Source organism: Aethalodelphis obliquidens, unplaced genomic scaffold (genome assembly GCF_003676395.1).
Source record: "Aethalodelphis obliquidens isolate GAN/ISIS:26980383/991018 unplaced genomic scaffold, ASM367639v1 scaffold11, whole genome shotgun sequence".
Classification (NCBI taxonomy): Eukaryota; Metazoa; Chordata; class Mammalia; order Artiodactyla; family Delphinidae; genus Aethalodelphis; species Aethalodelphis obliquidens.
This window is the reverse complement of record NW_020837955.1, coordinates 18,612,645-18,683,847: the sequence shown is the minus strand read 5'-3', so window position 1 is coordinate 18,683,847 and position 71,203 is coordinate 18,612,645. Positions and strand designations below refer to the sequence as shown.

General features: G+C 48.7%; 1 protein-coding gene and 1 long non-coding RNA gene across 2 annotated transcripts; one reads left to right on the top strand and one right to left on the bottom strand.

Moving 5' to 3' along the window:
* Positions 1 to 1,868: 1,868 nt before the first annotated feature.
* On the top strand, positions 1,869 to 5,495 carry LBX1 (ladybird homeobox 1). Its single transcript, XM_027112347.1, has 3 exons — positions 1,869 to 2,261; positions 3,288 to 3,997; positions 4,693 to 5,495. Exons 2-3 carry the CDS (start codon positions 3,673 to 3,675, stop codon positions 5,220 to 5,222), a joined length of 855 nt encoding a protein of 284 aa, XP_026968148.1. The 5' UTR covers positions 1,869 to 2,261; positions 3,288 to 3,672; the 3' UTR covers positions 5,223 to 5,495.
* An 8,935-nt stretch (positions 5,496 to 14,430) lies between these two features.
* On the bottom strand, positions 14,431 to 69,247 carry LOC113623329 (uncharacterized). Its single transcript, XR_003433895.1, has 5 exons — positions 69,085 to 69,247; positions 66,779 to 67,995; positions 65,917 to 66,010; positions 22,015 to 22,180; positions 14,431 to 17,235 (listed from the first exon to the last, which is right to left on the bottom strand). It is a non-coding gene; the product is annotated as an uncharacterized LOC113623329 (long non-coding RNA).
* Positions 69,248 to 71,203: the final 1,956 nt, after the last annotated feature.

Here is a 71,203-nt window from a genome sequence, read left to right as displayed (position 1 = left end):
AGGGAGTGAGGCTAAGGGCAAACCCAAAACACAGCTCCTAGCTCTGCAGAAGGAGGCAGTGGGTTTGGGCTCCCAGGATCCCAGAACCTCCCCCACACTGGGAGGGATCCCAGCCAACCTCCCACACACTGAGGTCTGGAGTTGGGGGAAAACCACAGGGTTGGGGGAAAAAAATCAGTGTGGCAGCTGGGCTGGTTTTTAAAGATAATCTGGATGGGGTGATGGAGGTAGGGGGCCCTAAACAACAAAACAGGCAGGTGACACCATGTGCCCCCTGATTCCCCAACTATGCTGGCCAGAGCTGTTTGGCCAGCGGGGAGCACAACCAAATAGACCAAAAAACCCAAAACCTTGGGACTGGGCGGCAGGTGCCTGCTAGGAAGAGAAGGAGAGATTTGACAATGATGGGTGGAAGGGGTAATGTAGCAGACGATTGTGGACTGTCCTGTCCACTTTGACACAATGTGGCCAGAGACTAAAGGTCCAGGGAAACAGGGCTCCAGTGGAGGAATTCTATGCTACCACCCCTCTGCTCCCCAATTCACTTTCCTCACCTTCCTGGCAGCCTCACAATAATCCTGAGCTCTGCTGTTCCTGAGGGACTGGGAGATGGGTAACAGCAGGGTTGTCCTTAAGATCCTGTCTTGCCGACCAATATCAGGTGTGGAGACAGGAACAGACTGGAAAAATGGGGGAGGAGGGGTATTATGGGAGCTCCTCAGGAGGATGGGGACCAAAGAGTCCCTATTTCCTGATCTGGAAGGGCCTCCTCTGCTAGCATGGGGGATATGGCTTGCCTGAGGTTCTGGGTCAGGGCTTTGGGGGTTATGGCAGGAAAGGGCTGTGGGCCAGAGGCTGAGGTGAGATCCTGAGAGCAGGAAGTGAGAAGAGAGAGCAGACCCCTTTTGGTCCCAGAGCTTCCAACCTAGCAGGGTTCAGCTCCCTGGAGCCCTCTTCTTCAGATCCCTCTCCACCATCTCTGGACTCCGACTCCAGGCCCAGTCTCACCTCATGGCTTCCAGAGCAGCACTGATGCATCAGAGACAAGCCTGCCTTGGGGATAGTTCTGCAGCTCTGGGGGAACATTCTCACCGTTCCTGCTTCTAAAGCACCTGTCCTCCCCCCCAAAATGCAGGACAAAGATGCGGAAGAGGATAAGTAGATCTTCCCAACACTGCCAAGCAGGCCTGGGGCAGGCACTGAGGTCCCAAATAAGAATCCTCTCTCCCTACACTGTCCCCTTTTACTCTGGAGAGCTGCAAGCCTTGTTCCAAATGAATAACTAACCAGGAGATAAAGAAACTGATCTCTGATGCTCAGAGGACCCTATGCTAGAGGCATCAAGGAAGAGAACTTGTCCCCTGCCCCACAGCCCAGCTTGGTTTGCTCTCTGGAGCAGGTATGAAGGGGCAAGAAGTCCAAGAGGTCCTATTCTTCCCACCCCAACCTCTGCGCTGGGCCACAGTCCTCTGCACTGGCCTCTCTAGGGTCTTCTCTAGACCAAGCAGGGCTGCCAGACTGCACTGCCTGCCCAGGAGTTTACAAACAAAGCAAGGGAAAGGGCTGGGGCTGTATGTGGGGAGGGAACAGCTCTTCCTCCCTTGGCTACAACCTCCCTCCTCCTCCCCTCCTTCCTACAGGGGTGGAAATGGAAAATTAGGGTGGCAGGGCAGGTGGCCCCACACAAACCAAAGGAGGGACTCAAGAGAAAAAAAACATCAAAAACTGGGGACATAGCCCCCTTGGGTGCCTCAGGGGAATGAAAGACATAGGTAGGGGTTCAAGCCACCAAAATACCCACAGGTTCACATACGTTTACACAAATAAACACATGGAGAACCACACACAAATATACATATTCATAAACACATTCAAATACACACATAAATGCTCGCCTGATATGCACAGAGTTCGGGCCGTAAGGTTCCCAGTGCCCAGTCGGACTCGAATGCCTCTCCCTGCGGGTTCCTGAGATCGCAGCCCCATCCGTGGCCCGGCCCCCTCCGGGCCCCCGCCACGCATCCGGAACAGCTGGAGTCGGCCTGGCGGTGCACTCAAGCCGGGCGCTGGGCTGGGCGGGGCCGGCAGCGGGGCCCCGGCCGGGGCCGGGCAGAGCTCAGCGGGGAGGCCCTGAGCCTGCCCCGTTAGCCCCGGCACCCGGTCCGGCTACCACGGTCGGACGCCGGTCACCAGGCGGGCCGTGGCCCCAGCTGGCCCGGAGAGCCGCGGCCTGAGAAGAGTGTGCAAGATTGCCGGAGGAGGTAAGGCTGTCGCTTCAGGCTCAGGCGGGGGAAGAGGTGCCTAGGGCCACCAGCAACTCCCCCCCTCCACCTCTCGGTTGGGGAAGGCTGTGTCCTCTGACTGGCCTCCTCTCCCAACCCCTGGGATCCCCCACCCCTGTGTCCTGTGTCGCCTCACCCAGGGCTGCAGAGCCTCCTTGGACCTCCCGCGGGCCAACCCGAGGGCTGCAGATTCCTTCTCCCCAGGCGCGTTGCCCAAGGCCGTGGGTGAGGGGCAAGTGGATCTAGGGGTAGGGGCGCTGGGTCCTTGATCTCAGCCCGGCAAAGTCCGCTCTGGGCGGCGACGGGGCCCACCCAGGCTCCTGGTCTTACCTGGCCCGCGCGGCGGCTGCATACCTCCCCGGATGGGCTCCTGCCGCGCTTCTCCGGCGCCAAATCCCGGGTTGGAGAGCCTGAGACCTCCGGGCCAGCGCTGCCATCACAGCCAGGCCGGCGGGAGGCGGGTACGCCGGGAGCGCGACTCACAGTTTGGGGTGGGGGCGGCGGCTTTTCAGTCGCCGGTGGTTCGGGTGCAATAAAGGAGCCGCTAATGTAATTTACAAACAGCTCGGGCCGAGCGCGGCGCAGCGCCGGGACTGACAGGCGCATTAGGCAGGCTAATTCCAGCCGGCTCCTCCTACCCCAGGCCCGCTAATTAATGAGCTTCCCAACTTAGAGCTGCCTGCATTGGACAGACAGAGAGTGAAAGAGAGGACGAGGGAGAGGGAGAGAAGGAGAGAGACGGGGGGAGCAGAGAAGAGAGAGGGAGGGAGAGAGGGAGAGAGAAAGGGAGAGAGAGAGGAAGAGAGAGAGGGAGAGAGAGGGAGAGAGGGAGGGAGAGAGGGAGAGAGAGAGAAGAGGAGAGAGAACAGAGAGAAAGAAGAGAGGAGAAAGACAGAGAGAAAGAGAGAAAGAGAGAAGTGCCGCTGCAGATAATTGATTACTCCTCGATCAAGGCTAACTTGTTAGCAATAGTCAATTGCCCCATCTCTCCGCCTCCCCTCGCAGTACGGGATCGGCGCCCTCGCCTCGGCTCTTCCAACTGCCGCCGCCAGGACCCGGGGCCAGGAGCCGCCGCGGAGCCACCTGACACCTTTAAATAGCACCGGGGCTGGCGAAACTGGAGCCCCGCGCGGCGCGCCCCGGCTCGCGCCCCGGATTGCTGGAAGCCCCGGCGGCGGTAGCGCCCGCGTCAGCGCCCTCCTCCTGGGGCCCCGTGCGGCTGTGCTCGCCTCTGCCGCTGCGCTAATCGGCCCCGAGCCCGGCCCGCGCGCTGCCGGGCACGGCCTCCTTCCCGCCTGCCGCCCGCCCGCGCCTCCCGGCGCCCGAGCTGCCCGCGGGCTGGGTCCCCGAGGCCCGAGCCGCCCCGGCCGGGCCCCCAAACGAGGCCGAGATGACTTCCAAGGAGGACAGCAAGGCGGCGCCGGGGGAGGAGAGGCGGCGCAGCCCGCTGGACCACCTGCCGCCTCCCGCCAACTCCAACAAACCGCTGACGCCGTTCAGCATCGAGGACATCCTCAACAAGCCGTCTGTGCGGAGAAGTTACTCGCTGTGCGGGGCGGCGCACCTGCTGGCGGCCGCGGACAAGCACGCTCCGGGCGGCTTGCCCCTGGCGGGCCGCGCGCTGCTCTCGCAGACCTCGCCGCTGTGCGCGCTGGAGGAGCTCGCCAGCAAGACTTTTAAGGGGCTGGAGGTCAGCGTCCTGCAGGCAGCCGAAGGTAGGCGCCGCCACTGGGTTCCCCGGCGCTCAGCACCAGGCTCCCGGCTCAATGTGTCCCACGCTTAGTGCTCTCTGCCTCTTGCCGCCCCCTCCCGCGCCGGCTGTCTGGGCCCTCCAGCCCAAGCCGCTGCCGCTGGGAGTGGAGATGCGTGGGACAGGACCCAAACCCTATTTCCAAGGGCCTCTGGATAGGCCAGAGTCGAGTGACCGCGGAGGGGAGGCGGGAACCCAAGATCTCTCTGCAGTCTGCCTGCTCTGCTTAACTCCCTCCGGTTCTCGGTGGCCTGGGTACTGCTAGCCCTGTTCCTGGGGTGGGGAATGGAGAGCCTTTGCTGGGACCTTTTGGGTAGGGGTAGAGCAGGGCTGATTGCGACGAGGTGGAAAGCCAACATTCACTCCCAGGCAGGGCGTCCCTGTCTGGCTCTCATGTTCTAGCGACCTCGGGTCTTTCAAACCAACTCTCAGGTGAAGCGGCAGAGACCAAAACAATTTTTCCTAGGGACTTCCGGTAGATGAGAGATGGGGGAAGGGGGCTTGCCATAGCCTAGGCTTGGCCTAGTCCGGGTGGCCGAATCTAATCCTAGAAGGGAACAGCGGCAGACTGCAGGCCGGATGGGTCTAGGTGGAGTGAGTAAGGACCGGGGTGGGGTCTCCTCTCCTCTGGCGCAAGCCTATACTTTGGTTTCCTCTCAGGCCGCGACGGGATGACCATCTTTGGGCAGCGGCAGACCCCCAAGAAGCGGCGAAAGTCGCGCACGGCCTTCACCAACCACCAGATTTACGAGTTGGAGAAGCGCTTCCTCTACCAGAAGTACCTGTCCCCCGCCGATCGCGACCAAATTGCGCAGCAGCTGGGCCTCACCAATGCTCAGGTCATCACCTGGTTCCAGAATCGGCGTGCCAAGCTCAAACGGGACCTGGAGGAGATGAAGGCCGACGTGGAGTCCGCCAAGAAACTGGGCCCCAGCGGGCAGATGGACATCGTGGCGCTGGCCGAACTCGAGCAGAACTCGGAGGCTGCGGGCGGCGGCGGCGGCGGCGGCGGCGGCTGCGGCAGGGCTAAGTCAAGGCCTGGCTCTCCGGCACTCCCCCCAGGCGCCCCGCAGGCCCCGGGCGCCGGGCCCCTGCAGCTCTCGCCCGCCTCCCCGCTCACGGACCAGCCGGCCAGCAGCCAGGACTGCTCGGAGGACGAGGAAGACGAAGAGATCGACGTGGACGATTGAGCGGCGCCCAGCATCATCCGCAGCCCCGGGCTCCTAGCGCTCTTTGCCCGCCACCTCCCGGACAGGACCGCCAAGGGGAGCTGGGACCTCCTCTGCAACTCCCGCCTTCTCCCCTGTCCCTGGCCTGGACTCGACTCCCGGCAGCCGCCACTTTCCTCTCGAAGCAATAAACCTGGGATGGCCGGCCAAGCCGGCCGCCGCGCGTGGCCTCCGCTGCCCCGGGAGCCCTCGCCGTGCAATTTTGTATGGCTTCTGTATAAATATTTAAACCTATATACTGGGTTCTTCCCACCGCAGCCTGACTTTTTTCTTTCTTTCTTTTAGTTTTTAAAATCTCGGAGTTTCCATGTTCTCAAAGCTCAGGCTGCCGGGTTTGCTGAGGGCGAGATAATATCGAGGGTAATGAACACTTAACCTCGAGGTCTGGAGGAGGGGCCGCCCCGACTTTTGATTTTTCTCTGCATGTGGCGAATGCACCGGCCCTCTCCCTCCTCACCTCCCTAGGCCTATTGCAGTTGATTTCTTTTATTTCCTTCTGCCTTTATTCCCCCACACACACCTGGGAAGGGGCTGAGGGGGGCAACCGGGTCTTGACTTGCGAGTTTCAAATCGATGTTTCCCCCTCCCCCCCAGCGAGAGAAGTCTGTTTTCGATGCCATTTCTGCCTCCTAATGCCCAGTAATGCTATTTTTAAGATTCCTCCCCACCCTCTCCCGGTTGCCTGGGACTGACTATTGGGGTCCGAGTCTTAGGGACAAAGCAGGGGGAAATCCAACAACCAACCAATCAACCAACCAACGAAAACAGAACCCAAAGTTCAAGAATTATTTTTTACTCTTTTTAGAATTTTTTTGCATGTGACAGAGACTGAGACGAGGCCGACCTAAGCCCTCGCGCCACCTCCTCCACAGCTCTGGGTCTGTCTTGTGGTATCCAACGCCCTGCTCCTAGCTCGACTTGGCCAGACGAGGGTGCCTGGATGAGGGTGGGCCCCGCGTGCCACTCCCCTGCTCCTGCCCTGCCCTCTCCTCCCCGGACTGTACCCAAGGCCTCTTTTTCCGATAAATAAAGTCTTTGCCATTTTACTAGAACCGGCGGTGACCGTGTCTGAACGAGTGGACCTTATTCAGTGAAGCCGCGTCAGGCTCGGTGTCTCGCCGCTGCTGGTCGCCGGCTGCCCAGGCCTTGGAGATTTGGAGGAGTTTCAGGGCAGGCGTGAGAATGAGGGGTGAGGGGCAATTAGTGAGAGGGAGGAGGCGCTTCTTGCCCACAAACACGTGGCAGCTACCAAATGGTGCGGGGGCGAGAGAAGCGGGCTTCGCCAGGTCCGGGTAAAAAGAGAGGCGTACAATGCTGGGAGAAAACGTGTGTGTACTTTGAGGGCGCCACGGGTGCAAAATTAATTTGTATGGGGCAAAGGCTAGGTGGGGGGGGACTTGCCGTGGGGTTCGTGCATCCCAGCCGGGACCCAAGGGCATTCTTCCTGCGCTCCCCGGGACACCGGCTAAGCCTTGGGTGTGGTATATAGCTCAGTCGGGCAGCGGACTGGAGCCTGAGAGCTCCCCAAGCTTCGGTTCGCCAGAGGGCCTCACCCTTGGGTGAGGGAGGAAAATGAGGCCAAAGGCACCAAGGGCAGACTTAATTACTCGCACGGGCACTGGAAGATGTGAGCCCGAAGCATCTGAGAGTTGGGGTGGATTTCTGGTAACGTTCACAAATTCTGGGCCCCGAACCCGGCTGGGGACAGAGACATCAATCTCCCAAGGACTCTGGGGGAGTCCCCGCACCCCGAGGGCGGCTGGAGCAGGAACACAGGCAGCTTTTACTTTTCCGAACGGAGCGGGTTTCTTTCTGGGCTTTTGTTGTCGCTGGGCTAGCGAGTGGCCGCTGTCACTAGAGGAGGGTCCCGCCTCCAGGCCACTCGGCTCTCTTTCTAAGCAAAATTGATGTGAGAAATGTGCATCTGGTCTCGGGCAGGCGATGGGGCCCCGGGGCCTGAATCGGGAACGTGCGAGTCCACGAGGAAACGAAGAGAGAGAGATAGAAGAAAAGAGAACAGAACACTTCAAAAGCAGAGCGAGAAAGTGGAGAGCCACAGAGACGGGGGAGAAAGAGAAAGAGGAAAAGCTACAAAGAGAAAGACAGAAACAGAGACAGAGACAGAGGGAGAAAAGTGGAATGGGGAGAAGGGAGAGAAGAGAGGCGAGAACGAAAGAAGGAAAGAGGCGGCCGGGCAGCGGGGCCGGCGTGCGGCCGGTTCCTCCCGAGCGACATAAATCGCCCTCTCAGGATGGATGGGTCTGTAATTCGGAGCGCGGACCATGAAGGCCGGGACGAATGGACCCGGGCGGCCGCTGACAGGCGACAATAGCCGGGCCCAGCCCCCCGCGGCTCCGGGTGCGGGCACGGCCACGGCCCTCCGCAGCCCAGAGCGCGCCGGCGCTGGCGACCATATGGTTTTTGAATTTTCTTCACAATTTGTAGACAATTTGATGGATTAGGTCCCCGCGCGCGCCTCCCCGGCACAAAGGCGGCGCAGGGACCGCGGCGCGGCGGTCACTTGGGCATCTGCGCCCGCCGTGCGCACCCCGCCCCCGCCCGGCCCCCGCCCCGCGCCCTGAGCCCGGGGCCGCCCGCCCAACACGCCCATGAATCCCAATGAAGCGGCCCTGGCACCTCAGGCCGCTGCCCGCTTCGCGGCCCCAGGCCGGACCCTGCTGGGTCCCTTCGGGCTGGGGGCGGCGGCCCCGGGGCTGAGCCCACCCGAGCTGAAGAGCCCGCGGGGCGCGCAGCTAAGCAGGCGCATCGGGGCTGAGGAGAAACGGGGCCATTTATCCGCCCGTCTAGTTAAAGCGGGTTATTTGTTTGCTTCTCTGGCCTCCCCCTCCCATCCCCTCCCCCTTCCCTCCTCCCCCTCCTTCCCCTTCTGCCTTTTATTCTTTTGTCTCTAAATGGATTTAATGAGCCTGAAAAACATGACAATTGAATATAACCAAGAAATAAAAAGTAACGAGGGAGGAAGGAAGAAGGAAAAGAAGGAAGGAAAGAAGGAAGGGGAAGGATTAATAAAATAAAGGGGGAAATCCATTCAATTCAGCAAATGTTTGTTGTGCCTCTTTTCTGCGCCAGGCCACGCTGGGGGCTGGGGAAATGGAAACGAATCAGATCCAGTTCCTACCCTCAAGGAGCTCCCAGTCTAGCAGACGAGACCCGCCGCACCCCAGCGCAGATAGGAGACCTGGACCGAGGGACAGGGAAGTGCCCTTTGCAGAGCCCAGAGAACCGACTTAGGGCCCGGGGTAGTGCAGGCTTCACGGAGGAGGTGGCTTTGGACCCAGGCCTTGAAAGATGAGGAGGAATTCGTTGTTTCTATAGGCCAGAACGAGGGCGGGCAGAAGGAGGGACCGCACCGTCGTCGGAGGGAAGGGGAGAGAGGCGAACGTGGAGCCCAGGGCTTGACCCCAAGAAGCCCTGGAGAGAGCGCGCCGCGCTGGGTCCCACACCTTTTGGGAAGCGGATTCCAGCCGCCCCGCAGTCTTCTCGTCTGTGCTGGATTCGATGCCTCCGCCAGTCTGCCGGTGGGCTTCCGGAACCCGGCCGACAGCGCATGTGGCCGTGGCATCCCGACTCGGTCCGAGCGGGCAACGCGGCGCGGGTCTAGTTTCCCGGCCCCATCGCGCAGGGAGGCGGCGACGACTGAGGGCAAGGGCTGAAGGGCTTGTCTGGAGATGGGAGCGAGGAGTTGGGGGTCCAGGGAGGCCTGGGCTCTAGCCCACCCTCTCCCAGGCAATCCCGGCTCTGATGAGAGGAGCTACCCGTACGCCGCCCAGGGCGCTGGGATGGCCTTAGCCACGCTTCGGGTGCTTCAGCGGGGACCTGTGATGGGAGAGGGCCTCGAATCCAAGTGCAGGCCCTGGTCTCCTAACAGGCGCCGGCCGGGCCTGCCTCGGGTGCGGCTGTGCGTGGTGTGTGCACTGCATGTGTGCGCTCCGTGGGAGCCGGACGTGTGCACTACGTGTTTGTTCTCCGAGTGTGAGTGTATGTACAAGTGTGGCGTGGATCGTGTGAGGGGCTGTGGGCCCTGCGCCCATTCTCAGGGCGAGGTTCGTTAAGGTTTGGGACCCTCCTGGCCTCCAGCCCTGTGGCGGAGTTACTTTATAGCCTGGGGCCGTCGCAGGCCTGCGTGCTCAGGACTCTAGCCTCTCTGCAGACCCGCTTTCGGTTCCCGGCTGCCCAAGAGAGGCGGCCCAGCTCTGCCTCTTCCTTCCCGGTTGGGTCCGGGGCCTCGGCCCTGCTTGCCAAGTCCCAGGACGCGGGCAGGTTCTGCTCTCCCGGCCCGGGACCCCGCAGGGCGCGGACGGGCTGGGCCTGGCCCCACGATCCGGCTGGCTCGGCTTTCCCTGCTCCGCCTTCTCCGACCCGGGGTCCTGCGGGCGGTGCCTGGTGAGGCCAGGAGGCGCAGTTCCTTATTTTACGAGGTGTCGGGCCGGTGTCAGACGCAGCTCCGATAAGTAATACTCCAGTCTGAGGGACCAGAACGTGGTAATTAATCCCAAAGACTTAAGTGTATTTTAGTTCAGGAGAAAAAAAATCACTAATTCAATCGTCCGGAAAATTGAAGTTTGATGCATGAGTCCCCCCTGAAAGGGACGGGCTGGGGCCGCGCGCCTCCCCTCCGCCCCTGCCAGTCGCCGCGGGGACCCCCTCCTCCCCACCCTTCGGAGCCTCCAGGTCCAGGGAAGTCCACTCACATCGCCCTGCATGTCTCCTGCCGTTGGAACCCAGGGTACCTTGACTTTGCTTCCTACTCCAACAACCAACCACTCTTTCTCGCGGCCCAGAAAGCGGTTTGTGCCGAGAATACGGATGTTCCTCCAACACACACACACCTGGGAAGAGGCCTAAGGGAGCATGAGGTGTAGGGGAGTGACTAGATAAGGGACCCAGAATGGACAGGGTCAGGGACTGCAAGACGAAGGAGAGGGGACCTGGAACCTGAGCAAACTGGCGTCACGAGGGTCAGCAGGTTGGAAGCCACTGTGGTAAAGTGGAGAGTCCCCTGGCCGGCTGCGGGTGGTGTGAGTCCAGGTTAGAACTGTGGGTGTGCTGGGTAGTGATGGTTGGGCTGTAGAACTGTGGATGGTTGGTTTGTGTGCAAAATGGGTGCCTCCCTAGACTGTGCATGTGCACGAATGAGGTCTTGGGCAGAGGTTAGCAGGCCTGGGGGAGCTGGGAGCCTGATCCCGGATGGGTCCACAGGCTGTGTCTCCCACGGATGAGGCTCCTGGGACTAGAGCAAAGGAAAGTGGTGGTCCTAGGCCTGGTGCATGTGTATGAGGGGGGGAGCAATACTCGGGATGGAGAATTCCCACCCTGAGTTTTCCTGGGGCCCCAGCTCTGCATTTCCAGATCCAGGGCTGCCATCAGCAAGTTACCTTGTCTCCGCCTAACAGGTGCCAGTCCAGAGAGAGACCTTGGGGCTGAGGGTGTGTGTGTGTGTGTGTGTGTGTGGCCAAGTCCTCCAGCATCAACTGAGTGTGTCAGGAAAGTGTGTGCAACTGAGAGACTGGACATGTGCAGCTGATTGATGAAACGGAGCATGTGCAACTGGGGGTGACTGAGTGTGTGCTGCTGTGTTCATATAACTGATGTTGCAAACTAGGTGTGACTAAGTTTGTGCAATGGACAGAAAAGAAGTAAAGCTGTCACTGGGATGGGTGTGACCAGCGGGTGAGTGATGCCCCCCGGGGTGTGTGATGTATGCAGGGAGCGGGTGTGAGAAGATAACCGGGAGAATGAACATTGATGTGGAACTGAAGCTACAGACAACCAGAATCTTAGCTCCAAACAGGTTGACCAAGCTGGCTACTCAAATTCTCAAATTTACACTTATGGTGGGGGGTGGAGTGGAGCACATGATGGGAAGGGAGGGGGGCTTATGAGAGGAGTGAGCAGAAAGTGGGATGGAGAACTTCAGCCTGAGCCTAAGTCTACTCTGAAGGCAGTTGGGGCAGTGAATAAACACTATATAGACACAGACTCTGCTTCTTTTGAAGGGGGGTGGGGTTGTCCTCTGTTTGCTCTTGGGTAATGGCTAGGATGCAGCCTGCCCTCTCCTACTCAAGTTGGTCCCCAGGCTGAACCTTAGTGTAATTTGCAGACCTACCTTTGGCTGTACCAGTCCCACGTTGCCCTAGAAGTCCCAGCCTCCCCCAGCTAAGTTACTCCTCCCTGCAGGGGCTCCTCGCTGCCCCAAATGGGGAGGGTACAAATGGCAATGTGCACAGGTGTGCATGGTGGATGGTGTGTGGGTGATGCTGCCGGCAGTGTTGGGAGTGAATGAGTCCCACCTGCTTTGGAATCTGGTGTGTGTATGTGCGAGTGTGTGCAGGGATTGCTGTGCACTGGTGTGTGCATGTGGACATGTGCAGGTTTCCCTATGGAGAGTTGGATGTGGCTAGTTGTTTGTGAGTGAGTGTGAATGCAATAGGGAAGGAAGAGTAGTTACCTGTGAGTATCCTGGGACCTGTGTGGGTTTAGTTATGAGCATGTGTAGATAGAGATGAGATGAGTTGTCACCGCATCTGGGTGTGGTTGTATCATCTGAATACATGGATATATGCCTATACCCAACTGGGTTCAAAATTCAAGGGCTCAAGTCAGAAGCAGTGGGTCCAGGGCTCTGTGGAGAGGGATCTAGGGCTGGGAGTCTCCCAGCCTTCCCTCCCCTTCCTTACCCATCCCCCCAACAACCCCCCAACACAGAGGCTAGGAGGGAGGGTAGGGTGGAGAAGGAGTGACCCCCTCCCACGTCTCAGAGGCTGCTCACAGTGAAGTGCCTACGTCTCCACAGGGACTGTTCCTTCTCTCCTGATGTCTGTGATGGGGCATATTGATCGGGTTGCCTGAGGACCCCCTGGGACCACATGCCCACATGTAGATGAGGGATACTGCCACGGCCAATCCAGGGCACACACAATACAGACACACAGTGTCACACAGACATCGGAGAAACAATGCAAACACAAAGGGCAGGCACTGAGTTGCACACACTCACAATGCAGAAACCCCAAACACATACACAGTGATGCAGACATACAGAATGCCCAGAAACAGTGCGGACACATATGACACAGCACACCCATGGAAATATAGGTAGCCAGTAGCACACACAACAGTTAAACAGATAAACCTTTGCTGTTAAATGGTTACACCATCCCCACTGTTATACACACAATACAGACACAGTGACAGAGGCACAGCCCACAATGACCACAAGCACACACACGTGCTTCCACACATTCTGTGCAACCACAGGCGTGCAGAGGGAGCTAGCTGGTTTAGGCGACTTTGGGGAAAACGCTGCCAATGTTCTGACGTTCTGAGAGGAATCCAAAAGCTATAGAGGGTAGCAAATCACAGACAAGGGTGGCAGGCAGGGAGGCTGAGGCTGTCCGGGAGAACTCCTAGCCTTTGGCCCAGGAAAAACCCAAGTCCCCAACCGCCCCAGAAATGCAATCAAAACTGCTCGTCACCCACCCACCCTGCACCATGGCTCTGGCTGGAGTCGTTATCATTTTTGTTAACTTTTTATCGACTGTTTGCTAGATGGCGTGTCAGTAAAGTGTATGATTTGAGATGAAAAATTAGGCAGATTAACCTGAGGGGAGAGCCTGATTGATTACTAAATAGGATCAATTTGAAAGTTTTAGTCCTGGCGTTTCTGCAGAGCCTCTTAATACTTCAAACTTCAATTTTACGGGCGATTGAACTAAGCATGTTTCTGACAAAATTGATATATGTATTAATTTGCTTTAACTGGTGATTAATTACTCTCCACTGAAAGAATTATATGGAGCTGTTTGCCTGCGATTTGCATATTAATCAAATTCTAGTTGATAATTCCACCGGTGGGGGGGTCGGGGCGGGGCGTGGGTCGTGAGAGGGTGTGAAGGGGTGTTTGCACGTGTTCATGTGCTGGTGTGTGCGCCCGTGTATGTGGGGGGCTCCCCACCCCCTCTTTGCTCACTCCCTGCTTAGCTGCCAGTTTAGTGCATTAAAACCAAAGATGCAGAACGAGTTTGCCCGGCTATTTGGCGGGAGCAGAAATTGCCTGTCCGGTTTTATGATCTGCTCAGCCTGAGCAGCCGGGTCCTTAATGTCCCCTGTCAAAGTGTCCGCAATTTAAAGGGAAAACGGCCCCCGCTTTAGCGCCGAGCTGGCCTGACAAGGGATGAGGCAGGGACGAGCACCCCTTTAAATAACTCCCCTTCCAGAAGGACTGGGGTTTCTGGATGGCACCCCAGCTCTGGGGACCCTGGAGAACCAAGCTGTGTCCTTAGAAGGTCCTGGCTCCTGGGAGGCTCTAGCCATGAAGCATCCCCCCCTCAACACATAGACATGGGGCCACATACAGGCACAGCAGAGATCCAGAGACGCGGTCAGCCACTGTCACTTGAGCTGACAGGCAGGAAGCCACCCTCTTAGACACATGCAGACACTGCTACGCAGAAGTCACACTCCTGTTCACTTAGACCCCCACTCGGGCCTGTCCATAGACACACTCAGCTACCCACAAGCACACCCAGACGCACAGAACCCCACACAGGCGGGGAGCACACATAGACACCCAAGTCACGTCCACGCGGCCTTTCAGGAGCACGTGGTCACACACACTCAGACACACGCACATTTTCAGATCTACACGCAGGCCACATCTACACACCACGCCAGGCTTAGAACCCTGTCGCATGGGGATTCGCAGGCGGATACACCCCAAAGGCCTGCTCACATCTTCCCGGGCACACGCAGTCCTCACCGCCCCCTCCTGGTCTCCTTGCCCCGCCCGACTCTTTAAGCTAAAGGGGGCGGCGCCACTGAATCAACTTTTCCCATCTCTGGATTCAAAGGGTAGGAGTGTAATTAAAACCAGATAATTAATGAGACAGTATTCCTCCAGCTACATCTTTAATGAACAAACCCCTTCAGGGAAGCCTCTTCTTCTAGGCTCATTAAAGAGAAGAAAGTTGGGCGGCTCGAGGACTTCCCAGCGCGTTAATAACCAACCCGGAGTGGGTGCCTCGGCCGGGAGCTCGGGAGCCACCGCGGCGCTTGCTGGCCCTGGTTCTCCCACCACCACTCTGCACCTTGGCCCGCCCCCCATTCCCATCCCCTCCACCCCCACCCCCACCCCCACCCCATTCCCACCTGGTCCCAACCTCTCCGGCCGCCCCCAGCGGTCCTGCCAGCCGCTGTTCAGTGACTCCCTGCTCCGCCTGCCCTCTCTCTGGCGGCCTCTCACCAGCACCAGGCAACCTGCGCTCGGATGTGAGCGGGCGTCAGGCCTCCCAGTTTCCCTCTCGCCCTGCGCGTTCCAGGCCCTCAGGCTGGCTGGGGCCGGCTCTGTAGAAAGGAAATCAAGGCAAGGTAGGGGTCCGAGTTTCCCTCTGAACCTCAGTGCCCTAGCTGAGTGGCCTAGGACTGGCATTTGAGCTGCGGTCCTGGGAAGGGATTGTTGAATGTGGGGGCTGAGGCGCTCGTTTTCCACGCGCGCCTCGTGCATTTTCAGGAACACGCACTAACAACCACATGCACGTGCACTTGCGCGCACGAGATCTTGCATATACAGACACGCCTACTCGCTCGCGCACACAAGTGCACTGTCGCGAAGCCTCGGGTCCAGACCGTGGGCTCAGGCAGCGGGGAGAGCCTGGCTTGGGCCTTCTCCCCCGCCGCCTGAGGTCGACCTTGCATCAGTCGTCTCCAGGGTGGGAACCTTTTCGCTTGGCGCGCAGCCTCCTGGGCCTGGAGCAAGCAGTTCGGCCAGATTAACTAGGAGCGGGCAGCGTACGGGGGCTCAGGGCCGGGGGAGCCCTAGTCAGACCCAGACGGGGGCGGTAGCTCTCGCAGCGGCTTTGGCGGCGGCGCCTGTTTTCGCCTGCGCTGGCTTTTAGGGATGAGTGATGTGGCAATGAGCGAAGTAAATCTGCACGCGCAAAAGATGCTAATTACTCTTAATAGCCTACCCAGACGCCCCGAGACTGGAAACCCAGAAACGTAAATCTGCTCCCGATAAATATTTTTAATTGTGAAATTTCCTGGAAAGAAGGCTTTGGTTGCGCGGGCCGAGGCATTTGGCTTTGGAGGGAGGAAAACGGCCCCCACTCGGAAAGCCGGGTCCAGTGTCAGGGACCCGCACAGGGGTGCCAGGCGCGGGCCGAGCGATCTGAGCCCGGCTGGCCGGCGCTGGGTAAAGTTAGTGATGTATCGCATTAATTACCAGTGTGAGCTGCAAATGGTTCGAGGCCCAGGGAAAATTAATGGGAATCCAAATTCTAATTATGTAGCTGTTGTTAAAAGAGTTTAACTAAATAGTCATGGAGAAAATCGGATTATGCATAGAAATATGCAGCCGGCGTACGCGGTCCGGGGCACCGGTCCGGGGACTCTCAGCCAGGCCGCCCCCCGCCCCCGGCACTGGAGGACCCTCCTCCTCTCAGAAGGAGAAGACCCACCCACGCCCCAGCGTATAAAGGCCCTGCGTTTCCCTATGGCAGCGGCAGAGCGGGGCTCAGGATGGGAGGAGAAGCCAAAGCTTGCTGAGGCGCCCGCTTGGATGTGGGGTCGGTGTGGAGGTCCGGGGTTCCTGGGTCCCTTGGTCTGGGTAAGCGTTTGTGCCCATTTCTCAGGTGATTGCCTCCGGGTCTGGGCAAATCCATCCTGCACCTCTTTCTGATAATCATATAATTATATTTGGGCGCTGTGGCTTTACATTGTTTCCACTGTCAGTTTAAGGAAATAGCCACCAACCGGAAGCCCAATTACAGCCGAAGCCTCGTCATTCACTTTATTAAGGACCCTGGATATGTCTCCATTTTCGCAGGAAATGAGGTCTGATCAAGCAGCAGTAATACCTCCGGCCTCGGGGAGGGGGAGGGGACTCTCAGGGGCGGGCTCTATCCGCCCCCCCGCCCCCACCGAGGCCTGGCAGCAAGTGGTGCCGAAGCTTGGAAAACGGGCACCTTGGGGCGGCGGTCATTCAAACCTCCACTTCTCCCAATTTCTCCCAGAACCCTGGATTCATTTTGCCCCAGGCCACCCACTCGGCAGGCCCTCACTTTCCCGTGTCTCAGCGCGCTGACCTTGGACCTCCCGCCGCGCTGGCACTGCTAGGGACAGGGAGCTAGGGCCCGGATTGTTGAGGGGACTCTGCAGGCCCAAAGGGAGATTCAGCGTCCTTTCAAGCCCACCTACCCCATTCCAGGAGGTTGGCAACCTCTGGGGACGTTGTTAAGGCCTCTGGAGCAAGGCGGGTAAGCGTGGACCGCAGGGGAAGCACCACCTCTCCGGGTCCCAGTCCCGGCTCACTTCAGTCTCTGAACCCACATTTCTATGTCCCCATAACGAGAACGCAACCTCTCCCCGCCACCCGCTACTTTAGGGGAGGAAGCCGGCGGGTCTGGGTCTCACCTAGGAGTTCCAGTCCGCCAGGCCAGACCGCGTTCCGCACTTCGTGAGGCTGCCAGCGCGTGACAGTTTCTATCGCCCCTCATCGGATCTCGATCTCTGGACGGCTGGGTGGGATTAACGCTTGCGCAGCTGGTAGCAGGTGCCCTCGGCCTCTTCAGGTCTTCCCTTCCCTCCAGACGGGCTCCGGATTGAACGCTGAGGGTGAGAGCCGGGAGGGAATGAGACCTCTGGGTCAAGCCTCCGAATACGGGGATGGTGCCGAGGGAGGATCCCACAAGTTTGGGGCATCACAGTCTCAGTAATTTGCAGGCCTTGGCGAGAAGCTAAACTGGGGCCCGATGGATCACTTCAGGGAAGGCCTCAAGCAGAGGAAGGGCACCTGACTCCAGGGTGTCCTGGAAAGAAATTCTGACCCAGGGAATGTGTCAGAGTCAGATGCATTTAGAGCCCCTTCCCCTTCTGTCCTGGACTCTGAGGGGGGTGAGGGCCGTTCTTCAAAGCTTGGGGCACATTTCCCAGAGTCAGCGGAAGCCGTTGAGGGTATCTGAAGGAAGAGCAAAGAAAGAGAAGCCAAAGATCCGGAGATTTCTCCCCCGCCCCCCCGCCCCCCCCCCCGGCCTTCCGGTTGCACGGGGTGGAGTATAGAAGACCCAGAGCAGGAGGTGATACACAGACCCACAAATCCTGGGAGGAAAACAGACAGATGGACAGACGCGGGAATTATCTTGCATTTTTAAATTCCCAGGCCGAATTTGGATTCTGAGACCCCGAATTCTTCTCCCAGTGGCCTCAGAACAAAACCTATAAATCCGGAGGTTTTATAGGTTTTAATCCGACGACAGATTAAAAGATGGAGGATCCTCCAACCCCTCTCCAGCTCCTGGGGAAGGTCTGGGGGATTCATCCTTTATCCCTCGCAATATGTGCCATGCCTTCGGCCCCGCTCTTCTCCTCGCCCTTTCCAAGCCTCCTGGAAACCATGGCTGCTCCATAGCTCCCAAATACCAAATCCGTCCCTCTGTTGCAGTGAGGAAGATCCCTGAACTCAGCTGGCTCCTTCCTGCATCCCTCCCTAAGTCTTCAAGCCAAATCCCCTGCACTTGAGCCAGGGTCTTCAAAAACCTGCGCTTCTCTGAGATGCGGGCTTCGAGCGCCACCTAGCGGCATTTGTGGAGGTGCTCAACAGCTGCATGCACCTTTCAGCCACCTCTTTCCCCCCAACCCACCTGGAACCCCAAAGCCCACCCGGACGTAGTCCCACTCTCACACCACAAGCCCTTACGTGAGCACGCTACACCTCCACTTTCTGGCACTGAGACATTAGGAGAGGGCCACAGCAAGGAAGAGCAGGGGTGCAGCTGGTGGTGGGGGGTCGGGGGGGCACCTCCTTGGAACCCTCAGATGCAGGGGACGCTCTTTCAGGGATCGGATATGGAGTGGGGCTGAGAAAGGCGCAAGCCCATGTCTCTGCTGGCGCGGGGCATAAAAAGGGTCCTCCTTGGGGCATCGCAAGAGGCCACTACTTCTGGGTGAGTGCCTAAAAGCGAAGTTATGAGCCTCTAGTCATCCCTATTCCTACTCCAGCCATGCGCTGCTCTGCAGTCACCCAGACTTCGGAAGCAAATTACCAGAACCCTTCGGCTCGCAAAGCTCAGGTCCTTGCAACCTCCTCCGCGCGGGAAAGGTTGGGCAAGAGCTCCCTCTGCTGTCCATAGTTCGGCACTGCTGCAGGCTGCCGCTCTGAGGGGCTGCAAAACTCGCAAAAACCAGGATCTGTTTTTCTCTGATCCTGACCTGATCTGCCGGTGGTCATCTTAGTCATCCCTCTGCCTTCAGGGAGGAGGTCCCTTACCCAAACGGGAAGAAGAGGCTTCTCTGGTCTTTATGGGTTTGCACAGGGAAGAAATGACTCAGTGCTACTGAGTTCCACCATTACTGCTAGTTCTGTGCTCTTTCCCTTCTGCTGCTGGGCCAGCTGCCTCCCTGCCCAACTGATACGGTGTCTGGCAAGTTATAAATTTCTTCCTCCACAGTATGATTGTCAAGCCTGACAGGACAGGCTGTATCTTCTAGGTAGTAAAATCTACAGATGGAAATGTCAGGGGAAGGGTGAGTGCCAACAGGTCAGTCCATTCAGAGACTATCTAAAAAGTGGTGAGAGGTGGTGACAGTGCTGTCTGGCACTTCTACAAGAGCCAAGATCCCTGAGTTTCCAGGTGACAGCCAGCCATTCCCTGGCAGAGAACCCCACGAGGTCCCTCTCGTGCTTGACACACACTGACTCCCCCAATACAAAGTACTTCCTCCTGCTGACCCAGGCTGCCACCATCTCCTGTTGACCCTGAGCCCCTGACCCTGGCACAGCTACTCTCACCAGAGCGCCACTCCCAGGATCTGCTCCCACGCCACTGCAGGGCATTCTCTAGCCCTGGACAGCTAGGTGAAGCAAGGTCAGAGTGGGCAGGAACCTTGGTCGGCGGTGGGATGAGGCAGCCCGTAAAGGTCACTCTAGGTCTTTGCCCTTGATTTTGGCACTGTCCTTAGAGAAGAGAGGGGGGCAGTGTGTGTGTGTGTGTGTGTGTGACGGAAGGAGGGGTACAGGACTTCGAAGGTCCCCCCGTAATGAGATCTGGTGACAACCTTTCATTTGAGGTGATGCTCTGTGGTTGTGTATAGGTCTCCCAGAGCTCTGATCCAGGCCCCTCCTGCTCATCTGGACACAGATCAAAGTAAGCCACAACTATTGGAAATTTCCAGTTACTCTAAGTAGTCCAGGAAGATGAGACTCCTTAAACCCAGGCCTTAGATGGGGAAAGTGGTGGTGGGGCTTCTGCCCTTTTCCATTCCTATCCTTTCTCTTTTGGGGTCTTCAGTAGTTTCCCATGAGGGGGCACAGTGCTTCCTCCTCTCTCCAGTGTGGATATCTGGGAGGCCTTAGAGTCACCACACTCTGAGCCAGGACACCTCGTGTCCCCTTCTCCATAGGTCTGGGAGAAGGCAGCAGGGGAGACGTGGCTGATGTGCCCAGCTGTATGCCAATCTGAGCTTGAGAAAATGCAGATTTCAGGGCTGTACTCCAGAGCCACTGAAATGGAATCCCTGGGAACCAGGCCTGAGAATCTTCCCTGTGGTGTGGGAGCCCCCTTCCTGGATTCTTATGCGCACTAGTCTGTGAGAAGAACAGAATCCCCAGCTTCCCATACCCGCCCCCCCACATACACACAATGGCTTACAGCTGAGGAAATCATGTCTGTCATTAGGGATCAGACATCCTGGGTTTAAGCCTGTAACTTCCTAGCTGTGGGACTTTAAGTCACTTCATCTCTCTAAGCCTCAGTTTCTCCATCTGTGAGTTAGGGACAGTAATCCCTGCCTCAGAGGGCTGCACTGAGGGCCGGGTGAGCCTAATGTTCCCCAAAAGAGCTTGGTAAAAGGCACATTTCAGTACAAATGCCGGCTATTATTCAAGAACTTCAGCGCTAGATGTAAGATGTTAATAAGTTCAGGGGGACCCTCCTTCAGAGATTTCTCCTCCATGTGGGCACATGAGGCCATCTCTCTTGCAGTGCCCCAAGGTTTCCACATTGTTCCCACATTTTCTTCCCAGCCCACCTCTCCCACCAAAGAAATGTAACTGATCTCTGTGGGAAAACAAAGGGGAAAACAGCCATGGCCTTACCCTTCACACGAAGGGGCTTACCTAACGTCACTTTCCAATATTAACAAAGTGGCTGCGGGTTAAGTTCACCTGCCAGGGGTGGGGGAGAACTTGTTATAAAAAAACCCCACAGGAGGCTGAGCCTGGATCAGGAGTTTGGTTCGGGGGGTGCTGGCTAGTACATTTTTATCATGTTCTCCAGGCAATTGGGATTCCTTTGTCACTGGGTGAGATCCACTGTCCGAGACTATCTAGTGTTATTGGTCATAAGAAGGCAGTGAGGCCCTGCCAGAAAAGCTCCCCCCGAGACCGCCTGTCTCTGGTTTCATTCTAGGGCAGACGCTGGGGTTGGGGTAGGGAGTAGTGAGCTGGGTGAACTGTGGGGACAATAACCTAGACATTGACCTAGAAAGACAGCAGGCAGGTCTATTGGAAACAGCAGGGCTTTGAGGTGCGGGACAGGGGTCTCACCCATGCTAGCCTTATGGTCTGGGCCTTGACCTGTCTAAAGCCAGTTTCTTCATCTGTAAAATGGGGGTGACCGTCAGACCTGCTCTATTCCAGAATGGTCATGAGTAGCCACTATTTCCAGAGAGGGGGTTGCATTTTCACAGACATATAGATGTGTGCACGTGTATGTAGAAATAAGAAAAGAACATGCATATTGTTCTGAAACTTACTTTTTTTTTCACTTAATAATAGATCCTGGATATCTTTCCATGCTTAGATTCTGTGGTGGTACCTTGTAAACTGTAAACTGCAAAACTGTTGAAATGTTGGTTGATTTAAATAACAGACCAAACATTACCCTTTGGGGAGGGTTCAGGGGTTGTGTCCTCATTGGGGTGCAGTGTGAGTGTGCCCATGTCTTTGAGGTGATAAGTTGGAGGAAAGGGAGGGTTAGTGAGCACGTGTGGGTGCTTCAGGAGCTGCTGACCCAAGCAGGATGGGGACTTTGCTGATTTTTAATAGTACGGAGCCTGGAGTGAAAAGGAAGGGACTCAATTTGGAGTCTTTAGCCCCTAGAGAGCCGCCCTCAGCTGCCTCCTAGAGTCTGCCTCCTTGGCAACTGGCCTTCAAGGGGCTCATTCTTGGGCCTTAGGCAATGGGGAGACCCACAGTCACCTCTGGGATGTCACAGAGGGTATATTAAGGGATATCTAAGCTGCTATAACAAAGAGGCCCCCAAATACAGAGGCTAAATGTGATAGATGTTTATTCTCCCTCATGTAAGTCTATATGCTACCACAATTAAGAGCAGACTCTGGAACCAGGTTCAAATCCTACCCTTTGTGACCTTACAGAAGTTACTCAACCTCTCTGTGCCTCAGGTTCCTCATCTGTAAAGTTGGGATGATAATAGTTAATGACACAGTAATTCTACCTCATAGGGTTTTTGTGAAGAGTAAATGAGTGAAGTCCCTCCAAAAATTCTTTATTGAGCACCTACTGTGTATCAGTCACTGTTTGAGGCCCATGGTGGCTCCCATGAGAGGGCTCAAATTGGCTGCTCTAGCTCCTGCCATCATGTCTGCCTCCCAGTCAGTGGGAAGAAGGAAAGAATAAGAGGAGCACATACCCATTTCTTTTAAGCTCATAACTTAAAAGTGGCCTACAGCTGACCTCTTCATAGCCATCAGTCAGAATTCAGTTGCACAGACTCACCTTAGCTGCAAGGATGTTGGGAAGTATAATCTTCAGCTGTGTGACCATGCGCCCGCTATAAAACTCAGGTGTGCTGAAGAAAGAACGGGATCATGGATATTGGTAGAAAAACTAGCATTTTCTTCTCTGTTCCTGGGGGCAGCCACATCTTCCTCATATACAGAGCCTGAGGAAGACAGTGATAGAGCGATGCGTGAGAGGGAACCTGAGGAAAAAAGCAGTGAAGTGATCATTTAGGAAGGAAGGTTCTTGATGGAATTCCCTGGTGGTCCAGTGGTTAGGACTCAGCACTTTCACTGCCTGGGGCCTGGGTTCAGTCCCTGGTTGGGGAGCTAAGATCCTGCAAGCAAAGAAGGAAAGTCCTTGAGACAGTGATAAGGAGATGGGAGGGCAGAAACCAAGACCCAGGGCCACCAGCTTGTGGCCAAGGTCTGGAGTCAAGGAGATGTCCTGGGGATGATGGACTATTTTTATGCATTTTATCTTCTTGTTTATTTCCTTCTAATCTCTTTGGGCTCTGAGTAAAGGTCTGTGGACTTCTGTGCTGGGAAAAAAGGTGCATTATTTTTTTGTGCTAGCCTGAGCCCAAGAGGAGGGAGACCAAGAATAATGCTGGAGGGCAGTGAGAGTGGAATCAGCCACAGGCCAGAAAGAAGTGGCCCAGAGTTTCCACACCAATGGGACAATGCACTGAGATTCCTGAAGGTCCCAGGAGAAGCAGCTGACAGGATGCACCGCAGGGCAAGTCTTCACCCTGACCTGTGGGATGGTGTGAAGTGTGGCTGAGGGTGACCACCGATGGAGTTGGGGACTTGAGGGCATAGAGACCGTGTGATGACACTGAAAACTAGGGGCTTTCATCATACCCACCACCTTAGCCTGTTGTCTGGCTGTGTTCTCCCTGTATCCCTAAGCTTACAGGAGCCTCTAGACCTGGCATTCTTAACCCAGTGCCTAGAAACCCCTGCAGCTGTGCTTAAGTGTGTTTTTCTGGGTGGTGACGCATTATATGCTGTTATCAGATTCCTAAAGTGTCTGTGACACAGCAGAAGTCAACAGCCTCGATTTCTTTCTCTTTTCCTTGTATCTGCTGTGAGGAAACCACCTTGATTTGATTTTGAAACTCCTGTGACTGTGCATATAAATGTGTTTGTATACATTAAATTTGAGGATGAGCAGGAATTCCATAGCCCTGGCCCCTGAGAGGACAGTGGTCAGGACGTGGCTGAGGTTTTGGCCAAAGCCCTATAGCCAGAGAAAGGGGAGGTAAACGCCAGGGAGAAGGGCGGCTGGGGGGGAAGGGCACACCTTCACCAGCAGGAGGGTCCCTGGAGGTGGCCCATGGGTGCAGTTTTCTCTCTTCTGTGGACCCAGCCAGGGAGGGAGGTCAGAGGGAGGGAGCATAGCAGATGGAGAAAGACAAAGGGGGACTTGGCAAGTAGAGGTGAGATCCAGCCGGCCTTTCCCTTTTCTTCAGCTCTAACCTCTAAATCTGTATTCCACGAGACTGGAGATTTCAGACAGCAAATTCTTTGGATGGTGGGCTTTCGATGTATATCTGTTGAATGACTGAATGATTCAATACATAAAGCAAAAGTAGCTTCATGAGGGTACCAAAAAAAACAGGGAAACACAATCTTTGTAAGTCATCTGAAGCTGTTTTGGAGGGCCTCAGTTATTTCAACAAGGACTTGCTCTGTGTGCCGAGACCCTCACATTCAATCCCCAGAACAATCTAGAGACACAGGCACCGGGAGTTAGGATGCCCTTTGTGCAGATGGGGACGCGAGGCTGAGGACGAAGGCACCGCCCAGTGTGGCAGTTTGCAGGCGATCAGAACTGGACCTTTTTCCTGACTCTGCAGAGTCTGCGCTCTGTTCCTGCTCTGCTCCGGCCACCGCGCGAGCCCGCCCCTCTACTCAGGCCCTGCGGAGGTTGGGAATCGTGCCCTCAGGTTGCAGCTTTCCTTTCAGCATCTCTTTCCCTCCTCTCAGGCGAGCGGTGACGTCCGTCTCTCCAGCCTCTTGCAACTCAAAGTGTGGTCCTGGGACCAACAGCATCAAGCATCACCTGGATTTCCCTGAGTGATCGTGTGCCTGTTGGAGTTGGACGAGTTCAGCTCTAGCTCTCTCTCTGCCATCCACAGGTAAGGGAAACCGTGCTAACCTTATTTGTAGGAAGCCGCTTCCTCAGGGCTGCTGGGGCAGGGATGCCTGTTTCATTCAAGACCCGCAGCCTCTCTGGTCCTACTTCAGATTCCTTAGGACTTCTTCCTTTTAAAACTTCCCTCTCCTTCCAACCAGAAAGCCAGGTCCTCCTGCCCTCCCCACCCCCACCCCCACAATCCCCGCATTACCTTAAAAAACCAAACCAAACCAAACCAAACCAACACTGTACAGAAAAGTTGCAAAGGTAGTACAGAGTTCCCATGTACCCCTCACCCAGCACCCCTGTTGTTAGCGTCTTACGTTACCACAGTGTATTCATCCCAACTAAGCCAACAATATTGGTGTGTTACTACTTAACTAAACTCCACGTTATTTGATTTCACTAGATTTTCCACTAATGTCCTTTTTCTCTTCCAGGATTCCATCCAGGATACCTCATTACATTTAGCCGTCACGTCTTCTTAGTCTCTTCTTGTCTGTGACAGCTTCTCATGATTTCCTTGGTTTTTTAATGCCCCTAACAGTTTGCAGGAGTACTGGTCAAGGATTTTGTAGACTGTCTCTCAATTTGGGTTTGCCTGGTGGTTTTCTCATGGTTAAACTGGGGCTATGGATTTTGGGAAGAAGACCACAGAGGTGAAGTGCCCTCCTCCTCATATCACATCACATCTGGGGACATGTAATCAACATGACTCATCACTGATGGTGTTAAACCCCATCACCTGGCCGAGGTCCTGCCTCGCCTAACCTTCCCTTTCTTCTTTCCCCAAGTCCCTATCGTTTCCTTCCTGGTGGTTTGTCATCGTTTTAGTCGTTAATGACATGTTTGTACCGCAGCATCTCCCCCACCCCCTCTCCAGTGCATTCCTCCCTGTGCCACTTAGGCTGTTGCTCTGATGCTTTTATTACTCACGAGGTGTCCTGTTGGAACACATCCTCTGCCAGTGGAAGCACTGAGGCAGTCACATGTCTCCTGCCAGCATGAATCCTAAAAGCTAAATGGAAGCTGCCCATGGGGGCCTGGAGGCAAACAGGAGGCTGGGCCTTGAACAAGCCAAGATATGCTCTGAATGATTTAGGAAAGTGTATTCTACTCAAGTTGAAGGATAAAATTAGAGTTAGATTAGAAAGTGATGGGGAACAGGACAATACTGGATGAGTGAGGGAATCTAGACACAACTGAATGTTTGCATTTCTTTATATTTTATTCTAAATTCTGACTTATCCCTTTCAATCATATTAGGCTGTAATTATGTGCTTCTGCTTTGATGCAAGCCAGTCATATTTTCATTTTATACTAACAGCCTTGAATGGGAAACATCCTGCTGCCCTTCCCACTTTGAGCCTTCATTCGGCCTGTGCTCCATCAGGCAGCCCCCATCCTACCCTAGATCCAGGGCTTCCTGTTGCCAAATAATCATGGAAGAGGGAGACGTTAAAGACATACTCCAGGGGCTTCACCAAGCAGACGAGGTGCTCAGGAAAGAAACCTCTGGCCTCCGGGTGGAACTGATACTTTTAGAGTCCTCAGTGCAGGGTTGGGAGAGGTGCCCAAGATTCAGGCTGACCTGCCTCAGCCCCTGCAGCCCTAGTGAAATCTGTAGAATCATGTTCAACTTCCAAAATTCTCCATTCAGTGCTAAGTCTGTATGGTTCCAGGATTGTCCAGAGATGGTAAAACATTGGTACTTGTCTTTCCTGAACAACTGTCATGTACATGCCAGGTAGGAGCCTGCCTATGGAATGTCTGTAGGATTCTTAGTCACCCTACACAGGATGCATGATGGGTCCAGGTGGGAAACATCTGGCCAGTTCTCCTCAGGGGTGGTTGTGGGTGGGGGAGGAAGGGACAGTCAACTGCCACCACCATGAATGCTGGTTGTTCACATGAGACTGATTGAGGAAGAATGTTCTCTGCACTCATTTAGGAAGAACGGGCCCTTCGATCCAGCTGGTCACGCCCCTGAGCCACACATCCTGATAGGGAGAGGTGAGGGGCAAACTGGCCCCCAAGGCTATCGGTAGCTGTTTTCGTCAACTCTGTTTGATGGCAGTGAGTGGAAACCCACCCAAAGCAGCTTGATATAACACAGCCACAGAGGACTCCTCTTTGAGCCTTCCCCGGAGGTGGGCTGCAGAAACCGGGGTACAATGCGACCCCCACTCTACCAGACGTGGCTGATCAGAGCAGAGGTGGAGACTGACCCAGACTGGGCCCGCCAGAGCCTTTCTCCTCATTTGGACAAAGGCCAGAGGGTGGTCAGGTCATCTCTGTGGCCACTTGAATGTGTACACTCAGGGGCTGTGGAGCAGCCATGCTCAGTCTCGTGCACGTGGAGAATTGAAGGAAGTGGGTCTCAAGTAAGATGCTTGAGACCATGGAACCGGGAGAGAGAAGGCTGCCTGGCTTCCAGGCCCTCCTGGGGTCAGGGGTGCCCCTGTCCCTGGGTTCCAGGAGACACCTATCCTTATGATAACTACCCTTTTTGCCTAAGTTAGCCTGGGTGGGTTTCTGTCACTTAGACCCAAGAAAGCCTAAGACATTGTAGGTATTGTAGGAATTCAGAATATCACAGAAAGGAAATGCAGGAAGCACACTGGGGCTCAGGAATTGGAAAAATCATGTCTCTCTCAATGTGCCCATCTGGTTCTTTTTCTTGCCTATATTTATCTCAACAGACCAATTTTCTTTTTTGTTTCCAGCAGTGAATCTCAAACCAAGTGATTGCCCTAGTCCTGAATGTATACAAACTTTTAGCTTTAGCCACTAAACTGTAATCTCTGCATGTAGTTAAAATATGATAGAGAGGGGCGGGGAGAGAGAGAGAGAGATTCTGCTTAGCCTGGGGGACAAGGAGTCTCACACAGTGTATTAGTCAGGGACCATTTCTTCCTTTCTTTTTTTTTTTTTTTTTAAAGAAGAGACAGAAGTCCAACTCTAAGTATCCCAAGAAGAAAAGTGGGAACAGATTAGTTCATGTAACTGATATGAACAGACTAGAAAGGACTTCAGGAACAACTGGATCGAGAAATGCCAACAATGTCACTGGGGCTCTACTCCCCTCTGTGTTGGCCTCATTCCCTCATATTGGACCTTTACATGGAATATGGGGAAGGCTGACAACTCTAGGCTTGTGTCACCCAGAGTAAATAAAGGGATCCCAGATTTTAAAAAGGCCTTCTCTCTCCTGTTACCTGTATGCAAAATCCCAGTTAAGGAGCTAATGACTCAGTTTGAGTCACACTCCCTTCCTTTGGCTGATCATTGTAGCCAGGAGGGCAAGGATAGTGTGATGGCAGCCCCTCAATGCACACATGGAAGGGAGGGGGCTTCCTTAAAGAATAGAGCTGATTGGGAGTGTCCACTGGTCTGCAGTGAGACACCACCTGCCCCCCCCAGCCCCCCCCCACCCTTTCATTTCAGGGGCCAGGGGTGTGGCAGATAACTAGCAGGGAAGCTGGGTGAGAAAAATGGTAGTAATGGCTCCAGATCCTCCTCTTCTGTCTTCCTGATCAGCTCTCCCTCAGAGCCCTGTCTTTGTAGATCTGAATCATTCTGCCAACAGCCCTTTGGTTTCCTATGTTCTTGTTCTCCCTGGAACTTTAATCTCCTGCTGTGACTTATTCTGCCTGGGCTCAGCCCACTGGCTCTTGGACCCTTGCTTACACTGGGGGAGGATTCTAGAAGCAGGGCTCTGAGCAAGAGCCTGTTAACTCTCCCCATGGGTTAGTATTGCCGACTGGGGCTGCAGACATTGGCTCACGGGGCCACTAGGGCTCCAGAGGAGGTCAATTTATGGAAGAAATGTTTGTACCTGGTGCAGCGTCACTGGCCCAGGCATTAGGCCTGGAGAATCCTAGGTTGAGCTGACTTCTGTCCCAGAGAGGGTCTTAAGAGGTAAGTAGCCTCGCTAGCAGCAGTTGTAAGCTCCTCTCTGCATTGATTTCTGTCATCCCCAAGTCTTAAGCAAAGTTTTGTTAAATGCTAACAATAATAGAAAGACATTAAAGGTCAGAGGCCTGCAGGCAAACCCTGCCTTCAAAACTGAGACATAGGGAGACATCTGGATTACTTCACAGCTCCAGTTGTCTCTCAAACAAGTCTGTTCAGACATCTTTAAATATACATTTTAGCACTTCTCTCTGCCACAGTGTTGACACTCAGGCTGGCTTTCCCAGGGCTGAGTGATGCCTTGGCGGGTGGGGGCGGGGTCGCACCTTTCTGGTACTCGGAGGTGCAGGCATTGCCAAGAGGCAGGAGGGTGAGCCAGTGGAACATTCCTGCTTCTCAATCAATATCTTTTCTGTTGGCAAATCGCTCAACACAAACCACTTAATACATGTGGACAAATCTGTCCAGACTCCCAAAAGATACAATTCTTGAGGGTGAGGAAAGAGGAAGGACTGTCTTCCTCACACCCGTCGGCCACCTCCTCCCATTCCCCACCTCTCAGCTCTGGCCGGAAGATTCTGAGAGTGGATACAAAGGTGGAAGCTTGGGGATTTCAGTGAAGCCAGATGATGGGTGAGGACCTTGACCCTGCGTCTCACTGTGAGCCCAGGGTTGTGCTGCCTTTGGGACCCACTGTCCTGCAAAAATATGAACTATCATCTAACAAGGTCTAAATCAGTGCCAGGCTGTGTTAATCAGTAACTCTCTTTTAACAACCTTTTTATTTTGAAAAATCTTAAACCTACAGAAAAGTTAGAACTATAGTATAATAAACTCCCAAATGACCTTTACCAAGATTCACTGATAACTAATATTTTGCCACATTGGCTTTATTCTCCCTCTCTTTCTCCAACACACACACACACATACACACACACAGAGATGTAATTATTTTAGGTTTTTTGTTTGGAACTATTTGAGGGTAAGTTACAAACATCATATCCCTAAATACTTCAGCAGCACATATCTCTTTTTTTTGTTGTTTTAAATTTTTATTTTATTATTATTTTTATATAGCAGGTTCTTATTAGTTATCTATTTTATACATATTAGTGTATATATGTCAATCCCAATCTCCCAATTCATGCCCCCTGCCACCCCGCAGCAGCACATATCTCTTAAGAACAAGTATATTTTCTGACATTTCCTTGGGACAACTACCAAACTAAGGAAATGTGATTGATACACACTATTATCTAATATATGGTCCATATTCAAATTTTGCCCTTTGTCCCATACTGTCTTTTATAGCATTTGTTTTTTCCTGATACAGGATCCAATCCGGAATTCCATACTGTGGTTAGTTGTCATGTCTCTTTAGTTTCCTTTAATCTGCAAACATTCTTCTCATCTCTTTTGCCTTTTATAATATTGACTTTTTGGAAGAGTCTTGGACGTCTGACAGCTTTCTCATTAGATTCGGTTTGTGCGTTTAGACAGGGATACCATATGAGTGATTCTGCATCCTCCTTGGTGCATCCGTCAAGAGGCACAGGATGTCATTTGGTCCCATTATTGGTGATATTAACTTTGGTCACTAGGTTAATGTGGTCCCTGCCAAAGGTTCCTTTTTTCCCTTTGGAATTTTTTTTAAATTAAATTAAATTAATTTATTTATTTGGTTGTGGCAGGCAGGCTCCTTAGTTGTGGCTTGTGGGCTCCTTTAGTTGCGGCTCACTGGCTTCTTAGTTGTGGCACGTGGCCTCCTTAGTTGTGGCATGTGAACTTTTATTTGCGGCATGCATGTGGGATCTAGTTGCCTGACCAGGGATCGAACCCGGGCCCCCTGCATTGGGAGTGCGGAGCCTTAACCACTGCCCCACCGGGGAAGTCCCTTCCCTTTGAAATTAATAGATGCTCTGTGGAGAGATGCTTTGAGACTGTCTTTTCGCCCCAGAAACTCTTGCCCAGTAGTTTTAGCATCCACTGATGATTCTTTCCTGGATCAACAAGTACTATGACAGTTGCCAAATGGAGTTCACGCCTTTCAACAGCTAGAATCAGCTGCTATTTATTATCTCAGGTTACAGATTAAACCATTGAGGCTCTAAAGGTCCCAGGCCACAAAGCAGTGAGATTCAGACTTAGGCCTGTCTGACTCCAGAGCCTATGCTTTCGCCCTTCTTCTATGCTGCCCCTCCAAGCCATCAGCTGTGAGAGGTGAGGAGATGGTCTCTCAACCCTGTCTGCCCCACTGAACACGCTACTTCCTTGTTCCTTTCCCTAAATTTGAGGCTGAGGCTCTGGTCACAGTTGGATGGAAAGAAATGGGGCTCAGGGTCATTTTTGTAAACCCCCCCCCCCCCGGCCCATGTCCCAGCCTTTCCCTCCTAGTCCCCTCACAATCCTTCCACAACTGATATTCAGAGCAGAAATCTCACAAAGAAGTCACCTTAATGGGGGGAGGGCCAAATTAGGGGCATGGGATTAACAAACTACTATATATAAAACAGATAAGAAACAAGGATACGTTGTATAGCACAGGGAATTATACCCATTATCTTGTAATAACCGATAATAGAGTACAATCTGCAAAAATGCTGAATCACTATGCTGCGCACCAAAAACGAACACAGTATCGTAAATCAACTATACTTTGGTTTAAAAAAAAAGTCACCTCAATTAAACTGCCCCCTTTCCCAACACAGACACACACACACACACACACACACACCAGAGTTAAGAGGCTCTCTCCTCTCCTGATCTGGGAGAAGAGGGAGAGTAAGTGTGGGATGAACCGGGCTTTGCAATGTGCACAAGAAGTGCTTGTGATGGGAGGAGAGCCAGAGGCAAAGCTGCAGGGCCACTGCAATGTCACACACGTGTGTGAGTGAGTGTGTGTGTTACAGCTGGGAATTCTAAAAGGGAGCGAGGAGAGAGGCTAGGTCTTGCTTAAAAGTGCTGATCTGGAGTCAGACTGCTTGGAATTGAACCTGGGTCCACCATCAACTTGTGTCACTTTGGGTACATTATTTAACATCTCTAGGCCTTGCTTTTGTCATCTGTAAAAAGGACATAATAGTACCTACCTCAGGACGTTGTAAGGGTTAAATGAACGACTCTGTGGAAAGTGCTTTGCAGGTGAGCTTTGGCTCCATCAACGGTGGGGGTGTGCTGCAGAGTAAGATGCTGTAGGTGATGGTGGGCGACAGAGGAGCCTCAGAGGGCCCTGGCCCCAGGACAGTGTCCACATGAGGAGCAAACCGGTGGTTGGTCACTGGAGAGGCTGGTGGGGAGGGTGAGACTGAGGCAGGAAGGGTATTCCGGTCATGCGGGCTGGGAGGGCCAGATGACTCACTCACCCACTTGTTTAAACTTTCTCTCTCACCTGCTTCCAGAAAGCCTCTGCAGTAATTGAAGCCTCAGGTGCCTCAGCCTGCCAGGGCGGGGAGGGGCTGTGTCCCGGCTGAGGCGAGGCTGGGGCGAGGTGGGCTCAGCTTGGCAGGCCCTGGGCTGCCCCGGAGGTGGAGGAGAGACGACCTCCAGGCGTGCGGGGGAGGATGGCAGAGATGAGGCCGAGGAGGGAAAGCTGGGCTGAGCCCTGACTGACCACCAGCCCAGACGAACAGAGGGGCTGGCGGCTGGGAGTGTCCATTCTGGACAAAGGAATGTGGGAGGAGCCCCGGGGGTGGGGCGGGCACTGAGACCAAAAGGTCTCAGAATCTGGCTGGTCCATTTCTGGGATTTGCTCAGTTGCTTTCTTGGGGCTTAGACAACCCTGTTGGATATTCTTGTTGGCCAGTCTTGGGCCCTCCAGCTGCCCCAAGGCGCAAGCCCTCTCCAGCAGCAACCACCAGCTTCTCATCTCTGGAGGGAGGGCCTTTCCTCTGGGGTCCAGGTGCCCCTGGCCTCAGGAAGAATCATTTGTTGGCTCACTGTCCTCCCCCACCTCCCAACCCCCTCCATACCCCTCCCCCACCCCACCAGCAGCTGAGCTGGGCCCCAACCAACCCACCCTAACGCAGTGGGACATCCTGAGGGTCCACTGCCTCGGACAGCTGCGAGGGGAAAGTTCCTGCCCCCACCCACCGGGAGCCCTTCTTTCTCTACCCGACACCCCCCACCCTCACCCCCGCCTGAGCTTTTTCTGCCCCTCCCCCACACCGTTTCCTGCCTCTCACCTGGAGCATCCTGACCTGCCCCAGGCTCCACTCAACTCATGTTTCCTTAGGGGCATGTTGATGGGGTCCCCACATTACACCAAGTTTTGGCAAGTCCAGCCCAACTCTGACAGACATTCTGTCACATTTCCCTACAGCTACTTAATCCACACTTTACCATGTAATGGAATACCTTCCATTTAGGGAGGTGGAGGGGGTCTTCCCGAGGCGGTGACAGTTCCTAAAGGCAGGGGCTGGAATTCAGGCTAAAAAAGGTAGGGCAGCAAGACTGGGGGGCAACAATCAGAAGTTACAGAGCCAGCATCTGCCAGCCGGGGTTGAGGGGCTGCCCCAGCAGCAGTGGTGGAAAGGGGGAACGAGGGGCCTCTGCTCTGCAATAGGAAACCCCACCCTGAGGTCAAACTAGGGGGCAAGGCAAACAAGGTGAGAGGGAGCTGAATGAGAAGAGGAGGGAGCATCAGGGCTAGAAATGCACTGGCCTTGAATCTTAAGACCAGAGGACAAGACAGGGTGCAAGGAGGGCAGGGCAGTGGGGGAGGCAGGAGGTGCCTGGGCCAACAATGACTGGCTACCATCTGGGAAAAAACCTTTTTATAGGTTGAGGTGCATCTGTGTGGGAACAAAGTTCCCTGTTCGAGGAATCACTGGCTGCAAGGAGCAGAAACATACTCAACGTGCTCAACCAAAACAGGTTTTACTAGAAGGAAATAGCAGCAAGTCTGTCGTAGACTTCAAGTTTCAGGGATGAAGCTGGGCCTAATAAGGACCTAGATACAGGCACTTGAAAGTGATAACTGGGATTATTATCCCCAAATGTCAGGCAAGCTTACCCACTGTGTGTCATACGATCTCTCTCGCTCTCTCTCTCTCAATTGGTTTTATCTGCTTCTCTTTGCACTCTTGTAGTGGACATTTGTCACTTTGGGGCTACTCAACATCTATATCCCCTTCCTAGTAACATCCCTGTTTCCTATGGAGGACTGTTTTTAAATGTACCCTGGCTTTTGTTTTTATTCAGGTATGATGAGGTCAACTGATCAAGAGATGACTGCCATTGAAAAGATAATTTGTTACTCATAGATCCCAAGAGGAGGGGCCATGCCTGCCACACAGGTCCACATGGGGAAGCATCAGGGTCATTCAGGAGGCAGAAGGAGCAAGAGGAATGCATGGGCATAAGCCTTTATTGCGGTTTCTGTGGGAAAGTCAAGGCAAGGGAGGGTAAGGAGATTTAGAATTTGCAAATTTGAATAACTTCGGTGGGCTCTGGGCTATAGGATGGTCTGTAGTAGTCTAGTATCTAGCCCTGGATGATTAGGGCAGAGGGATATTGTCTCCTGGAGCGTAAGAGGAGATGGTTTGGAGTATGGACTATGGACTGGTTAGTTTATATATGAAAGGCACCCTCCCTGTTTGTGACCTCTAAGAACTGGTTAACCCTGGGATGAGCCATCTCTCCCCAGTCAGTAAGGCCCCAGCTGCCAGAGAATCAAGAATATAGAAAATAAGGGACTTCCCTGGTGGTCCAGTGGGTAAGAATCTGCACTCCCAATGCAGGGGGCCCAGGTTTGACCCCTTGTTGGGGAACTAGATCCCACATGCCCCAACTAAGAGTCCGCATGCTGCAACTAAAGATCCTGCACACGGCAACGAAGATCCCGCGTGCCACAACTAAGACCCTGCACAGCCAAACAAACAAACAAACAAATATCAAACACTTCTTTAAAAAAATATATAGAAAATAAGAAATTATAATGAATAAAGGAACTTACCCCACTCACATTGGATGTGACCTTGGTGGGACGGTAAGTGCAGGCATTCTTCCTCCCTCTATAAAACCAGAAAGATGGGAGTGAAGCTGGAGCTGTGGGCACAGTTTCTGTGTCTCATAGTCATTCTTAAGGAACTGAGAACTTAATCTTTCACAATGTCAAAAAGATCATCTTATGACACCACCTCCCACTCCAGCTCCTACAACCTAAATACCCAGCAGACGAGGGTTTGTGGGAAACAATCCATAGAGTCATCTCGCCTAGAACTACAGGCCGAGAGGAACCTGGGCACTAACGTCCGGGTCATGGTGTCCTCTGGTATTATGATTCAAAACCACCAAAGATAAGCCACCGATGCCCTACATGACAAACAGCACAAAAGTCTGGGACCAAGTAAAGGCTTCTAACCCTGACCTAAAGTTGCGGGAAATTGGCAGGATTATTGGTGGCATAGGGTGAGAACTCACTGATGAAGAGAAACAAAGATATGTAAACAAATATGAAGCAGAAAATATAGAACAGAATGAATTTATGAAGGCCTATCATAATTCCTCCACATCATACCTTCCTTACATAAGTAAAAAAAGCCATGCAGGAGCTGTTTTAGAGGAAGAGTCTCTTTTTAATTAATTAATTAGACTTTTAGAGCAGTTTTAGGTTCACAGTGAAATTGAACATAAAGTACAGAGAGTTCCTGTATACCCCTTGCCTCCGCTTCCACAGCACTCCGCACTATCAACATCCCTTACCAGAGTGGTACATTTGCTACAATTGATGAGCCTACATTGACACATCACTATTGCCCAAAGATCATGGTTTACATTAGCGTCACTCTTTTCATTCCATGGGTTTTGACAAATGCATAATGTCATGTATCTACAATTATAGTGTCATATAGAATGGTTTTGCCACTCTAAAAATCCCCTGTGCTCTGCCTTTTCATCTCTCCCTCCTCTCTAAGCCCAGGCAAACACTGATCTTTTTATTGTCTCCATAGTTTTGCTTTTTCCAGAATGTCATATAATTGGAATCATAGTATGTAAATTTTCAGATTGGCTTCTTTCACTTATTAATATGCACTTACGTTTCCTCCATGTCTTTTCATGGCTTGAGAGCTCATGCTTGATAGTATGCTACCTTTTTTATTTAAAAAAAAAAAACTCCAAGGGCTTCCTTGGTGGTGCAGTGGTTGAGAATCCGCCTGCCAATGCAGGGGACACGGGTTCGAGCCCCGGTTGGGGAAGATCCCACATGCCACGGAGTAACTAAGCCTGTGCGCCACAACTACTGAGCCTGTACTCTAGAGCCCACGAGCCACAACTACTGAAGCCCGCGTGCCTAGAGCCCATGCTCTGCAACAAGAGAAGCCACCGCAATGAGAAGCCGGTACACCGCCTCTGCTCGCCACAACTAGAGAAAGCCTGCACGCAGCAAGGAAGACCCAACACAGCCAAAAATAAATAAATAAATTTATTTTTTAAAGTAAATAAATAAAATAAAAATAAAAACCCCGAACTCCCTGAAAGCTTTCAGCAAAGCCCTATTATAAGAAACGTGAGGGAGGGAGGTGGTTAGTTGTTGCAAACATTTTTTTAAATATTTATTTATTTATTTATTATTTTTGGCTGTGTCGGGTCTTAGTTGTGGCACTTGGGATCTTCGTTGTGGCCTGCAGTCTTCTCTCTAGTTGTGGCGCGGGGGCTCCAGAGTGCATGGGCTCTGTAGTTGTGGCACATGGGCTCGGTAGTTGTGGTGCACTGGCTCAGTAGTTGCAGCGTGCCGACTTAGTTGTCCTGCGGCATGTGGGATCTTAGTTCCCCGACCAGGGTTCGAACCCATGTCCCCTGAATTGGAAGGTGGATTCTTTACCACTGGACCACTAGCAGAGTCCTGATAGTATGCTACTTTGATAGCTTCTTGTTGGTGCTAATGATATTCCACTGTCTGAATGCACCACAGCTTATTTATCCATTCACCTAGTGAAGGACATCTTGGTTGCTTCCAAGTTTTGGCAATTATGAATAAAGCTGATACAAACTATTTACAATAGCCAAGACAGGGTAGCAACCTAAGTGTCCATCAACAGATGAATCAATAAAGAAGATGTGGTACATATATACAATGGAATATTACTTGGCCATAAAAAAGAATGAAATACTGCCATTTGCAGCAACATGGATGGACCCAGAGATTTTCATACTGAGTGAAGTAAGCCAGGCAGAGAGAGATAAATATTATATGATATCACTTATATGTGGAATCTAAAAAAAATACAAATGAACTTATTTACAAAACAGAAACATACTCACATACACATAGAAAACATAACTTATGGTTATGAAAGGGGAAAGGCAGGGAGAGGGATAAATTAGGAGTTTGGGATTAACATATACACACTAATATATATAAAAGAGATAATCAACAAAGACCTACTGTATATCATGGGGAACTCTACTTAATATTCTGTAATAACTTTTATGGGAAAAGAATCTGAAAAAGGATAGATATATATGTATAACTGAATCACTTTGCTGTCCATCAGAAACCAGCTCAACAATGTAAATTAACTATACTTCAATTTTTAAAAAAAGAAAAAAGCTTGTGCCATTTAAAGTTAGAAGTGGATATGGAGAGAATCGCAGCTGAAATTACACAGGCAGAGGAACATGCCCACAAAGGGCAGAGAAAGGGGGAAAGAGGCAGCAGAGCAAGCTGACTGCGGTCCAATCAGTATTGTTCCCAAGGAAGAGCAAGCAGCTAATAAACCAAAGAAAAGAAAGAAAGCAAGAGCATTCCACTGGCGACAGAGGGGACACCTTGAAGAAATGACAGAAAGCCAAGTGAATAGTGAAGAAGGCACATCTGTTCCTGAGGACAAGGACAGCAGGCAGGAGGGATGGACAGTATGGTAGAGGGAGGGAACGGTGATGGTGGAACTGGCTGGGAGAGCAACAGTGTCTGGAGGCGCTACCACCAGATCCTACATCAGAAGTTGAGAACCAAGAGGAAATGTTGCTTTGTTTCATGTTTTTGAAATAATTTTATAAATGAAAAAGTGTCCTTTAAGTTAGGAAAAAACCCAACAATCCAAGGATGGACCCCTCTTTTCATCATCACTGTACATCCAGGATTGGGCACCGGAGTGAAGTTTGGCTGGTCAGATGCTCTCTCCCAAGATTTTGGGTCCTGAGGGAGAGACACAGGGGAGGAGGAAATGGATGGAGGTCATTCACCCCCCACGTGGAGCCCTAGCCAGATTGTTCTTGTGTGAAGCTACTCCTGTTGTTCCTCCTTCCTGGTCCCTGGGTTCTCCAGATTTCCCAGACTCCTTCCAAAACGTTCCATTTTGCTTAAACTAAGTTAGCTAGTTAAGTTTAACTTGGTTTCTGTTGCTTGGAATCAGGGAATTCTAACTGACGTATGTCAGGAAATGGCTGTCCCAGCCACGACTCTGCATTTTCTCTCAATGCAATAATGACAAAATAGAGCTCTGTATCCCAACTTCAGGTTCCTGGGAGAACCAATCTGATTGGCCAGCTGAGTTAGGTATCCATTTCTGGTCCAATCAACCTGGCTCCAAAAGAAGGCAGGGTAACATAATGCTGATAAGGCCAGTGGGGAGGCTGGCAGGACATATATCCACATACGGTTATGCAGACTGTGCAGAATGTATTGGGTTGGCCAAAAAGTGCCTTTGGATTTTTAGTAAAAATAAAAGACACATTTTTCATGTTCACCAAAAACTTTATTGAACAACTTTATTCACCCTTTTGTTCCACTACCTTCTGCCATTTTTCAGGCAACTTCATAATTCCACCTTCCCCAAACTTTTATCTTTTTGAGAAGAGAACTGTTCCAGGTGCCTCTAACAGTCTTCCAGGGAATTGAAATTTTTTCCATTAAGAGAATTTTGTAAAGACCTAAATAAATGGAAATCCAGAGGTGCAATGTCTGGTGAATATGGCGGATGAATCAGAACTTCCCAGCCAAGCTGCAACAGTTTTTGCCTGGTCATCAGAGAAACAATGCGTGCGGTCTTGCATTATCCTGATGGAAGATTATGCGTTTTCTGCTGACTAATTCCAGTTGCTTTTTGTCAAGCGATGCTTTCAGTTGGTCTAATTGTGAGCATACTTGTTGGAAATAATTGTTTGGTTTTCTGAAAGGAACTCATAATAAAGGACTCCCTTCCAATCCCACCATATACACAACATCACCTTCTTTGGATGAAGACTGGCCTTTGGTGTGGTTGGTGGTGGTTCATTTCACTTGCCCCACGATCTCTTCCTTTCCACATTATTGTACAGTATCCACTTTTCATTGCCCGTCACAATTTGTTTTAAAAACAGAACGTTTTCATTACGTTTAAGTAGAGAATTGCATGCAGAAATATGGTCAAGAAGGTTTTTTGCTTAACTTATTTTGAACCCAAACATCAAAGCGATTAACATACCCAAGCTGGTGCAAATGATTTTCCGCGCTTGATTTGGATATTTTGAGTATGTCCCGCGTGGTATAACGTTGACTGTTCTCAATTAATGTCTCGATTTGATCACTATCAACTTCAACTGGTCTACCTGACCATGGAGCATCGTCCAGCGAGAAATCTCCAGCACAAAACTTCACAAACCACTTTCGACATGATCAGTCACAGCACCTTCTCCATTTTGTGTTTCGGTTGCATTTTTACCTTTCTTGAAATAATAAAGCATAATATGCCGAAAATGTTGCTTTTTTCCTTCCATCTTCAATATTAAAATGGCTACACAAAAATTCACCAATTTTGATAAGAATTTTTTTTAAATGCACGCTGATATGACAGCTGTCACATACAATCTAACAAAATTGTTTCGAATGAGGTTAAAGACAACTAGGTGCTGCTAGAGCCACCTTATGGAAAAAACCAAACGAACATTTTGGCCAACCCAATATAACTCCAAGGGGTCCCACTGGCATTGTAAACATTGTAAATATGCATATTCATAATGATACTGTTTTAGCAGATGTCATAAAGTGTGTTGAGAAAGGGACATTTTTTTCCTAGCTCTTACATAAATATTCTATGGGCTCCTTCTAGCTCACTGCTAGGCATTCTCACCTCCTGTTAACCACCCCATGTTGAACCTCCAGAGTAAAGGTAGGACCACCTTGGAGAGTGGCATTTCAGGAGTAGCAGAACCCAGATTGGAACCCAGTGGGTTCATCCAAAGGCACATCCTCTCCTGCCTAAGCAAACAGGGTCGGGGTTGGGGGCGGGGGTGGTCACTGGAGGTGGTGGCAAAATTAAGGATCCAGATAGTAGTAGTTCCCTTCCTAGGTACACACCATCAGCCAAGGGAATGATACCCCAGGGGAACATGAGCTCATAAAGAAAAATAAGAAGACATTGAGTAGTACAATCCCTATAAAAGAAAATCCAGAAAAATGAACGTATATGAAATGAAGCAGAATTAATGGACCATCAACAACAAGACTTTAAAATAATCATAATAAAAACCCTCAAAGAGATCATGGATAATATTATAACTTTGAAATAGGGAATGAGAATGTATAAAGAAGCTATCAAGTATGAAAAATATAATAGCTGAAGTGAAGAACTCAATATGTAAGTTGAATGGCAAAATAGATTAAGACTGAGAATGAATTCATAAACTGGAAGACAGGGTTGATGAACTCTCCCAAAAGGTATCAGGAAGGAATAAAGAGATGAAAAATACAAGGGTAAACTTAATAGATATGGAAGATAGATATGTCTTTAAAATGAAAGTTTTAGAAGAGGAGGGGAAAAAAAGCTGGAAGGAAGGAAATATTTGAAAAAAAATGAGTAAAACAGTTCCCAGAATTTCCCAGAATTAGAGAAAAGTGTAAGATTTCAGGCTGAGTACCAACAAGATGGAATTTTTAAAAAAACCACTTGAACATATTACAGTAAAATTTAATAAAGTATGAGCTTTTATTCCTTGTTTAAATAAAAAAAATTTTGTTAAATAAAATTAAATAAAATTCTAAGAGCTTCTAGAGAATCATAACAAACAAGCAAACAAACAAAATAAAAAACAACAGGGCTTCCCTGGTGGCACAGCGGTTAAGAATCCGCCTACCACTGCAGGGGACACGGGTTTGAACCTTTGTCCGGGAAGATCCCACATGCCGTGGAGCAACTAAGCTTGTGCACCACAACTACTGAGTCTGTGCTCTAGAGCCCGCAAACCACAACTAATGAAGCCTGCGTGCCTAGAGCCTGTGCTCCACAACAAGAGAAGCCACGATAATGAGAAGCCCACACACTGCAACGAAGAGTAGCCCCTGCTCGCTGCAACTAGAGAAAGCCCGCACACAGCAACAAAGACCCAATGCAGCCAAACACACACACACACACACACACACACACACACACACACACACACTACCCACTAGGAACAAGTATTATACTGACATCAGTTTTCTCAGTAGCAATACAGAAATCAAAAAAAAGAACTTTAGAATTAGAATTTTAGTATGAAAGTGAAATAAAGATATTCTCAAACTTTCAAAGTCTTAGAAGATTTACTTACCTAAAGGCCCTCTTTGAAAATACTTTTGGAGGAAGTACACTAGCAAAGAGAATTAAATCCCAGAGGACACAAGATACTGGAATGAAGTTTGACTAAAGTATTTAATAAAGTATATATTTGTCTAGATAAGTAAGTATAAAATAAAAAGACAAAAAGCTATATCCATCATTGAGCACTAAATTTCTAGATGATACAACATGACAGGGTTGTGTGTCTGGAAGTTTGTGAAGTCCACTGGGAGGTGAGCACGCACTTTTTTTTGGAGAGAAAGATATAGCTATCGATAAGCTCAAAATTGACAAGGAAAAATAAACACAAGTAAGGGTTATCATAAGCTAAGGGTAACACCAAAAGAATGAAAATAGAATGTACAAGTTTCAAACCAACAAAAGAAAACTCAGTCTATCCAATGAAAGTTATGAAAGGAGACAAAAAGAAAAATCCAATATGGTAAATAGGAGATATGAAATCAGTTGGCTGATACAGGGACTTCCCTGGTCGTCCAGTGGTTAAGACTCCACGCTTCCACAGCAATGGGCACTGGTTCGATCCCTGGTCAGGGAACTAAGATCCCACATGCTGCCCTGATATAGGTCTGAATATAACAGCAAATAATATAAATGGGTTACATTTATAAATCAAAAGTCAAAGAATCTCATATTAAATTAAAAGTAAATAATATATTAAAATAAACCATGTTATTTTAAAAGGGGATACAGAAAGGTTGAAAATAAAGAGAAAAAAAGATAAACTAAAACATCAACCAAAATAAAGCCATGTAGCAGTTTTCATATTGGACCAAAAAGATTTTTTTTTTTCAAAAAGATTTTAAGGTGAAAAACATCATAAAGGACAAAGAGGGATAGTATATATTTGTAAAAGAGTAAGTCAAAGGGATAAAATAGCTATGAATACATATGAACCTAGTGTTACAGATTAAAGTATATGAATGGCAACTGACAAAACTTGGGTTTGGGGTGGGAATAGATAAATCAACAATGGTAGTTAGAGACTTTTAATAGATCCTAAAATAACTAAAATAATACTTCCAAATTACTCTTTGTTTAAAGAGGAAATGATAAGGAGAATTTTTAAATACTTGAAAATAAACAGTGAAAGCACTGCATGTCATAATTTGTGGGACAAAATTAAAACAGTACTTAGAGGAAAATATATAGCTTCAAAAATGAGCTAAGCATTTAACTCAGGAAGATAAAAAAGCAGTGGAATACACAACGAAGATACAAATGTGACAAAAAAAAAAAGATAAGGAAAAATCAATCACATTGAAAATTACAACAAAAAATATACAAGATTAACAAAACTGAAGCCCTGTTCTTTGAATCAATTGACAGGATAGGGGTATCTCTGAAAGACTGATCAAGAAAAAAGGAAGAAGATGCAAATAAACTAAATAAATAATAAGGTAGGTGAAGATAACTACAGTCACAGCAAAGATTATAAAAATAGTAAAAGCAATTAATACTATGTGCTGTAGATTAGACTTGTAAATAATCTAGTGGAACAAAATAATGAGCCCTGAAAAAGCCTCATTTGTCTATGGATACATACAATGTAACAGAGTTGGCATGGCACGTTCTGAATTAGTTAGCTCTCCATATAGGAAAAAATTAGATTCTTACATCACATCATATACAAAAAAAATTAGATGTACTAAAGACATAAATGTGAAAGGCAAAACTAAATTCTTTAGGAAAAAATGTAGGAGAATATTTTTTAGTATCATGGGGGTTGGCAAGATTTCTTAAAGAAGGAATAAAAGCTCAGATCATTAATAGAAATGCTGATGTGTTTGCCTACATTCAAAGTTTTAAATTGCACATAAAAAATGACAGAGACAATGTTGAAAGATAAGGCATAGACTGGGAGAAGAAATTTACTGTGCATGTAACCTACAAAGGGTCAGAACACAGAGTACTATATAAGGAATTCTGACAAGTCAATAAGAAACAAACAGCCCAGTAGAAAGGACAAACTCAATGGCCAAGGCACATGTGAAAGAATGTCCAACCTTACTAGAAGACAGGGAAGTGTGAATTTTAAAAATGAGATGCTAATTCAGAAGGATGTTTGGAAAATTGTTTAACATCTGACCAGACCAAGTGTTGTCAAGGAAGTAGGGAAAGAGGAGCTCACACGTTGATGGGAGTGTAAATTCACATGAGTTTAAGCGGAAAATGTGCATGCGCACAGCCCTGCATTTCCCTTCCAGGTGTATACCTTGCAGAAACTCTCACCTGTGTTTACAAGAAGACATGTACTAAAATGTTCACCATTGATTGCAACAAGTTTAAAATGATCTAAATGTCCATCAACAGCAGATGGATGTACAGCCACATGATGGAGTTCTACACAGCAGTTAAAATGGAAGTGGAATTAAAATGATCTGTTAACATGGACACTCTGCAGAACACAATTTGGGAAGCCAGAGAGAAGTTACAGAATAATATGTGTATTATATACTATTTATTTATTTTATTTTAAAAAATATTTATTTATTTATTTGGCTGCTCTGCGTCTTAGTTGCAGCACATGGGATCTTCACTGAAGGATCTTTAGTTGCAGCATGTGGAATCTTTATCTGTGGCATGCGAACTCTTAGTTGTAGCATGTGGGATCTAGTTCCCTGACCAGGGATCGAACCTGGGCCCCCTGCACTGGGAGCATGGAGTCTTAGTCACTGGACCACCAGTGAAGTCCTTATATACTATTTTTTTTCCATTCCACTATCATTATTTTTTAACATCTTTATTGGAATATCATTGCTTTACAACGGTGTGTTAGTTTCTGCTTTATAACAAAGTGAATCAGCTATACATATACATATATCCCCATATCTCCTCCCTCTTACATCTCCCTCCCACCCTCCCTATCCCACTCCTCTAGGTGGTCACAAAGCACTGAGCTCCTATATACTATTTATTGAATTTAAACTTTCTGAAAACAAAACTATATGATAGTTAGGGAAACACAAAAATGGAATGAAAGTACAATATAAAAGTGTACATGGGAATGATAAAGACTAAATTGATGATTGAGGTTTCCTCTCGTAAAGGAGGGAGTGGGGTGGGAGAGAGGTGAGGTACACGGCAGCCTCAGTTGTATCTATAAGTTTTTCAGTAAAACTTCTGAAGATGGTATTTTGTAATATTAAAATTTGACAAAGTTGGATAGTGGATACTCAGATGTGCTTACATTATTCTCTTTTCTTGCTTGTTAGAAAATTTCATAATTACACAACAAGGTTAAAAGTAAAAAAATATTAGAAATAGCTTTATACCAATAAAACTTTAAATCTATAAGAAATGAATGTTTATTGAAATACATAAAATGCCAAACTTTGAACAAGAAGAAATAACAAATCAGCCAACAACCAGTAAAATAATTGAAATGGTAATCAAAATTAACACCTTAAAATTTTTTTCTCAGCTCAGTTGACTTTGTAGCTAAGTTCTACTAAAGCCATGGTATTAAGTATGTCTTTTTATTCTGATGCTTTAACATCTGGGACCTTGCTAACCTTGGAGAGACTGACATCCAAGGGCCAGACAATTCCTAGAGATAGTAAAGGATTCATCTGTGAGCATGCCTTTCATCTGCAAACTAACCAATCCAGAGCCCACACACCCCACTCCATCTTCTCTGGGCTCTTTCACTCCAGGCCACTATTCCCTTGCCCTAATCACTCAGGGCCAGGTACCAGGCAACTAGAGACAGATCCTATACCCAAGAGGCCAATGAAATTATTTCAACTAACCAATCCTAAACCTGCCTACCTTGTCTTGTCTTATCTCCTCCTGGTCTTATGCCTCAGAGCAACCCAAATTCAGGTCCATGGGGGAACATGTATGAGTGTTGTTTGCGTCAGCAGAGAATTGGAGGCCTCCTAAGTATCCATCATTAGGAGGATGGATAAGTAAACCTTGACAGGTAAATGCATTCTGTGGAATAAATAAGTAGCAGTTGGAAGCAATGGGTTTGAGGTATGTATAATAACATGGATAAGTCTTAAAAGCAGTGAAAAAGTAAGGAACAAAAAGAGATCTAAAATGCACACACATTCAAAACACAATATATTTTTCAAAGACACATATACCCAAGGACATAGGCCAAATACAATATATTAAGTGTCTATGGGGGAAATGGGAAAATATGAGCAGTGGTGGAGATGAAGGGAAAAAAATAAGCATATAAAAGAAAGGGCATGTATGAGCCTATGATTACGTTGCATGATCTGGGTCAGTTAACTGAACCCTGCATCTGAGGTCCACCCCAGCTAAAACAGACACTGCACGTGCACGCGCACACACACAATAAAGCTACATCTTATACGAGACCAGTTGGCTTCCTTAAAATCAGGTCTAGGGCCTCTCGGGTGGCAAGGGAAGGGTATTCAGGGGGATCCTGGGGTGTAGGTAATGTTCTAGTTCTTTCCCTGCATGATGGGATATTCGTTTTATAACTAATTGTTAAACTGCACAAATAAGTTGTATGGATTTTCTTTATTGTTCTTTTCCCCCTCATTTTTAAACATGATCTCTTTTGTAATTCTCTCATGAAGTAGACACAGGGGGCTTTGAGCATTTGTTGCCCACCTCATCATCTCCCTCTCCCTGCCTCCTTGTCTCTGAGGGGTTCTGAGGAACACAGTTTCAAAACCTTCAAACTGGTCCAACCCTTGTTTCACTGAGGGGCAAACTGAAGTTCATATGCGGCACCTTTGGATGGCCTGTCATCTTCCAAAGGGGGCTAAATCATCAGTTAACTGTAATGGGTACTGATGGAACCAGTGCCCAGGGGACAAAGGCTCCGATCACTCTGGACCCCAGGAGGCTGCCCTCTATGTGCCTGGCACTGAGTTGGACACAGGTGGTTGAGGTCTTCTTCCTGCCCCCGAGGGGACAGTCCCCAATAACTGACCTGTGAAGTCCATCCATGTCTGTGCTTCCTCCACCTGGAAATCCTTCCACTGTCCCTTTTCTGACCTCGTCAGGTCCTGTGCTTGTCAGTCCTCAATCTCACCACACTCCTCCCGGGAGAAAGTTGAAAGGGAGTAACTTCCTGCCAGCCTCCACCTGAACCCACGTTTATCTCTTTGGCTTGAAGCCATCTGTCATGGCCCCTCTCCTTTCGGGAGTTACCTGTATGTCAGTCTCAGCGTGTGTTTAAAAATCTTCCATGGGGAAAAAAAAAATTAAATAAACAAAAACAAAAACAAAACAAAAGAAAACAAAATCTTCCATGGGGGAGAGGAGACAAGGAATAAGGTCACCTATGAATATTCCTTTTTCTGGGGACACCTAGTCCTTTCAACCATCCTATAAGTAAGACGTTAGATCTTCTTTTCATCTCTGTTTCACAGATGATGACCATGGAGGGGATGGAGTTGCCCAAGGTCACCCGCAGAGTGAGAACTGGACAACAGATCCGTCTCATTCCAGAGCATGTAGCCATCAAATCCTCTCCAGAAGCCATCAGGGCAGAGATTGTGGGGTTCACAACAAAGAGTACATTCCTAACTGAGGAAGGACATTTGTGGGAGAATACGTTCTCATACCCTCTGGAGAGAGACTGGGGGCCTGGCTGGGGGTTGACAGACGCAGAGAAATGAAGCTCTGCTGGCCTAGATGGCCCTGAGGCATCAGTGGCCAGTGCCTCACCCCCATGGGTGCTGCTCTAGGGGATGGGCCCTGTGGATACCTCATGTGGGTGGGAAGAACCAAGAAGAGTGAAAAGGTCATAATTGGTGGCTATTTTTGGGAATTGGAGTTATTTTGAGGTGGTAAGAATTCAGAGGAACAAATTCTGGGGTTTAAGAGAAAACACGAGGACAAGGCTGTCAGGAGCCACGTAGGCTCAGGCACACACTGGCCTTGGCAGGGGCTGTGGGTGTCTGGGGGCGCTTTGTAACAGCTTTGTAAGGTGTAAGTAACTAGCCCTTAGTGGGGAGAACGGCTACATTGCCGCTCCAGGGACAGGAGCAGGAACGTACAACAACAGGGGACGAGCTCCCTCTTGTGGCATTTTGGCAAAATGACAGCCCTGAACTCAGGCCTGGGAATCTGGGGAGATTCCTTCAGCTACCATCTAGAACTTATGGAGTGTTGATAGTGTGTTGGGCCTTGCACGAGCCTTACACCTACCGTCTCACCTTCACAACAGCTGAAGGAAAACCGCTTCTCTTCACCTGGTCTCGTCCTCCACCCCCTACGCTCAGGTGCAAGCTGAAACCTCATTTCCTCCCAGAGGAGCCTGCTGACCCCTGCCCCTGTGTCCTGTACCTCTGCTGGTGCTTCTAGAAAGCCTGGCTATCTCTCTGATGCTTATTGCACTTCATTATGATTTGTTTATCTGATTGTTTAGCTTCAGCAATGGACTGTAACTTCCATCTTAGTCTCCATTACGTCCCTCGCAGAGAGAAGGGACTGAATTAATTAGTGTCAAATGAATAAATGATGAAAGAGAGAGTATTCCTGGCCTGGCATGCATAGTTTGGACACAGGGTCAACGTCACAGCAGTGGAGTTATGCAGTGCCCCAAGCAGCCACTCCAGGGAGAAACTCTCTAAAGACCATTAAGCTTGAAATCTTGAGCACTTCTCCCTGCAAAACCCCAGATGACTACATGTTATATTCCTTCATATTTGCACTATTTTCTCACTGGTTAGACAGAGCGAGAGAGGAAACAAGGGAGGAATTTTAGGACATAACCACCTAGAGTTGGGATGAAGTCCCTGAGGGTTGGTCTTGGGCATGGTCACTGAAGTGGGGGAAGAGGGTCCATCAGATAACGTCACCCAGCAGGTGAAACCCAAGAGGTCATTTAAGCTGGCTCTTTGAACTGGGGCCAAGTTCAGTGGGGTCAGGGATCACACTGCCGATCTCTCACCATATTACCTTTTGTGAGGTTTTAGTAAGTAACTTTGGCCTCTCCTGGTCAGAGGCTTATCCTCGTTGGTCATCTGTATGTAGTGGTGGAAATGGCAGCAGTGCCAGTGTCTAACATGGAAAGCTGTCCATTGCCACCCTGGGCTCCCCAAATGTGCCACAGAAACACCTCTGGCACACTCTCAGAGTGCTGGGAAGACTTCCAACAGTTCAGTTTTACAGATGAACAAATTGTGACTCAAAGAGTAATGTAACTTGCTCACCATCACACAGCTGGTAAGTAGCAGAACGGGGATGGCAATCCAAGTCTGTGGTTCCAAATGTGTGCTCTTGAAATATTTTTGAATAAATAATATACTCACACAACCCAAAATTCAAACAGTTCAAAGCAGTGACGTCAGCCTTCCTTCCACCCTCTTTCTCAGTCACTCTGTTGCTCTCCCCAGAGAGCCAGAGTTATCATTTTCTTGTGTGTCCTTCCCAAGCTTTTCTATACATGTTCAGGCCCACATATTTTCCCTCCCCACACACGCACATGGAGGGCAGCCTAGCACACACCCTGTTCTGACTCTTGTTCTTTACACATAATTATATCTTAGAATTTGCTCCACATCAGTGTAATTAGAGTTCTCTCATTCTTTTCATGGCTGCACACATTACACTGATGGGGATACCATAATTTATTTTCCCAGTTCTCTATTGATGGTCTTTTGTTTCCAATCTTTTGAGATTACAAAAAACACGGGAGGGTTGGAGATGGAAAAATGGGTGCACCAAAATAGGCTGCCCCTAGAGGGAAATTACGAAGACTGTACTTTCTTCATTCTCCAGCCTTATAGACCTCTGTCAGTTCCCAGACACCCCGCTCTCTGGAACCAAGACGGTGATGTTCAAACCAGCATCCAGTCAAGCAGGGCCTAAACCCGGCCAACTTGGGCAGGATCAGCCCCCCATTTGGGAAAAGACGCCGAGTCTTTTTTTTTTTAATTGGCCACGCTGCATGGCATGTGGAACCTCCCCCGCCAGGGATCAAACCCACGCCCCCTGCAGTGGAAGCAAGGAATCTTAACCACTGGATCACCAGGGAAGTCCAAAAGACTCTGAGTTTGACTTATGGACTGGTATGATTTTTGCATCTGACCAGCCTCAGGAGAGACAGTGCCTCCAGGCCCCAGACTGGCCCTCGGCTCTTCTCCATACCCAGCCTCTCTGCTAACCAAAGACAATGGCCATACCAAATACTTCTATCCATTCCATGAGCTGGGGCTCTTTAGTTCTGGGTCCCTGTCTTCTGAGACTGTCCTGGATCCTCAATTGGGAGAGGCAGCAAGGACTAGGGGGAGGCTGTGGCTTGTATGGTTAGGGTCATAGGGGAGAGAGCAGGGGTGCAGGTGGGAAGAGAAAGGAGTTAGCCTGGGTACTGAGGGTTTTTACAAGTGGGGGTGTGTTAGGTAGTCTTTTTGTTTGTTTGTTTGTTTTTTGTTTGTTTTTTTTTAGGTAGTCTCTTTGATGGTGCCCAGTGATCCCTGCTTTCTGTGTAATCTCCCTCTCCTTGTGGAATCACCTCCCCTTGAGTGTGGGCTGTACCTAAAGACTTGCTTCTAATGAATAGAATATGGCAAAAGTGATGTCATATTCTGAGATGAGGTCACAAAAAGACTGGCTTCCCTCTTGTTCTCTCAGGCTCTCCTGCTTTCTTTTTTTTTAAATAAATAAATTTATTTATTTTATTTTTGGCTGCATTGAGCCTTCTTTGCTGCACGCGGGCTTTCTCTAGTTGCAGAGAGCTGGGGCTACTCTTCGTTGCGGTGTGCGGGCTTCATCAGTTGTGGCACATAGGCTCAGTAGTTGTGGTGCACGGGCTTAACCACTCCACGGCATGCGGGATCTTCCCAGACCAGGGATCGAACCCATGTCCCCTGCATTGGCAGGCAGATTCTCAACCACTGCGCCACCAGGGAAGCTCTCTCTTGCTTTCTTGCTCTGATAAAGCCAGCTGCCATGTTGTGAGCAGCCCTACAGAGAGGCTCACATGGAACTGAGGGACAGGAACCGAGGGAAGCTACCAGCCAACAGCCAGTGAGAAATTGAAGTCCTCAGCCCTCAGTCCCATAACCCACAAGGAATTGAATCTTGCCAACAACCATGTAAATGAACTTGGAAGTTGATCCTTCCCTAGTCAAGCCTTCGGATGAGATGGCAGCCCCAGGTAATACCTTCATTTTGGCCTTGTGAGAGGAATGCACACAAGAAGAGGGTTGGATGAATGCAGAATGGGCTAATTCACGGTATCCACCACACCTTCCAAGTGATGGTGGAACTCCATTCTCCCTCCCAGAAATTCCATGGACTCAACCCAACCACCCCACACCCACCACCACCCGCTCCATTTTCCCCAGCCCCAGCCTAACTATCTCAAGGAGGAAGGACCCTCCCTATCCCATTGACTGTAAAGACCTCTTATCTATTTTGGTCAAACATGGCCTTGGGCTTCCCTGGTGGCGCAGTGGTTGAGAGTCTGCCTGCCAATGCAGGGGACACGGGTCCATGCCCCGGTCCAGGAAGATCCTACGTGCCACAGAGCAGCTGGGCCCGTGGGCCATGGCCGCTGGGCCTGCGCGTCTGGACCCTGTGCTCTGCAATGGGAGAAGCCACAACAGTGAGAGGCCCGCGTACCGCAAAAAAAAAAAACAAAAAAAAACAAAAAAAACCATGGCCTTGTTCTCCCATTAGAATCACTGTTCAGCAGTTCTCACTCTGCCTACCCCTGAAGTGCCAAGGTCAGTCTGCTGGGCTTGGGATCATTGTTACCCATGTCCCCAGCTATTCTTACCAAAATTTCTGCTCTTACTTCACAGGCCCTAATTGAGATGAACCTGAAACAGCTCCAAAGTGGAGGGATCTTGGCTCATTTCCACTCAGAGCATCCCCCTCAACACCAACCAGTCTTGGAGAATCTCAGTTCTTGGTCTTCAAGTCCTGTCTCCTAGTATCCTGCTGACTGAATAATGTGGGCAGAGTGGGGTCCCTGCATTTCTATTGCTCTAAGATATCCTTGATCTCTGTGGATGGGAGAAGAAGCCTAGTAACAACCATTTATTAAACACCACTTCTAACTCAGCCCTGAGACAGGCATTGGGACAGAGTTGGTTACAACTCCAAGGGTGGCCTTGGGAGCTTGAGTCCAGTGCGAGAAGAAGACAAGTAAATGAGCACTCACAAAACCCCATGATGAGTGTGATGAGAGAAGAATACCAAGGGCATTTTGAGAGCTGGGAAGAAAGCCTAATTCTTTCCTGAGGACAGAGAAGGCTTCATAGAGGGTGAGTAATAGTTTATTGGGCCCCATAAAAGAGAAGAAGGCCTTTCAGACAGGAAATCATATGTACATGGCCATGGAGTATGAGAAATGTAGTGTACTCAGGGAAATCGACGCTCTTTGGTAAAGATTACACTCCAGTGAGAGAGGGAGACAGGAGGCACTGTCTGACATGGAAAGATGTCCAAGATAGGTGATCAAATGAATAAAGCAAGTCACATGAGAATGTGTATGCTGTGATCCCTTTGTATTCTGTGTCAAGGATCTCCCTATACATATATACGTACATGCTTGCATGTGAATGTCTAAAAACTTATTGGAAGAAAACACATGAAATAAACAATTGATACTTCAGGGGAGATGGAGTGGGCTGAGAAGGAGGGGAGAGGAGAAGACGGGTGTGCCCCCTTTTTACTCCATACCACTTCGTACTGTTTGCATTTGCATTATTTTATGATAATAATATATTAAAATAATTTAATGAAGGAAGTGATATACCCATATTTACCTTACAGAAAGATCTCCTTCACAAGATTGGGGAACACTTTGAATGTGGGGTAGATATTAGATGTTATTAAAGAATTATTGTTAATTTTAGGCAAGTATGAAAATAATCTTATTTTTTAGAGGTAAATAGTATGATATCTCACATAAAAGGGTTTCTAAGCCCTGGGCAGATTTAACAAAAGCTGGACCCCATGGATGTACCTGTCCTCCATCTGTGTGAGTTTTTCCATCAGTGCTCTGTGGCCTGGTGAAGAGAGGATGCAGGACATGGTGATGCGGCTCCAGGCCTGGGTTTGTCAGTGGTTTGGGTTAGATGAAAGGACAGGCTGCAGGTGGAGAGGGGTTCTTGGCTGCATGGAGAAGGAAGGGAAAGCCAGGCAGTTCCCAACTACAGTGAACAGGTGTGTGTGTGTGTGTGTGTATGCTTGGTTATTCCACATTTGAGTTCCCTCCAGTTTGGGAGGTACCCCCTTTGTATGTGTCTTGGAAGGAGGCAGACTCTCATCTGCCACTAGAGAAGCAAAGGGACCAGAGCTTTCTTTCTCTGCCTCACTCTTAGCTAGCTTGTGGGCACATGACCCAAGGTGAGCCAGTTAATGCTCCTACCAAGGATAACTCAAAGATATAAGGACAGCCAAAAAAATTTTCAAAGTGAGGGCAATGGGGCTGAGAACACAGCACCAGCAGGACTAAGTGCTCCGTGGGGACTCCCAGCCAGAACACCCTGTAGTTTGACTTTGGCTACATTTGCTGCCTTCCTGGTTCCTGCACACTGGTTCTTTGGCATTTATGTGGATTCTATGAGCTACCCAAAATCTTTCCAAGAACTCTTTACTCTTTTATCATTAGAGTAGCCAAAGTTAATTTTTGTGCTTGCTGCCAAGAACCCTAACTGGGACATAAGTTGGTACAAGAAAAAAGATGGCAGCCAAAAGGTTATCAGGGGAATGGAAGAAATGGGGATTGGTTATTTGCCTTAGGGCTGTAGGTCTACTGGGATTCAGGAATGGGAATTTGGTAGCCTATGCCATATAATGCAAACCAGCTAATTAAATTATTGCCTGTGGTCACCTAAAATGAAATTTCCACTGAGGACAGGTTTTAGGAGACTATATGGGATGGGGTACCTGCTTCTAAAACCACAGCACAGCTTATGGAAACTGGATAACAATCTCAAGCCCTAAATTATCAGCTCAAAGTAATGACTTAAATCCATGGACTTTCTATTGTTGCTGAAAAATCTTGTAGCAACGGGGCTAACATAAGTAAAAACCAGTCTCAGAATTTGATCTAATGGTTCTTGAATCATAATATTAGAGGAATCACAGTCATAAAATTAAGATATTGATAGGAAAAAATAGAACCCCAAGAACTGCAATAGGGCTATATAAGAGACATTTGGAGGGAATCCCCAAGCATTCCCTTATCAGCTGAAGCAGCTCCTGTCCATTGTCTGACAATGCCCCTCCCTTGACTGATAAGGCTGTGACTTCCGGAGTTACCCTGCAAGAGGACACCATTTATCCTCATGCCCCACCCCTCCGACCCAACATTTTCTCCAGATATGTCAAATCCCAGCATGCCAATTTAGGGGAGGATTCTGTTTGAAGGAGCAGATGGGTGACAGAAACCTGGACTCCCAACTGCTCAAACTAGAACAGCAACTTCAAAATCTTTGATATGTTCTCATACAGCATTAAATTCAGCCTCATCTAAAGTTACAACGTCAGAAACAGTATAACCTCAAAGGAATCTGAAGACTTATGAAGAAAGGAACATTGGAGAAGATTTACTGTGTGCAACTTGGCCACCCCACCCCCCATTACATCCCTGGAAAAAGCCCCATACGTTTTGTTATCAAATAACTTTAAAAATATTTTGGTGAAGAAAATAACAGAAGCACCAAAAAGCATTGCAAGCTGTTCTCTGCAGGCTATGGGTGCTACTGGAAGATGGTGTGTGACTCTTTGTATCAAAGAAAATGAAGAACTCTGTGTGCTTTAGACCAAGTAGTGGCACTTAATAGCACGGGCAAATGAACATAAACAACACATTAGTCAACAGAGCTAATAGGTACCCCATGGACAAAGGTCCCTGACCATTATAATTATTTTTGCCTCTTCTTTAAATTAAGTGCCGGAATCAAAACAGCCCACTAAGATGCCACTTGATCAATATTTTTTAATAGTAAAAATCGGTGAGAAGAGGCTTGAGTTGAGTTACTGTTGCAAAGACAACTAATTGTTTTCCAATATCTATTTCTCCCTTATCTCTCATAGAAATAGAACCTCTGATTTTTAGCAGAACACATGGCTACCAAGAATGAAGACTACATTTCCCAGCCTCCCTTACAGCTAGGTATGGCCGTGTGACAAAACCCTAACCAATAGAATATGAGTGGAAGTAACATGTATAATTTCCAGGGTGGTCTTAAAAGTAGGGGTTGTACCCTTCTTCTTCCTCTTTCTCCAACCCACTGCTCACAATATAGAAGTGGTTATGAGGCATTTTGGAATGTGGACAAGGGCAATACTGTAGTGTGGTGAGAAAACAAGATAAAAAGGAGTGTAGGTCCCTGAATGACTTTGTGGAATAGAGATACCATCCAGCTCTGGACAGCGTACATTTGGACACTCACATAAGAAAGAAATTAACTTTTATCTTGCTTAGGACACTGTTATTTTAGGTCTCTGTCATTCGCAGGTAAGTAATGGTGATAGATTAGTAAACCCCAATGATAGAGAATGAGGCACCTCCCTCAATTTCCAGACCTGAGTCATTTCACAGACCCAAAGACCCTTAAGTAAAAGGAAGATAGGGTTTCCCTGGTGGCACAGTGGTTAAGAATCCGCCTGCCAATGCAGGAGACACGGGTTCGAGCCCTGGTCCGGGAAGACCCCACATGCTGTGGAGCACCTAAGCCCGTGCACCACAACTACTGAGCCTGCACTCTAGAGCCCGCGAGCCACAACTACTGAGCCCGCATGCCTAGAGCTGGTGCTCCACAACAAGAGCAGCCACTGCAATGAGAAGCCTGCTCACTGCAACAAAGAGTAGCCCCTGCACGCCACAACTAGAGAAAGCCTGCATGCAGCAACGAAGACCCAACACAGCCATAAATAAATAAATAAATAAATTTATTTAAAAAGCTATAATTATAGCTATCATTTATTGAATTTCATTATGTGCCAAGCCCTGTTCTAATTGCTTTACATATATTAATTTATTTAATCCTCAAAACTACCCTATAATCCATATACCAAAAAAAGTTGGCATATTAACAAAAATTAACTTGAAATGCATTACAGATCTAAATGTAAAACTTAAAACTATAAAACATCTAGAAGAACACATGGGAGAAAATCTTTATGACTGGGTTAGGCAAATATTTCTTATCCATGACACCAAAAGCACTATACATAAAAGAAAAAAGTGATAAATTCTACTTCATAAAAATGTTAAAACTTCTGCTCTTCAGTAAACACTGCTCAGAAAATAAAAGACAAGACAGACTGGAGGAAAATATTTGCAAAACATATATCTGATCAAGGATTTGTATCCAGGATTTATGAAGAGCTCTCAAAACTCAATAAAAAGAAAGTAAGCAATCCAATTTTTTAAATGGGCAGATGACTTGGTAAAGTGAACAGACACTTTACCAAATAGGCACATGGAAAGAGATTTTACATCATTAACCATTAGGATAATGTAAATTAAAACCACAATAAGATACCACTACCTTAAAATGGTTAAAAATTTAAAAACTAAACATACCAAGTGTTGGCCAGGGTATGGAGTAACTACAGCTCTCACGCATTGCTGGTGGAATCTGGAAAACAGTTCGACAGTTTCTTACAAAGATATACATACGTACTTATCACACGACCCAGCAATCCCTCTCCTGGGTAGTTAACCCAAGAAAAATAAAACTTGAATGTTCACAGAAGATCCTGAACATGAATGTTCATACTGGCTTTGTTCTTAATTGCTCCAAACTGGCAACAACCCTAACGTCCTTCAACTGTGCATGGATACACAAACTGTGGTACATCCATACAATGAAATACTACTCAGCAATAAAAACGAATGAATTACTGACACACACAACAACATGGATGAATCTTAACTGCATCATGCCAAGTGAAAAAAGCCAGGCTCAGAAGGCTACCTACAGTATGACTTCATTTACATAGCATTCTAGAAAAGGTAAACTACTGGGACAGAAGACAGAACAGATGTTGCCAGGAGCTGGGGATGAGGGAGGGGCTGACTACAAAAGGGTATAAGGGAATTTGAGGGGGATGGTGTTGAAAATGTTCTATATATTTTTTATTAATTAATTAATCAATTTATCTTTTTGGCTGCGTTGGGTCTTCGTTGCTGCGCATGGGCTTTCTCTAGTTGCGGCGAGCAGGGGCTACTCTTCGCCGCGGTGAGCAGGCTTCTCATTGCAGTGCCTTCTCTTGTTGCGGAGCACGGGCTCTAGGTATGTGGGCTTCAGTAGTTGTGGCACGCGGGCTCAGTAGTTGTGGCTCGTGGGCTCTAGAGTGCAAGCTCAGTAGTTGTGGTGCACGGACTTAGTTGCTCCGTGGCATGTGGGATATTCCCGGACCAGGGCTCAAACCTGTGTGCCCTGCATTGGCAGGCAGATTCTTAACCATGGTGCCACCAGGGAAGTCCCCCAAATGTTCTATATCTTGACTGTGCAAACTCCTCCTCACCCTTCAACACCCAGCTGAGAGATCACATCCTCCAATAAGTCTATCCCATCGCCCCTCCCAGGTCAGTTTGAGAGTACCTCTGGCTGACAACACTGAGAAGGGTATTCACCACACACTACTACTACTTTGTGAGTCTCCACAGCGGTTACACAAATGGATGCATTGTGAAAACTCATAAAACTGTTCACTAAAACAGGTGAACTTTGCTGTATGCAAGTTACATCTTAAACATGACTCAGCGGGGGGAAACTACTGTATGAAGTAGGCACTGTTTACTCCCATTCTACAGTGTAAGAAACTAAGACACAAATTTCAAACTCACACAGTACAGCTTCAGACCTGTGCTCTTGACCACAGAACTATATTGAATTCTCCTCTCGGCCTTCCTTCAAGGAATCCTCAATCATTCCATGGGGAATTAAACCCTAGAGAAAGAGGAACACTCCTTCTTTTGAGAAATTATTAGTCAGCTAACATGAATGTCCCTGTGATCCATCAGAGTGGAGGTTCATGGAGGTCATAAGTTTTTTTAATTTAATTAATTAATTTATATACAGCAGGTTATTAGTTATCTATTTTATACATCTTAGTGTATATATGTCAATCCCAGTCTCCCAGGTCATCCCACACCACCCCCCAGTTTCCCCCTTGGTGCCCATACATTCTCTACATCTATGTCTCTATTTCTGCCTTGCAAACTGGTTCATCTGTACCATTTTTCTAGATTCCACATATATGCGTTAACATACGATATTTGTTTTTCTCTCTGACTTACTTCACTCTGTATGACAGTCTCTAGGTCCAACCACATCTCTACAAATGGCCTAATTTTGTTCCTTTTCATGGCTGAGTAATATTCCGTTGAATATATGTACCACATCTTCTTTATCCATTCGTCTGTCGATGGGCATTTAGGTTGCTTCCATGACCTGGTTATTGTAAACAGTGCTGCAATGAACATTGGGGTGCATGTGTCTTTTTGAATTATGGTTTTCTCTGGGTATATGCCCAGGAGTAGGATTGCAGGGTCATACGGTAATTCTATTTTTAGCTTTTTTTTTTTTTTTTTTGCGGTACGCAGGCCTCTCACTGTTGCGGCCTCTCCCGTTGAGGAGCACAGGCTCCGGACGCACAGGCTCAGCGACCATGGCTCACAGGCCTAGGCGCTACGCGGCATGTGGGATCTTCCCAGACCAGGGCATGAACCCGTGTCCCCGGCATCAGCAGGCGGACTCTCAACCACTGCGCCACCAGGGAAGCCCTATTTTTAGCTTTTTAAGGAACCTCTATACTGTTCTCCATAGTGGCTGTTTCAATTTACATTCCCACCAACAGTGTAGGAGGGTGCCCTCTTCTCCACACCCTCTCCAGCATTTGTTGTTTGTGGATTTTCTGATGATGCCCATTCTAACCAGTGTGAGGTGATACCTCATTGTAGTTTTGATTTTCATTTCTCTAATAATTAGTGATGTTGAGCAGCTTTTCATGTGCTTCTTGGCCATGTGTATGTCTTCTTTGGAGAAATGTCTATTTAGGTCTTCTGCCCATTTTTGGATTGAGTTGTTTGTTTTTTTAATATTGAGCTGCATGAGCTGTTTATATATTTTGGAGATTAATTCTTTGTCTGTTGATTCATTTGCAAATATTTTCTCCCATTCTGAGGGTTGTCTTTTTGTCTTGTTTATAGTTTCCTTTGCTGTGCAAAAGCTTTTAAGTTTCAGTAGGTCCCATTTGTTTATTTTTATTTCCATTACTCTAAGAGGTAGGTCAAAAAAGATCTTGCTGTGATTTATGTCAAATAGTGTTCTTCCTATGTTTTCCTCTAAGAGTTTTATAATGTCTGGTCTTACATTTAGGTCTTTGATCCATTTTGAGTTTATTTTGTATATGGTATTAGGGAGTGGTCTAAGTTCATTCTTTTACATGAAGCTGTACAGTTTCCCCAGTACCACTTATTGAAGAGACTGTCTTTTCTCCATTGCATATCCTTGACTCCTTTGTCATAGATTAGTTGACCATAGGTGCGTGGGAATAACTCTGGGCTTTCTATCCTGTTCCACTGATCTATATTTCTGTTTTTGTGCCAGTACCATATTGTCTTGATTACTGTAGCTTTGTAGTATAGTTTGAAGTCAGGGAGTCTGATTCCTTCAGCTCTGTTTTTTTCCCTCAAGATTACTTTGGCTATTCGGAGTCTTCTGTGTCTCCATACAAATTTTAAGATTTTTTGTTCTAGTTCTGTAAAAAATGCCATTGGTAATTTGATAGGGATTGCATTGAATCTGTAGATTGCTTTGGGTAGTATATAGTCATTTTCACAATATTGATTCTTCCAATCCAAGAACATGGTATATCTCTCCATCTGTTTGTATCGTCTTTGATTTCTTTCATCAGTGTCTTATGGTTTTCTGAGTACAGGTCTTTTACCTCCTTAGGTAGGTTTAATCCTAGGTATTTTATTCTTTTTGTTGCAATGGTGAATGGGATTGTTTCCTTAATTTCTCTTTCTAATCTTTCGTTGTTAGTGTATAGGAATGCAAGAGATTTCTGTGCATTAATTTTGTATCCTGCCACTTTACCAAATTCATTGATTAGCTCTAGTAGTTTTCTGGGGGCATCTTTAGGATTCTCTATGTATAGTATCATGTCATCTGCAAACAGCGACAGTTTTACTTCTTCTTTTCCAATTTGGATTCCTTTTATTTCTTTTTCTTCTCTGATTGTCATGACTAGGACTTCCAAAACTATGTTGAATGATAGTGGACATCCTTGTCTTGTTCCTGATCTTAGAGGAAATGCTTTCAGTTTTTCACCACTGAGAATGATGTTTGCTGAGGGTTTGTCATATATGGCCTTTATTACATTGAGGTAGGTTCTCTGTATGCCCACTTTCTGGAGAGTTTTTATCATAAATGGGTATTGAATTTTGTCAAAAGCTTTTTCTGCATCTATTGAGATGACCATAAGGTTTTTATTCTTCAATTTGTTAATATGGTGTATCACATTGATTGATTTGTGTATATTGAAGAATCCTTCCATCCCTGGGATAAATCCCACTTGATCATGGTGTATGATCCTTTTAATGTGTTGCTGGATTCTGTTTGCTAGTATTTTGTTGAGGATTTTTGCATCTATATTCATCAGTGATATTGGTCTGTAATTTTCTTTTTTTTTAGTATCTTTGTCTGGTTTTGGTATCAGGGTGATAGTAGCCTCATAGAATGAGTTTGGGAGTGTTCCTTCCTCTGCAATGTTTTGGAAGAGTTTGAGAAAGATGGGTGTTAGCTCTTCTCTAAATGTTTGAGAGAATTCACCTGTGAAGCCATATGGTCTTGGACTTTTGTTGATTGGAAGAGTTTTAATCACAGTTTCAATTTCATTACTTGTGATTGGTCTGTTCATATTTTCTATTTCTTCCTGGTTCAGTCTTGAAAGATTACACTTTTCTAAGAATTTGTCCCTTTCTTCTAGGTTGTCCATTTTATTGGCATAGAGTTGCTTGTAGTAGTCTCTTAGGATGCTTTGTATTTCTGTGGTGTCCGTTGTAACTTCTCCTTTTTCATTTGTAATTTGATTCATTTGAGTCCTCTCCCTCTTTTTCTTGATGAGTCTGGCTAAAGGTTTATCAATTTTGTTTATCTTCTCAAAGAACCAGCTTTTATTTTTATTGATCTTTGCTATTGTTTTCTTTGTTTCTATTTCATTTATTTCTGCTCTGGTCTTTATGATTTCTTTCCTTCTACTAACTTTGGGTTTTGTTTGTTCTTGTTTCTCTAGTTCCTTTAGGTGTAAGGTTAGATTTTTTTATTTGAGGTTTTTCTTGTTCCTTGAGGTAGGATTGTATTGCCATAAACGTCCCTCTTAGAAGTTCTTTTGCTGCATCCCATAGGTTTTGGATCATCATGTTTTCATTGTCATTTGTCTCTAGGTATTTTTTGATTTCCTGTTTGATTTCTTCAGTGATCTCTTGGTTATTTAGTAACGTATTGTTTAGCCTCTATGTGTTTTTGTTTTTTATGTTTTTTTCCCCTGTAATTGATTTCTAATCTCATAGCGTTGTGGTTGGAAAAGATGCTTGATGTGATTACAGTTTTCTTAAATTTACCAAGGCTTGATTTGTGACCTAACATGTGATCTATCCTGGAGAATGTTCTGTGTGCACTTGAGAAGAAAGTGTAATCTGCTGTTTTTGGACAGAATGTCCTATAAATATCAATTAAATCTATCTGGTCTATTGTGTCATTTAAAGCTTGTGTTTCCTTATTACTTTTCTGTCTGGATGATCTGTTCATTAGTGTAAGTGAGGTGTTAAAGTCCCCCACTATTATTGTGTTACTGTCGATTTCCTCTTTTACAGCTGTTAGCATTTGCTTTGTGTATTGAGGTGCTCCTATGTTGGGTGCATATATATTTATAATTGCTATATCTTCTTCTTGGATTGATCCCTTGATCTTTAGGTAGTGTCCTTCCTTGTCTCTTGTAACAGTCTTTATTTTAAAGTCTATTTTATCTGATATGAGTATTGCTACTCCAGCTTTCTTTTGACTTCCATTTACATGGAATATCCATCCCCTCACTTTCCATCTGTATGTGTCCCTAGGTCTGAAGTGGGTCTCTTGTAGACAGCATATATAGGGGTCTTGTTTTTGTATCCATTCAGCAAGCCTGTGTCTTTTGGTTGGAGCTTTTAATCCATTCATGTTTAAGGTAATTATCGATATGTATGTTCCTATTACCATTTTCTTAATTGTTTTGGGTTTGTTTTTGTAGGTCCTTTTCTTCTTTTGTGTTTCCCACTTAGAGAAGTTCCTTTAGCATTTGTTGTAGAGCTGGTTTGGTGGTGCTGAATTCTCTTAGCTTTTGCTTGTCTGTAAAGCTTTTGATTTCTCCATCAAATCTGAATGAGATCCTTGCTGGGTAGAGTACTCTTGGTTGTAGGTTCTTCCCTTTCATCACTTTAAATATATCATGCCGCCCCCCACTCTGGCTTGTAGAGTTTCTGCTGAGAAATCAGCTGTTAACCTTATGGGAGTTCCCTTGTATGTTATTTGTCGTTTTTCCCTTGTTGCTTTTAATAATTCTTCTTTGTCTTTAATTTTTGTCAAATTGATTACTATGTGTCCTGGTGAGTTTCTCCTTGGGTTTATCCTGCCTGGGACTCTCTGCCCTTCCTGGACTTGGGTGGCTATTTCCTTTCCCATGTTAGGGAAGTTTTCTATAATCTCTTTAAATATTTTCTCGGGTCCTTTCTCTCTCTCTTCTCCTTCTGGGACCCCTATAATTCGAATGTTGGTGTGTTTAACGTTGTCCCAGAGGTCTCTTAGGCTGTCTTCATTTCTTTTCATTCATTTTTCTTTATTCTGTTCCACGGCAGTGATTTCCACTAGTCTGTCTTCCAGGTCACTTATACATTCTTCTGCCTCAGTTATCCTGCTATTGATTCCTTCTAGTGTATTTTTCATTTCAGTTATTGTATTGTTCATCTCTGTTTGTTTGTTCTGTAATTCTTCTAGGTCTTTGTTAAACATTTCTTGCATCTTCTCGATCTTTGCCTCCATTCTTTTTCCAAGGTCCTCTATCATCTTCACTATCATTATTCTGAATTATTTTTCTGGAAGTTTGCCCATCTCCACTTCATTTAGTTGATTTTCTGGGGTTTTATCTTGTTCCTTCATCTGGTACATAGTCCTCTGCCTTTTCATTTTCTCTCTCTTTCTGTGAATGTAGTTTTCGTTCCACAGGCTGCAGGATTGTAGTTCTTCTTGCTTCTGCTGTCTGCCCTCTGGTGGATGAGGCTATCTAAGAGGCTTGGGCAATCTTCCTGATGGGACTGGTGGTGGGTAGAGCTGGGTTTTGCTCTGGTGGGCAGAGCTCAGTAAGACTTTAATCTGGTTGTCTGCTGATGGGTGGGGCAGAGTTCCCTCCCTGCTCGCTGTTTGGCCTGAGATGACAAAGCACTGGAGCCTACAGGCTCTTTGGTGGGGCTAATGGCGGACTCCAGGAGGACTCACACCAAGGAGTACTTCCCAGAACTTCTGCTGTCAGTGTCCTTGTCCCCTCAGTGAGCCACAGCCATCCCCTGCCTCTGCAGGAGACCCTCCAACACTAGCAGGTAGGTCTGGTTTAGTCTCCTACGAGGTCACCCTCTTTCCCCCAGGTCCTGATGTGCACATTACTTTGTGTGTGTCCTCCAAGAGTGGAGTCTCTGTTTCCCTCTGTCCTGTTGAAGTCCTGCAATCAAATCCTGCTAGCCTTCAAAGTCTGATTCTCTGGGAATTCCTCCTCCCATTGCCAGACCCCCAGGTTGGGAAGCCTGACGTGGGGCTCAGAACCTTCACTCCAGTGGGTGGAATTCTGTGGTATAAGTGTTCTCCAGTTTGTGAGTCACCCATCCAGTGGTTTTGGGATTTGATTTTATTGTGATTGTGCCCCTCCTACCATCTCAATGCAGCTTCTCCTTTGTCTTTTGATGTGGGGTATCTTTTTTGGTGAGTTCCAGTGTCTTCCTGTCGATGACTGTTCAGCAGTTAGTTGTGATTCTGGTGCTCTAGCAAGAGGGAGTGAGCACACATTTTTCTACTCCGCCATCTTGAACCAATCTCCATGAGATAATTTTTGACTCAATTTGCCCTACAGCAGGCCCAATATAAACCATTCCATGGTTATCTTCCTTTCTATCCTCAGGAACTAGCAAAAAACACACATTGGCAATCTAGTAGTTGGAAAGGCACGGTGGAAGCCACTGGAACTCTCACTTTGTACCACAATAGTAGATCAAAAACTACATCCTGAGTGAATTGCAAAAATTATACCATGAAAGACTATAAAAGTGAAGGGTGATGATTCCTATCATATCTGCATTTAATTATCAAGAGACAGAAGAACATGGATAAAGCTCGGAGAAAGTTCAAAGTTTCTAGAGCACATAGGGGTGCTATGTGGAGCCTGTGGCATGTCACGATATAATAATCACAGTGTAGGTAACTCTCATGGTCCAGGAAAGAACCAAGAGTCTTTTTTTCCCAAAAGAAAATAGCTACTCACAGAAGGGGGCTTGGTTTGCTGTAAATCACTAGGTGTACACGAGACACCAAGATGAACTGAGCGAGCTGCTATTTGATCTATCTAGCTATGTGTTGGCTGTACCCTTTAGAGTCTGTCATCAAGTAGAAGTGCAATCTATGGAATCAGGTCCAAGTAGGTCCTGAAGGCATAAGTAAGTGTCTGTGCAGGCCCTGACCAGGGCCTGGACTAGGAGGTAGACAAGATACCTACGGTGTAAAATTTATGGAGGCATTCACTCACGTGCTGACCCAGTACTTGCACACCCTGAGAGTGAAGGCCTCCTTGTATTTTTCACAACAGGCAGCCAACCTGCCTCACCCTCACGCATACTACAATATGCCACCCCTCACTCCACATCTATGATCTCATGAGGAATACCCTAACACCAGGTGATAGAGAAAGAAAAGTTTCAAGTCTAGTTTATAGTGCAATACACCAACCCTGGCCAGAAACAGACCATTGCTGTACAGTCCCATTCAAGGGTGGCCGTGAAAAGCAAGAGAAGAGAAACTTTTCCAGTGGGCAGAATGTTAAACAGTACATTTTGTGGCTCTCTCTGTCTGTCGACAGAAGCTGGCCTGAGGTAAGGATTTGCAGTGAATATATGAGTGGTAGCCAATGGTTTAGACAGATGATCAAGGACTTGAAATGAATGAGATTAAAGACTTGGGGCAAGGAAGTGGAAAGAAAAAGTATAAAGAAGAATCTTTGGAGATGGATACAGAGTGTGAAAATATTCATGTTTTATGAAATTGAGCACCAAAATTGAAATTGAGCACTATAGAACGGGTTCTTAATAATCAGGCAGACAAGATAACACACTCTGGATCTGAGTCTCTCTCCCCAGGGAACTCCAGGGCCTGCTCAATCTTCGCCCGAACAAATGGCCCCAAGACTGAAATGAAAGCTATACCTGAACTCAACATCTCACCAAAGCTAACCTGGTTACCATCATGGCAAAGTGCCCAATTTGCCAGCAGCAGCAGCAATCAACCCCAGGTCCCCTATTCTATCACCCCAGGGGGACCAGGGAGGGATCTAGTAGAAGGTTTGGCTGTGCCTTCACTGAACATCAAGCTTCTGCCAATATTATTTCCCATAACTTTAGTCTGTACCCTATAACTGCTTCTTAACAAGAATTCATATTGCAGTTTAAAATCCAGGCTAACGTCCGTGATATTCACCGATCTTACTTATGTATTCCATCACCCAGAAGCAGCTGACTTTACAGATCAATGAAATGGTATAGTGGAGACTATGGCTTGTCCCCTCAAACCCATCCTCCCTTTCTCCTGAGCATATGGTTGTCCACATAGGGACTACATTTCCCAACCTCCCTTGTAGCTAGTTCTCCTCAATGGAATGTAAGTAGAATTGATAAGTACAGCTTTCAAGTCATTTTTTTTTTTTTTTTTTTTTGTGGTACGTGGGCCTCTCACCGCCGCGGCCTCTCCCGTTGCAGAGCACAGGCTCCGGACGTGCAGGCCCAGTGGCCATGGCCCACGGGCCCAGCCGCTCCACTGCACGCGGGACCCTCCCAGACCGGGGCACGAACCCACGTCCCCTGCATCGGCAGGCGGACTCTCAACCACTGCGCCACCAGGGAAGCCCTCAAGTCATCTTGAAGAGCCTGCCCTGGAGTTGCTGCACCCTTTCCTTCCTGCTGGCCAGGACCAACAACTTTGGAAGGTACTTACTGAGGATGGCAGAGCTTCCTCATTAGCTTAGGTCTTGAGATGTGTTCATAGAGCAGAGCTATCTCTCTTCCCTTGTTGTAAAAGAAAAATACTTTTATCTAGTTTGAGTCACTGTGTTTTGGGACTCTTTGTTAGAACAACTTAGCTTTTAAGGTGGTGTTCCCCTGGGGTGCCTCCTAATGCTGTTATGTCCAGTGGTAAAAGTTAATGGAAATTAAAGTTTAAAACATTAATGGAAGTAAAAGTTAAAGTTAACTACAACCCTTCATAGGCAGGACCATCAAGGGCCCAGATCGCTCAGGAATAGAAGCTTGCTCCTCCCCCTGGGTAAAGAGCAAACCAGCTCAGGTGATAGCTGAAGGCAAAAGAAACATAGAATGGAAAAAGGAGGAGGGATGTCATAAATACAAAATAGAATCTCATATGGCAGAAAGTGGCTTTTACCTCCTGACCTTCTATCATATTAGACATTTATATATTTGAACTCATTTGCATTTTCTTCTAGTTCTTATTCCCTTGCTACTGTATTATTAAGTGTGACGATGATTAACTTTACAATTTGTCTAGTTCACAGGTTGCAGAATGCTGAGATAGAATTCCAGAAGAATTAGAGGAGGAATAGAATGAAGATCCTGAATTTAGAGCTATGAGGGTTTGGATTGTCTCCCTTGGGGACAAGTTGAATGCATTCTGTATGAATGACAGTAGCATGATGTTGGATGGGAGCATTTTGTGGGGGAAAGGACTGTAAATTTAGAAAGAAATGCATGTGTGGATGTTGGGCGGCCACAGGGATGGACTGTAGTGGCACTTATCATTTTCCTAGCTTCTGAACACTCTTCCTGATTGGGGAGACTCTCCCCAAAGAAGGTCAATATTGGTGGGGGAGTTTTAGCTTTTTATTTAGAAACCTAAAGGACTATGTTTGTTTTCTACCCATCTCTGACAGCTGGTGCCTACATATGTCCTAGGTTTAGCCAATCAAACAATCCCACACAAGATTTGAATCTGAAGGATTAAAGTCAGTAAGGATGGAAGTAGACTTGAAAGATTACACATAGTGTGAGATACTTATGCCAAGAGTCTAGTGACAGGGATGCCAGCAGCAGTGTACTAACCAGGCTTTCCTGCGTGTGACCTTGTGGTGTTTCCTGAAATGATTTTCCTCGATTCTTCAGCCTTCCTGTTGATCCTGTAAACTATCCAGTATCCCTGAAAATAAGTTAAATTTTCTCTTGAGTTAGCTGAACCCACACTTACACACTGATGGGCATGGGGAAAATCAAGGATTCAAAGCAGGGGAGTATTCTCTGCAGTCTAGGGTTGAGAAGTATTCTCTGAACCTTTTGTAGGTGAGGAGGGCTTCTGCCCTGTATTGGCTGGAGAGAGATTCTGTTTCCCAGAGGTCCCTTTTTTGGACTCTGGTCACTAAGAAGACTCATTTGTCAGGACAACAGGGGTGGCTATTGACAGTTGCCAGACCTGTGGCCCAGAGATCCAAAAGACTCAGCACTCCTACCTGCTACACCCTACATCCAAGGGCTATAAAGGCAGAGAGGCAGGGAAGGCTCAGCTACCTGGGGCGGAGCAGTCAGGGCTGGGTTAGCTCTTCTTTTTCCTGGGATTGCTGGCTGTTCCAAGGAATGTGAAGAGGAGGCAGCAACATTCACTATAATGAAACTCACAACCCGGCTATAGGGGAGCTTCCCAGTAACAAGGAGCCCAAGGTGTTATCTCCTCAACAAAAAAATAATGGGTACCTGAACTCCTCTATCCGACTTGCCTTTTCCCTGATCCTCATGGATGCCGCCAGCTGGGCCAAGTAAGGGGAGAACTTACTGGGGGAGGATTCCATAGGGGCTCCTTGGGGCTGTCATCTCTCTGTAGTGGACTAATGCCCTCCCTAGGTCATCCTGGAGCCCCACAGGGCCCCGGGACACAGGTACGACTAGAGAGAAAGGGGCTCAGGGTGCTGCTTACTTGTGCCGGAGATCCACAGGCAAGTGCGCCTTTCTCCTTCCGGGCTCTTAACCTGCAACCCTACTCCAGGCCACAGAATGAATCCTCACTCGCAGGACCCGGCTCCTCTCGCGGGTTTTCAAGCGTTTACCTTTCTGCTGCTGGGCGGATCCCCGTCTGATGAGCGCTGCTCCTGAGTCTCTGCCCCGAAACCCACAGGAGCGAATCTGCGGCCAGGGCGGTCCCCGGGGTTGGCAGCGCAGGGCCCGGGGCCTCTACGGCCTCTGTACAGTCAGTCGCGCGTTTCCCACAATTTCTGGATGCGGGGTGAGATGGGGAGTCCAGGAGTAGGCAGAAAAAGCAAGGTCGCCGCGCACATTCCTGCGCAGGCCCGGGTCTTGGGTCCTAGGAAGGGATGAAGCCCACAGGAGAACCCGAGGGCAGATTTCGCTGAGGCCCGGAGCTGCCTCGGGCACGTGTCCTTGGAGCGCAGGAATAAAAGTCAAGCCCTTATCTGCGGGCGGCCCAGGGCGCCGACCCCCGCAGCCCAGGTCAGCGCAGGGCGGCGGGATTCCCTGGCCTCTCGGCGCGGTCAAGTCCACGTGGCCGAGCGGAGCAACTCGCTGAAGAAAGGGCCAGGTTTGCATAATTCCCCAACCCTGTGGCGACAAGACCACACCCCCCGGGCCCGCGGAGTCCGCGTCAGACCTGGGTGGAGGCTTGACTTTGTGTACCGTTCGGATCCAAGCCGATGGACGCAGGCTGCGTTTTCTCCCTGGCCGCCCGGCCTCTCGACACCCCAGAGGACCAGTTTTGGGGAACTGAAGTACAAGATGCCCCTCTTCTCCGAGAACCTGTTTATATTCCTCATCCCGGATCCCCCGGTACCGGGCTTCAAAATGAGAGCCAGTTTCTCACCCTTGTCGCATTTCTTGCAATTCCAACCTGTCATCCCCAGCCTCTGAGTGTCCCCTGCTGTCTGGCCCCGACAGTCCCTTTGGTTGGTGGAGGCGAGGGGGCGCTTCTGAGTCGCTCACTAATGGTCCCTACAGAGCTTTCCGCTGAGTTTTTGGCCTGGTTCCATTTTAGGCTCTAAGCTGTGCGTATGCGAAAGCAGAGCTTTCCCCTCGCCCTGGGCTGTCTTCTGTGCACGGCGGGGCAGCTCCATGCAGGTCGGCGCTGGAGCTCACTGGAGTCCCGTGAACTCCTGTGAACTGGTGGTGATACCCCGCAACAAGCTGTGTGGAGGGGACAGTGGAACCCAACCCAGGTCAGAAGGCTTGGGGACTGGGGTGGGGGCCTGCACTGAGTATTCTGCTCAGTCTGTGCAATCAAAGGCCCCAGGCGTTCCAGTGATCTGCTGCTTCAGTCACCCCCCACTCCCAACTGAGAAACATCCAGTCCCTCAGGAGCCCCCACCCCTCACTTTCTCTAGGCTAGAAGCCTCTCCCACTGGAGCTAGGCTGGCTGTGTGCACCAGCGCTATAAACGGGATTGGAGTTGCCTTCTGCCCCAGGGCCCCTGTGCACAGAGGTAGGCCACTGCCTTACTCTCCCCTAGGACAGTAGTTGAGGACACCGAGCTGACTTAGGGCTTCTCTGGGGTTAATAAACCGTCCTCTCCCACTCCTGCCCAGCAACCTGCAGAATCCGCCTCAGTGGAGCAACCATGCCACCCCTGTGCTGACCAGAAAGTACCCAATTTCTGACCTGAGATGTGAAAGGGAGAGAAGGAAAGCCTTTGGGTAGAAATGGGTTCAAGTCTACCACTGTGCGTCTGTGAGCTCATGGGCTGGTCTCCTGAACAAATGTGCCAACACGCAAGAGCCGGTTTTCCCTGACAGCAAATGAACCGGTGAGAGGACTCTGCGAAGGCCCCTAAGTGTTTTCCTATGAACCTGTGGGACCCACCTCCAAGTCCATATGCAGTCAGGGGTGGCCTTGTGGCCACCTGGGAAAAAGCGGGTGAATGCCTGCAATCCTGCGTTTCCCTGGACTGGAGGCAATCATGAGGGTGAGATCTGGGGACATCAGCTGTTGTGTAACCAAGGATCTCGAAGGAATGAGTGGGTAAATGTGTAGACATGCGGCAGGACTGTCCCGCTCTGTAGACGCACTGGTCAGTCTGAGACCCAGCCTGAGAGTTTGAGACAGGAAGAGGGCCGTGTGTGCCTGTGAGCAAGTGCGGAGGTGTGCGGTGCACGTATGGCAGGGGACGGTGGTAGACACTGCTCTGCAGCGGCCGCACCCTGGCCGGGCCTCCGGCCCTGGCCCTCTAGGGCTGGGCCAGTCTCCACCCACCCCCGTTGGGTCTGTACCAGTTCTCACCTCGCCGGCCCACCCCAACGGACAGTTGGGCGCCTGTGAACGTGGAGACTCGCTAACCTGCTCCTTGTTCCGAGGAGTGGCGGGAAGCGCGGCACTTAAATACACAGTAAGGCTCCCTTAGAAGCTCTGAGGACGGAAAGCTGCCGTGGAGGAGAGCGGCCCCTCGACTCTTCCGCCCGGAAGTCAAGGATCTGGGAATGAGGAGGGGAGGGCGGGGCCTCTGCAGCTTGTAGGACCCGCCCCCACCGCCCCAGCCCCGCCCCCGCCCCCTACCGCCCCACCCAGCCTGGTGCGCAGAAAAACCAGGTCAAGCTACCCTGGGGGCTCGCGGCGCCACTCCTGGAGCACCGGCGAAGAGTCAAACGCTTTTACTTGCGTTATCTCCTTAATCCCTTCTGTAATGCGGGGAAGGGTTGGCTTTATCATTTGGGGAAGGAAACTGCAGGCTGCTAAAATTTAATTAACTTGCCCGAGGTTAGAAAGCAGAGAAGAGCTCAAAACCTAGGTTGATGTCCAAAGTCACCTCAGCAGCCGCCTGGGAGTGAAAGAGGATTTTAGACGGAGGGACAGGTGCAGAAGGAAGAGGGTGTGGGGAAAGAGAGGGGCCGTGCAGGTAACAGGGAAGTGGTGAGGCCTGTGGCGTGCTGGAGAGTGAATTTTAGTGTATCTGTTGTGTCTGTATTCTTCACTTCTTTAAATAAATAAAATGGAAAAAAATCCTCTTGGGCAAATAAAATAAAACTACAGGCCATATTTGACGGCAAGCTTGAGAACCCAGGAATAAATCTCAGACATAGGGTGATAGTGTAGCATTAGCACCACAGGAAGCTTGTCCTAAATCTGGAATATCAGGCCCCACCCCAGACATAGTGAATGAGGATCTACATTTTAACAAGGTTCCCAAGTGTTTCTTACATACCTTAAAGTTTAAGACTGTCAGGTGTAATTTATATATAAATGGATACACCTTATATTGTATATAAAAGAGCCTCCCCAGGGACACTCCCCCCCCCAATTCCTCTACCATTCTGGAGGGGGCAGGGAAGAAGGGAAGAACATGCTCTCTTTTCTTTTCATATTCTAACTGAATCTTACTGTTTACGAGTTTGGCATAAGCCCTTGCTAACTCTCTGACCCACCAACATGCTCTCCCATCCTCCAGCCCAGAGCAACCTCCCCCAGCTACAGGCTTTGCACAGAGCAGATGGAAAAGGAGAAGGATTTTCTTTCCTGGTTCTCCACTCTTTTGTCCAATAAAGTGTGATTCATTCACCTTTTTTTTTTTTTTGCAGTACACGGGCTTCTCACTGTTGTGGCCTCTCACTGTTGTGGCCTCTCCCGTTGCGGAGCACAGGCTCTGGACGCGCCGGCCCAGCGGCCATGGCTCACAGGCCCAGCCGCAGAGGATCCTCCCAGCCGGGGCACGAACCCGTGTCCCCTGCATTGGCAGGCAGACTCTCAACCACTGAGCCACCAGGGAAGCCCTCACTTCTATTTTTAACTTTCTGCTGATTTGAATCCCCCATCCTGCTGACCCAGAATGGGGAGGGGTGGAAGTGTATAGAGCTCCCTTCCAATCCCAAAGGTCTCCTGGAAGGTGGCAAGCTCAGGCTGAGAAGGCCAAAAGGGTGGGCACTGGATAGATGCAGGGAAGGAGGAGGGCAAGGTCTCAGGGTCCTGGCAGTGCTACAGAGGGGATCCTGGAGCGGGGGGCAGTCAGAGCTGGAGGGGAACAAGAGGACTGGAGCAGCTTGGAAACATTTTTTCCCAAAGTCCTAGGGGAGCAAAACCCCAGTGGACTTCTGAGCTAAGAGTTCCCTCCACAAAATGAGACATTCCTTGAGGAGTCCTCCTCAAATCCACCACACCCCTGGACTTACCATCCCTCCCAAAGACCCTGGCTCTAGGGTTAGACCCTGGTTTCGAATGCTGGCCCTACCTTTTATCAGTCGCATGCTCTTAAGCAAGTTGCTTAACCTCTCTGGACTTCAATTTTCCTTGTCTATAAAGTGGGATGAAAATACCACCTACATCATACGGTGGTTCTTAGGAATGTATTAATACCTTTAAAAACTAGTGCAGTGCCTGGAACACAGCAAGTGCTCAATAATGTTGCTTT

Excerpts from the sequence above, each read along its gene's own strand:
- LBX1 (XM_027112347.1), top strand. The coding sequence starts at position 3,673 with ATGACTTCCAAGGAGGACAGCAAGGCGGCGCCGGGGGAGGAGAGGCGG. Across the intron at positions 3,998-4,692 it reads CGTCCTGCAGGCAGCCGAAG|GCCGCGACGGGATGACCATC; the intron begins GTAGGCGCCGCC and ends GTTTCCTCTCAG.